Source organism: Arachis ipaensis, chromosome B1 (assembly GCF_059453495.1).
Source record: "Arachis ipaensis isolate K30076 ecotype BB chromosome B1, ASM5945349v1, whole genome shotgun sequence".
Lineage (NCBI taxonomy): Eukaryota > Viridiplantae > Streptophyta > Magnoliopsida > Fabales > Fabaceae > Arachis > Arachis ipaensis.
The window spans coordinates 103,616,785-103,688,873 of NC_142436.1; the positions used below are offsets into that span (position 1 = coordinate 103,616,785).

At 38.1% G+C, this 72,089-nt stretch overlaps 3 non-coding genes across 3 annotated transcripts; all 3 read right to left on the bottom strand.

Annotated features, from left to right (window-relative positions):
- Positions 1–7,214: 7,214 nt before the first annotated feature.
- On the bottom strand, positions 7,215–7,322 carry LOC148577724 (small nucleolar RNA R71). The gene has a single exon (XR_015903395.1). It is a non-coding gene; the product is annotated as a small nucleolar RNA R71 (small nucleolar RNA).
- A 9,227-nt stretch (positions 7,323–16,549) lies between these two features.
- LOC148577725 (small nucleolar RNA R71) lies at positions 16,550–16,657 on the bottom strand. Its single transcript, XR_015903396.1, has one exon. It is a non-coding gene; the product is annotated as a small nucleolar RNA R71 (small nucleolar RNA).
- A 17,592-nt stretch (positions 16,658–34,249) lies between these two features.
- Positions 34,250–34,353, bottom strand: LOC148577726 (small nucleolar RNA R71). Its single transcript, XR_015904354.1, has one exon. It is a non-coding gene; the product is annotated as a small nucleolar RNA R71 (small nucleolar RNA).
- Between the last annotated feature and the right edge of the window lie 37,736 nt (positions 34,354–72,089).

Consider the following 72,089-nt stretch of genomic DNA (forward strand, 5'->3'; position numbering starts at 1 on the left):
GTTAAGTGCTTATCCATGTTTGTGTCTTCATTACATGATCATTAGGAGTTAGTAACTTTGTCTTAAAGTTATGAATGTCCTATGAATCCATCACCTCTCTTAAATGAAAAATGTTTTAATTCAAAAGAACAAGAAGTACATGAGTTTCGAATTTATCCTTGAACTTAGTTTAATTATATTGATATGGTGACAATGCTTCTTGTTTTCTGAATGAATGCTTGAACAGTGCATATGTCTTTTGAAGTTGTTGTTTATGAATGTTAAATATGTTGGCTCTTGAAAGAATGATGATAAGGAGACATGTTATTTGATAATCTAAAAAATCATAAAAATGATTCTTGAAGCAAGAAAAAGCAGCAAAGAACAAAGCTTGCAAAAAAAAAAAAAAAATAGGCAAAAAAAAATAATAGAAAAAAAAAAGAAAAAGCAAGCAGAAAAAGCCAAAAGCTCTTAAAACCAAAAGGCAAGAGCAAAAAGCCAATAACCCTTAAAACCAAAAGGCAATGGTAAATAAAAAGGATCCCAAGGCTTTGAGCATCAGTGGATAGGAGGGCCAAAAGGAATAAAATCCTGACCTAAGCGGCTAAACCAAGCTGTCCCTAACCATGTGCTTGTGGCGTGAAGGTGTCAAGTGAAAACTTGAGACTGAGCAGTTAAAGTAAAGGTCCAAAGCAAAAGAAGAGTGTGCTTAAGAACCCTGGACACCTCTAATTAGGGACTTTAGCAAAGCTGAGTCACAATCTGAAAAGGTTTACCCAATTATGTGTCTGTGGCATTTATGTATCCGGTGGTAATACTGGAAAACAAAGTGCTTAGGGCCACGGCCAAGACTCATAAAATAGCTGTGTTCAATTGTTTGGGGACAAGCAACAATTTAAGTTTGGTGTTGTGATGAGCAGATAATTTATACGCTTTTTGGCATTGTTTTTAGTATGTTTTTAGTAGAATCTAGTTACTTTTAGGGATGTTTTTATTAGTTTTTATGTTAAATTCACATTTCTGGACTTTACTATGAGTTTGTGTGTTTTTCTATGATTTCAGGTATTTTCTGACTGAAATTGAGGGACTTGAGCAAAAATCAGATTCAGAGGTTAAAGAAGGACTGCTGATGCTGTTGGATTCTGACCTTCTTGCACTCAAAGTGGCTTTTCTGGAGCTACAGAACTCAAAATGGCGCGCTTCCAATTGCATTGGAAAGTAGACATTCAGAGCTTTCCAGCAATGTATAAGAGTCCATACTTTGGCCGAGTTTAGATGATGTAAAAGGGCGTTGAACGCCAGTTCTACGCTGCTGTCTGGAGTTAAACGCCAGAAACAAGTCACAAGCCAGAGTTGAACGCCAGAAATACGTTACAAACTGGCGTTCAACTCCAAGATTGACCTCTACATGTGTAACATTCAAGCTCAGCCCAAGCACACACCAAGTGGGCCCCGGAAGTGGATTTATGCATCAATTACTTACTTCTGTAAACCCTAGTAACTAGTTTAGTATAAATAGGACTTTTTACTATTATGTTGGACATCCTGGATTATATTTTTGATCATGTGATCACGTTTTGGGGGCTGGCCATTCGGCCATGCCTGGACCTTTCACTTATGTATTTTCAACGGTAGAGTTTCTACACTCCATAGATTAAGGTGTGGAGCTCTGCTGTTCCTCAAAGATTAATGCAAAGTACTACTGTTTTTCTATTCAATTCAACTTATTCCGCTTCTACGATATTCATTCGCACTTCAACCTGAATGTGATGAACGTGATAATCATCATCATTCCTTATGAACGCGTGCCTGACAACCCCTTCCGTTCTACCTTAGATTGAATGAGTATCTCTTAGATCTCTTAATCAGGATCTTCGTGGTGTAAGCTAGATTGATGGCGGCATTCATGAGAATCCGGAAAGTCTAAACCTTGTCTGTGGTATTCCGAGTAGGATTCAGAGATTGAATGACTGTGATGAGCTTCAAACTCGCGAGTGCTGGGCGTAGTGACAGACGCAAAAGGAGGGTGAATCCTATTCCAGCATGATCGAGAACCTCAGATGATTAGCCGTGCTGTGACAGAGCATTTGGACCATTTTCACAAGAGGTTGGGATGTAGCCATTGACAACGGTGATGCCCTTGCATAAAGCCAGCCATTAAAAGGAGTAAGACTGATTGGATGAAGACAGCAGGAAAGCAGAAGTTTAGAGGAATGAACACATCTCCATACACTTATCTGAAATTCTCACCAATGATATACATAAGTATTTCTATCCTTAGATTATTATTTATTTTTGAAAACTCCATAACTATTTTATATCCGCCTGACTGAGATTTACAAGGTGACCATAGCTTGCTTCATACCAACAATCTCCGTGGGATCGACCCTTACTCACGTAAGGTTTATTACTTGCACGACCCAGTGCACTTGCTGGTTAGTTGTATCGAAGTTGTGATAAAAAGTTGAGATTACAATTGAGCGTACCATGTTGATGGCGCCATTGACGATCACAATTTTGTGCACCAGACGTCAATGAGAGTTTGTCCAGTTGCTAGGAAAGGTCTTCCTAGGATGAGAGTAGCACTCTTGTGCTCCTCCATTTCCAGCACTACAAAGTCAGTGGGGAAGGCGAATGGTCCAACCCTGACAATCATGTCTTCAATCACGCCTGATGGGTATTTAATGGAGCCATCAACAAGTTGGAGACATATCCGGGTTGGTTTGACTTCTTCAGTTAAACCAAGCTTTCTGATAGTGGATGCAGGTATTAGGTTGATGCTTACCCCAAGATCACATAAAGCTGTCTTGGTGCAATCACCCTCTAATATGCATGGTATCATAAAGTCCCCGGGATCTTTAAGCTTTTCTGGGAAGCGTTTTAGAATGACTGCTGATGAGCGGATAATTTATACGCTTTTTGACATTGCTTTTAGTATGTTTTTAGTAGGATCTAGTTACTTTTAGGGATATTTTCATTAGTTTTTATGTTAAATTCACATTTCTGGACTTTACTATGAGTTTGTATATTTTTCTGTGATTTTAGGTATTTTCTGGCTGAAATTGAGGGACTTGAGCAGAAATCAGATTCAGAGGTTGAAAAAGGACTGCTGATGCTGTTGGATTCTGACCTCCCTGCACTCAAAGTAGATTTTCTGGAGCTACAAAACTTGAAATGGCGCGCTTCCAATTGCGTTGGAAAGTAGACATCCAGGGCTTTCCAGCAATATATAATAGTCCATACTTTGGCGAAGAATAGACGACGTAAACTGGCGTTCAACGCCAGCCTTCTACCCAAATCTGGCGTCCAGCGCCAGAAAAGGATCCAAAACCAGAGTTGAACGCCAGAAATGGATCAAAACCTGGCGTTCAACTCCACAAATGGCCTCTGCACGTGCAACACTCAGGCTCAGCCCAAACACACACCAAGTGGGCCCAGGAAGTGGATTTATGCATCAATTACTTACTCATGTAAACCCTAGTAGCTAGTTTATTATAAATAGGACCTTTTACTATTGTATTAGGCATCTTTTGATCATCTTAGGATCTTAGGATCATCTTTGAACGCATTGTTCTTAGACCATGGGGTCCGGCCATCTCGGCCATGCCTGGACCTTCACTTATTTACTTTTAACGGTAGAGTTTCTACACTCCATAGATTAAGGTGTGGAGCTCTGCTGTTCCTCAAAGATTAATGCAAAGTACTACTGTTTTCTATTCAATTCTTCTTATTTCGCTTCTAAGATATCCATTCGCACCCAAGAACGTGATGAAGGTGATGATTATGTGTGACGCTCATTATCCTTCTCCCTTAGGAACACGTGCCTGACAAACACTTCTGTTCTACATGAAATAAGCTAGAATGAATATCTCTTAGATCTCCTAACCAGAATCTTCGTGGCGTACGCTAGAATGATGACAGCATTCAAGAGAATCCGGAAAGTCTAAACCTTGTCTGTGGTATTCCGAGTAGGATTCAATGATTGAATGACTGTGACGAGCTCCTAACTCGCGATTGCAGGGCGTTAGTGACAGACGCAAAAGGATAGTAAATCCTATTCCAGCATGATCGAGAACCGACAGATGAATAGCCGTGCCGTGACAGGGTGCGTGAGCATATTATTCACTGAGAGGATAAGATGAAGCCATTGACAAGGGTGATGCCTCCAAACGATTAGCCGTTCCGTGACAGGGCATTGGATCATTTTCCCGAGAGATGACCGAAAGTAGCCATTGACAGTGGTGATGTATCACATAAAGCCAGCCATGGAAAGGAGTGAGACTGATTGGATGAAGATAGCAGGAAAGCAGAGGTTCAGAGGAACGAAAAGCATCTCCATTCGCTTATCTGAAATTCCTACCAATGATTTACATAAGTATTTCTATCCCTTCTTTTATTTATTATTCGAAAACACCATTATTATTTTATATCCGCCTGACTGAGATTTACAAGGTGACCATAGCTTGCTTCATACCAACAATCTCCGTGGGATTCGACCCTTACTCACGTAAGGTATTACTTGGACGACCCAGTGCACTTGCTGGTTAGTTGTATCGAAGTTGTGAACCATGGTATTGGCACCATGTTCTTGGCGCCATTGCCAGGGAGAGAAAGAGCCATGAATTTTACATAATTAAAGTGTAATCACGATTACGCGTACCAAGTTGCTCACGTTGCCAGGGATTGTTCGAGCCTGGACATCACAATTTCGTGCACCAAGTTTTTGGCGCCGTTGCCGGGGATTGTCTGAGTTTTCGGCAAGCTTTTGGTCCGGTAACATCAGTGCCAAGTTTGGATCCGGCAACAACACCAAGTTTTTGGCGCCGTTGCCGGGGATTGTTCGAGTTTGGACAACTGACGGTTCATCTTGTTGCTCAGATTAGGTAATTTTCTTTTTATTTTATTTTCAAAAATATTTCTAAAATTTTCTCATCTGTTTTCGAAAAAAATATAAAAATGTTTTCAAAAAAATTTTTATTCAAAATTTTTAAGAATGAATTCTAGTGTTTCATGAAGCATGTAAAGCCTGGCTGGCTGTAAAGCCATGTCTAAATTTATTTGGACTGAGGCTTGCAATTTGTTATCAAGAGCAATATACTCTCGTGTTAAATGCTGAAGCTTGGCTGGCCTTTGGCCATGTCTAGTGTTTTGGACCGGAGCTTTCATTAAAAGCTTGGCTGGCTAGTGAGCCATGTCTAATTCCTGGACTGAAGCTTTAGACTAAGAATGCAAGATTCCTGGAATTCATATTAAAAATTTTGGAATCCTTATTTTTCTTTTACATATAAATTTTCGAGAAAAATCCAAAAAAAATTAGAAAATCATAAAAATCAAAAATATTTTCTGTTTCTTGTTTGAGTCTTGAGTCATGTTATAAGTTTGGTGTCAATTGCATATGCATCGTGCATTTTTCGAAAATTCATGCATTCATAGTGTTCTTCATGATCTTCAAGTTGTTCTTGGTAAGTCTTCTTGTTTGATCTTGATGAATTTTTGTTTTGTGTTGTATAGTGTTTTTCATATGCATTCTTGAATTCTTGGTGTCTAGGCATTAAAGAATTCTAAGTTTGGTGTCTTGCATGTTTTCTTTGCATTAAAAAAATTTTTTCAAAAATATGTTCTTGATGTTCATCATGACATTCATAGTATTCTTGGTGTTCATCTTGACATTCATAGCATTCTTGCATGCATTCATTGTTTTGATCTAAAAATTTCATGCATTGCATCTTTTTAGTGTTTTTGTCTCTCATCATAAAAATTCAAAAATAAAAAAAATATATCTTTCCCTTTTTCTCTCATCAAATTCGAAAATTGAGTTGACTTTTTAAAAATTTTTAAAAATCAAATTGTTTCTCATGAGTCAAATCAAATTTTCAATTTGAAAATCTTATCTTTTTCAAAATCTTTTTCAAAAATCAAATCTTTTTCAAAATTCTTAGTTATTTTCGAAAATTCCAAAAATATTTTTCAAAAATCTTTTTCTTATTTTTATACCAAATTTTTGAAAATAACATAATCAATTAATGTTTTGATTCAAAAATTTGAAGTTTGTTACTTGCTTGTTAAGAAAGATTCAAACTTTGAGTTCTAGAATCATATCTTGTGATTTCTTATGAATCAAGTCATTAATTGAGATTTTAAAAATCAAATCTTTTTCAAAATTAGTTTCTAAAATATTTTCTTATCTTATCTTTTTCAAAAATATCTTTTCAAAATATCTTTTCTAACTTCCTAACTTCTTATCTTTTCAAAATTTGTTTCAACTAACTAACTAACTTTTTGTTTATTTCTTAACTTTTTCAAAACTACCTAAATAACTCTCTCTCTCTCTCTAATTTTTGAAAATATCTTCCCTCTTTTTCAAAAATTTCTTTTTAATTAACTAATTATTCTTATTTTTTATTTTTGATTTTAAAAAAATTTTCGAAAAAAAAAACTAACATTTTTCAAAAACCATTTTCGAAAATTACTAACTCTTTTTCAAAAATATTTTCGAAAATTCTCCCCCTCCCATCTCATTCTATTTATTCATCTACTAACATCCCATCTCACATCTCAAGCCTCCTCACAGTTGTGTTTCTTCCATTACATTACATTCTTTGTCTCCCCCTCTTTTCCTCCACTCACAAAGGGATCCCTATACTGTGATATAAAGGATCTCTATTATTATTATTATTATTCTGTGCCTTCTTCTTTGTCATATGAGCAGGAGCAAGGATAAGAACATTCTTGTGGAAGCAGATCCAGAACCTGAAAGGACTCTGAAGAGAAAATTAAGAGAAGCTAAATTACAACAATCCAGAGATAATCTTTCAGAAATTTTCGAACAGGAGAAGGAGATGGCAGCCGAAAATAATAATAATGTAAGGAAGATGCTTGGTGACTTCACTGCACCTAATTCCAATTTACATGGAAGAAGCATCTACATTCCTGCCATTGGAGCAAACAACTTTGAGCTGAAACCTCAGTTAGTTTCTCTGATGCAGCAGAACTGCAAGTTTCATGGACTTCCATCTGAAGATCCTTTTCAGTTCTTAACTGAATTCTTGCAAATATGTGATACTGTTAAGACTAATGGAGTAGATCCTGAAGTCTACAGGCTCATGCTTTTCCCTTTTGCTGTAAGAGACAGAGCTAGATTATGGTTGGATTCTCAACCCAAAGACAGCCTGAACTCTTGGGATAAGCTGGTCACGGCTTTCTTAGCCAAGTACTTTCCTCCTCAAAAGCTGAGCAAGCTTAGAGCTGATGTCCAAACCTTCAGACAGAAAGAAGGTGAATCCCTCTATGAAGCTTGGGAAAGATACAAACAGTTGACCAAAAAGTGTCCTTCTGACATGCTTTCAGAATGGACCATCCTGGATATATTCTATGATGGTTTATCTGAGCTATCAAAGATGTCACTGGACACTTCTGCAGGTGGATCCATTCACCTAAAGAAAACGCCTGCAGAAGCTCAAGAACTCATTGATATGGTTGCTAATAACCAGTTCATGTACACTTCTGAGAGGAATCCTGTGAATAATGGGACGCCTATGAAGAAGGGAGTTCTTGAAGTTGATACTCTGAATGCCATATTGGCTCAGAATAAAATATTGACTCAGCAAGTCAATATGATCTCTCAGAGTCTGCATGGAATGCAAGCTGCATCCAACAGTACTCAAGAGGAATCTTCTGAAGAAGAAGCTTATGATCCTGAGAACCCTGCAATAGCAGAGGTGAATTACTTAGGTGAACCTTATGGAAACACCTATAATCCATCATGGAGAAATCATCCGAATTTCTCATGGAAGGATCAAAAGCCTCAACAAGGCTTTAATAATGGTGGAAGAAACAGGTTTAGCAATAGCAAGCCTTTTCCATCATCCACTCAGCAACAGACAGAGAACTCTGAACAGAATGCTTCTAATTTAGCAAATTTAGTCTCTGATCTATCTAAAGCCACTATGAGTTTCATGAATGAAACAGGGTCTTCCATTAAAAATTTGGAAGCACAAGTGGGCCAGCTGAGTAAAAGGATCACTGAAATCCCTCCTAGTACTCTCCCAAGCAATACAGAAGAGAATCCAAAGGGAGAGTGCAAGGCCATTGACATAAGCGCCATTGCCGAACCTGTGAGGAGAGGAGAGGACGTGAATCCCAAGGAGGAAGACCTCCTGGGACGTCCAGTGGTCAATAAGGAGCTTCCCTCTGAGGAACCAAAGGACTCTGAGGCTCATCTAGAGACCATAGAGATTCCATTGAACCTCCTTATGCCCTTCATGAGCTCTGATGAGTATTCCTCTTCTGAAGAGAATGAGGATGTTACTGAAGAGCAAACTGCCAAGTTTCTTGGTGCAATCATGAAGCTGAATGCCAAACTATTTGGCATTGATACTTGGGAAGTTGAACCTCCCTTGTTCATCAATGAACTAAGTGATCTGGATCAACTGACATTGCCTCAGAAGAGACAGGATCCTGGAAAGTTCATATTACCCTGTACCATAGGCACCATGATCTTTAAGGCTCTGTGTGACCTTGGTTCAGGAATAAACCTCATGCCCCTCTCTGTAATAGAGAAACTGGGAATCTATGGGGTGCAAGCTGCTAGAATCTCATTAGAGATGGCAGATAATTCAAGAAAACAGGCTTATGGACAAGTAGAGGACGTGTTAGTAAAGGTTGAAGGCCTTTACATCCCTGCTGATTTCATAGTCCTGGATACTGAAAAGGAAGAGGATGAATCCATCATCCTAGGAAGACCTTTTCTGGCCACAGCAAGAGCTGTGATTGATGTTGACAGAGGTGAAATAGTCCTTCAATGGAATGAGGACTCCCTTGTGTTTAAAACCCAAGGATCTCCCTCTGCAACCATGGAGAGCAAGCAGAAAAAGCTTCTCTCCAAGTAGAGTCAACCAGAGCCCCCACAGTCAAACTCTAAGTTTGGTGTTGGGAGGCCACAACCAAACTCTAAGTTTGGTGTTGAACTCCCATATCCAAACTCTAAGTTTGGTGTTGGAGAGTCTCAACAAAGCTCTGCACATCTGTGAGGCTCCATGAGAGCCCACTGTCAAGCTATTGACATTAAAGAAGCGCTTGTTAGGAGGCAACCCAATGTCTATCTAATTCTTATTGTTTTTCATGTTTTCTTAGGTTCATGATCATGTGGAGTCACAAAATAAATATAAAAATTGAAAACGGAATCAAAAATAGCAGAGGAAAAATCACACCGTGGAGGAGCATCTGTCTGGCGTTCAGCGCCAGAACAGAGCATGGTTCTGGCGCTGAACGCCCAAAATGGGCAGCTTCTGGGCGCTGAACGCCAGAAATGGCACACAGATGGGCGCTGAACGCCCAAAATGGCCACCAACCTGGCGCTGAACGCCCAGAGTTGGGTACAAAGGCATTTTTACATGCCTAATGGGCGCAGGGATGTAAATCCTTGAACACTTCAGGATCTGTGGACCCCACAGGATCCACTCAGGATTTGTAGACCCCACAGGATCCACTCAGGATCTGTGAACCCCACAGGATCCCCACCTACCTCTACTCACTTCTTCTCACCCCTCTTTCACACAACCCCATAAACACTCTTCCCCAAAAACCCTTCACCAATCACCTCAATCTCTCTTCTCCATCACCTCTTCACCATTCACATCCATCCACTCTTCCCCATAAACCTACCTCATAAACTCCACCTACCTTCAAAATTCAAAACCAATTTCCCACCCAAACCCACCCATATGGCCGAACCTTAACCCCCCCTCCCTTCCTATATAAAGACTTCCATTCTTCATCAAATTCACACAACACATCCCTCTACACTCCTCTTGGCCGAAACCACATCTCCCTCTCCCTCTCCATATTTCTTCTTCTTCTACTTCTATTCTGTTGTTTATTGCTCGAGGGCGAGCAATATTCTAAGTTTGGTGTGGTAAAAGCATAGCTTTTTTGTTTTTCCATTACCATTGATGGCACCCAAGACCGGAGAATCCTCTAGAAGAGGGAAAGGGAAGACAAAAGCTTCCACATCTGAGTCATGGGAGATGGAAAGATTCATCTCCAAAGCCCATCAAGACCACTTCTATGATGTTGTGGCCAAGAAGAAGGTGATCCCTGAGGTCCCTTTCAAACTCAAAAGAAATGAGTATCCGGAGATCCGACATGAAATTCAAAGAAGAGGTTGGGATGTTCTAACAAATCCCATCCAACAAGTCGGCATCCTAATGGTTCAAGAGTTCTATGCCAATGCATGGATCACCAAGAACCATGATCAAAGTAAGAACCCGGATCCAAAGAACTATGTTATAATGGTTCGGGGGAAATACTTAGATTTTAGTCCGGAAAATGTGAGGGTGGCGTTCAACTTGCCAAACATGGAAGAGAACGCACGCCCCTACACAAGGAGAGTCAACTTTGATCAAAGGTTGGACCAAGTCCTTATGGACATATGTGTAGAAGGAGCTCAATGGAAGATTGACTCCAAAGGCAAGCCGGTTCAACTAAGAAGATTGGACCTCAAGCCTGTAGCTAGAGGATGGTTGGAGTTCATTCAATGCTCAATCATTCCCACTAGCAACCGGTCTGAAGTTACTATAGACCGGGCCATCATGATCCATAGCATCATGGTTGGAGAAGAGGTGGAAGTTCATGAGATTATACCTCAAGAACTCTACAAGGTGGCTGACAAGTCTTCCACTATGGCAAGGTTAGCCTTTCCTCACCTCATTTGCCACCTATGCAATTCAGCTGGGATTGACATAGAGGGAGATATCCTCATCAAAGAGGACAAGCCCATCACTAAGAAAAAGATGGAGCAAGCAAGAGAGCCCACTCATGGAGCTCAAGAGGCGTATGAAGCTCATCACCATGAGATTCCGGAAATGCCTCAAATGCACTTTCCTCCACAAAACTATTGGGAGTACATAAACACCTCCCTAGGAGAATTAAGTTCCAATATGGGACAACTAAGGGTGGAACATCAAGAGCACTCCATCATGCTTCATGAAATAAGAGAAGATCAAAAAGCAATGAGGGAGGAGCAACAAAGACAAGGAAGAGACATAGAAGAGCTCAAGGACATCATTGGTTCCTCAAGAAGGAAACGCCACCATCACTAAGGTGGATTCATTCCTTGTTCTTAATTCTTCTGTTTTTCGTTTTCTATGTCATGTGCTTATCTATGTTTGTGTCTTCATTACATGATCATTAGTAGTTAGTAACTTTGTTTTAAAGTTATGAATGTCCTATGAATCCATCACCTCTCTTAAATGAAAAAAAATGTTTTAATTCAAAAGAACAAGAAGTACATGAGTTTCAAATTCATCCTTGAACTTAGCTTAATTATATTGATGTGGTGACAATGCTTCTTGTTTTTTGAATGTATGCTTGAACAGTGCATATGTCTTTTGAAGTTGTTGTTTAAGAATGTTAAATATGTTGGCTCTTGAAAGAATGATGACTAGGAAACATGTTATTTGATAATCTGAAAAATCATAAAAATGATTCTTAAAGCAAGAAAAAGCAGCAAAGAACAAAGCTTGCAAAAAAAAATATAGGCGAAAAAAAATAGAAAGAAAAAAAGAAAAAGCAAGCAGAAAAAGCCAAAAGCTCTTAAAACCAAGAGGCAAGAGCAAAAAGCCAATAACCCTTAAAACCAAAAGGCAAGGGCAAATAAAAAGGATCCCAAGGCTTTGAGCATCAGTGGATAGGAGGGCCTAAAGGAATAAAATTCTGGTCTAAGCGGCTAAACCAAGCTGTCCCTAACCATGTGCTTGTGGCGTGTAGGTGTCAAGTTAAAACTTGAGACTGAGCGGTTAAAGTCAAGGTCCAAAGCAAAAAAAGAAGAAGAGTGTGCTTAAGAACCCTGGACACCTCTAATTGGGGACTCTAGCAAAGCTGAGTCACAATCTGAAAAGGTTCACCCAATTATGTGTAATACTGGAAAACAAAGTGCTTAGGGCCACGGCCAAGACTCATAAAGAAGCTGTGTTCAAGAATCATCATACTGAACTAGGAGAATCAATAACACTATCTGAAATCTGAGTTCCTATAGATGCCAATCATTCTGAACCTCAATGGATGAAGTGAGATGCCAAAACTATTCAAGAGGCAAAAAGCTATAAGTCCCGCTCATTTGATTGAAGCTATGTTTCACTGATAGTTTGGAATTTATAGTATATTCTCTTCTTTTTATCCTATTTGATTTTCAGTTTCTTGGGGACAAGCAACAATTTAAGTTTGGTGTTGTGATGAGCGGATAATTTATACGCTTTTTGACATTGTTTTTAGTATGTTTTTAGTAGGATCTAGTTACTTTTAGGGATATTTTCATTAGTTTTTATGTTAAATTCACATTTCTGGACTTTACTATGAGTTTGTGTATTTTTCTGTGATTTCAGGTATTTTCTGGCTGAAATTGAGGGACTTGAGCAGAAATCAGATTCAGAGGTTGAAAAAGGACTGCTGATGCTGTTGGATTCTGACCTCCCTGCACACAAAGTGGATTTTCGGGAGCTACAGAACTCAAAATGGCGCGCTTCCAATTGCGTTGGAAAGTAGACATCCAGGGCTTTCCAGCAATATATAATAGTCCATACTTTGGCGAAGAATAGACGACGTAAACTGGCGTTCAACGCCAGCCTTCTACCCAAATCTGGCGTCCAGCGCCAGAAAAGGATCCAAAACCAGAGTTGAACGCCAGAAATGGATCAAAACCTGGCGTTCAACTCCACAAATGGCCTCTGCACGTGCAACACTCAGGCTCAGCCCAAACACACACCAAGTGGGCCCAGGAAGTGGATTTATGCATCAATTACTTACTCATGTAAACCCTAGTAGCTAGTTTATTATAAATAGGACCTTTTACTATTGTATTAGGCATCTTTTGATCATCTTAGGATCTTAGGATCATCTTTGAACGCATTGTTCTTAGACCATGGGGTCCGGCCATCTCGGCCATGCCTGGACCTTCACTTATTTACTTTTAACGGTAGAGTTTCTACACTCCATAGATTAAGGTGTGGAGCTCTGCTGTTCCTCAAAGATTAATGCAAAGTACTACTGTTTTCTATTCAATTCTTCTTATTTCGCTTCTAAGATATCCATTCGCACCCAAGAACGTGATGAAGGTGATGATTATGTGTGACGCTCATTATCCTTCTCCCTTAGGAACACGTGCCTGACAAACACTTCTGTTCTACATGAAATAAGCTAGAATGAATATCTCTTAGATCTCCTAACCAGAATCTTCGTGGCGTACGCTAGAATGATGACAGCATTCAAGAGAATCCGGAAAGTCTAAACCTTGTCTGTGGTATTCCGAGTAGGATTCAATGATTGAATGACTGTGACGAGCTCCTAACTCGCGATTGCAGGGCGTTAGTGACAGACGCAAAAGGATAGTAAATCCTATTCCAGCATGATCGAGAACCGACAGATGAATAGCCGTGCCGTGACAGGGTGCGTGAGCATATTATTCACTGAGAGGATAAGATGAAGCCATTGACAAGGGTGATGCCTCCAAACGATTAGCCGTTCCGTGACAGGGCATTGGATCATTTTCCCGAGAGATGACCGAAAGTAGCCATTGACAGTGGTGATGTATCACATAAAGCCAGCCATGGAAAGGAGTGAGACTGATTGGATGAAGATAGCAGGAAAGCAGAGGTTCAGAGGAACGAAAAGCATCTCCATTCGCTTATCTGAAATTCCTACCAATGATTTACATAAGTATTTCTATCCCTTCTTTTATTTATTATTCGAAAACACCATTATTATTTTATATCCGCCTGACTGAGATTTACAAGGTGACCATAGCTTGCTTCATACCAACAATCTCCGTGGGATTCGACCCTTACTCACGTAAGGTATTACTTGGACGACCCAGTGCACTTGCTGGTTAGTTGTATCGAAGTTGTGAACCATGGTATTGGCACCATGTTCTTGGCGCCATTGCCAGGGAGAGAAAGAGCCATGAATTTTACATAATTAAAGTGTAATCACGATTACGCGTACCAAGTTGCTCACGTTGCCAGGGATTGTTCGAGCCTGGACATCACAATTTCGTGCACCAAGTTTTTGGCGCCGTTGCCGGGGATTGTCTGAGTTTTCGGCAAGCTTTTGGTCCGGTAACATCAGTGCCAAGTTTGGATCCGGCAACAACACCAAGTTTTTGGCGCCGTTGCCGGGGATTGTTCGAGTTTGGACAACTGACGGTTCATCTTGTTGCTCAGATTAGGTAATTTTCTTTTTATTTTATTTTCAAAAATATTTCTAAAATTTTCTCATCTGTTTTCGAAAAAAATATAAAAATGTTTTCAAAAAAATTTTTATTCAAAATTTTTAAGAATGAATTCTAGTGTTTCATGAAGCATGTAAAGCCTGGCTGGCTGTAAAGCCATGTCTAAATTTATTTGGACTGAGGCTTGCAATTTGTTATCAAGAGCAATATACTCTCGTGTTAAATGCTGAAGCTTGGCTGGCCTTTGGCCATGTCTAGTGTTTTGGACCGGAGCTTTCATTAAAAGCTTGGCTGGCTAGTGAGCCATGTCTAATTCCTGGACTGAAGCTTTAGACTAAGAATGCAAGATTCCTGGAATTCATATTAAAAATTTTGGAATCCTTATTTTTCTTTTACATATAAATTTTCGAGAAAAATCCAAAAAAAATTAGAAAATCATAAAAATCAAAAATATTTTCTGTTTCTTGTTTGAGTCTTGAGTCATGTTATAAGTTTGGTGTCAATTGCATATGCATCGTGCATTTTTCGAAAATTCATGCATTCATAGTGTTCTTCATGATCTTCAAGTTGTTCTTGGTAAGTCTTCTTGTTTGATCTTGATGAATTTTTGTTTTGTGTTGTATAGTGTTTTTCATATGCATTCTTGAATTCTTGGTGTCTAGGCATTAAAGAATTCTAAGTTTGGTGTCTTGCATGTTTTCTTTGCATTAAAAAAATTTTTTCAAAAATATGTTCTTGATGTTCATCATGACATTCATAGTATTCTTGGTGTTCATCTTGACATTCATAGCATTCTTGCATGCATTCATTGTTTTGATCTAAAAATTTCATGCATTGCATCTTTTTAGTGTTTTTGTCTCTCATCATAAAAATTCAAAAATAAAAAAAATATATCTTTCCCTTTTTCTCTCATCAAATTCGAAAATTGAGTTGACTTTTTAAAAATTTTTAAAAATCAAATTGTTTCTCATGAGTCAAATCAAATTTTCAATTTGAAAATCTTATCTTTTTCAAAATCTTTTTCAAAAATCAAATCTTTTTCAAAATTCTTAGTTATTTTCGAAAATTCCAAAAATATTTTTCAAAAATCTTTTTCTTATTTTTATACCAAATTTTTGAAAATAACATAATCAATTAATGTTTTGATTCAAAAATTTGAAGTTTGTTACTTGCTTGTTAAGAAAGATTCAAACTTTGAGTTCTAGAATCATATCTTGTGATTTCTTATGAATCAAGTCATTAATTGAGATTTTAAAAATCAAATCTTTTTCAAAATTAGTTTCTAAAATATTTTCTTATCTTATCTTTTTCAAAAATATCTTTTCAAAATATCTTTTCTAACTTCCTAACTTCTTATCTTTTCAAAATTTGTTTCAACTAACTAACTAACTTTTTGTTTATTTCTTAACTTTTTCAAAACTACCTAAATAACTCTCTCTCTCTCTCTAATTTTTGAAAATATCTTCCCTCTTTTTCAAAAATTTCTTTTTAATTAACTAATTATTCTTATTTTTTATTTTTGATTTTAAAAAAATTTTCGAAAAAAAAAACTAACATTTTTCAAAAACCATTTTCGAAAATTACTAACTCTTTTTCAAAAATATTTTCGAAAATTCTCCCCCTCCCATCTCATTCTATTTATTCATCTACTAACATCCCATCTCACATCTCAAGCCTCCTCACAGTTGTGTTTCTTCCATTACATTACATTCTTTGTCTCCCCCTCTTTTCCTCCACTCACAAAGGGATCCCTATACTGTGATATAAAGGATCTCTATTATTATTATTATTATTCTGTGCCTTCTTCTTTGTCATATGAGCAGGAGCAAGGATAAGAACATTCTTGTGGAAGCAGATCCAGAACCTGAAAGGACTCTGAAGAGAAAATTAAGAGAAGCTAAATTACAACAATCCAGAGATAATCTTTCAGAAATTTTCGAACAGGAGAAGGAGATGGCAGCCGAAAATAATAATAATGTAAGGAAGATGCTTGGTGACTTCACTGCACCTAATTCCAATTTACATGGAAGAAGCATCTACATTCCTGCCATTGGAGCAAACAACTTTGAGCTGAAACCTCAGTTAGTTTCTCTGATGCAGCAGAACTGCAAGTTTCATGGACTTCCATCTGAAGATCCTTTTCAGTTCTTAACTGAATTCTTGCAAATATGTGATACTGTTAAGACTAATGGAGTAGATCCTGAAGTCTACAGGCTCATGCTTTTCCCTTTTGCTGTAAGAGACAGAGCTAGATTATGGTTGGATTCTCAACCCAAAGACAGCCTGAACTCTTGGGATAAGCTGGTCACGGCTTTCTTAGCCAAGTACTTTCCTCCTCAAAAGCTGAGCAAGCTTAGAGCTGATGTCCAAACCTTCAGACAGAAAGAAGGTGAATCCCTCTATGAAGCTTGGGAAAGATACAAACAGTTGACCAAAAAGTGTCCTTCTGACATGCTTTCAGAATGGACCATCCTGGATATATTCTATGATGGTTTATCTGAGCTATCAAAGATGTCACTGGACACTTCTGCAGGTGGATCCATTCACCTAAAGAAAACGCCTGCAGAAGCTCAAGAACTCATTGATATGGTTGCTAATAACCAGTTCATGTACACTTCTGAGAGGAATCCTGTGAATAATGGGACGCCTATGAAGAAGGGAGTTCTTGAAGTTGATACTCTGAATGCCATATTGGCTCAGAATAAAATATTGACTCAGCAAGTCAATATGATCTCTCAGAGTCTGCATGGAATGCAAGCTGCATCCAACAGTACTCAAGAGGAATCTTCTGAAGAAGAAGCTTATGATCCTGAGAACCCTGCAATAGCAGAGGTGAATTACTTAGGTGAACCTTATGGAAACACCTATAATCCATCATGGAGAAATCATCCGAATTTCTCATGGAAGGATCAAAAGCCTCAACAAGGCTTTAATAATGGTGGAAGAAACAGGTTTAGCAATAGCAAGCCTTTTCCATCATCCACTCAGCAACAGACAGAGAACTCTGAACAGAATGCTTCTAATTTAGCAAATTTAGTCTCTGATCTATCTAAAGCCACTGTGAGTTTCATGAATGAAACAGGGTCTTCCATTAAAAATTTGGAAGCACAAGTGGGCCAGCTGAGTAAAAGGATCACTGAAATCCCTCCTAGTACTCTCCCAAGCAATACAGAAGAGAATCCAAAGGGAGAGTGCAAGGCCATTGACATAAGCGCCATTGCCGAACCTGTGAGGAGAGGAGAGGACGTGAATCCCAAGGAGGAAGACCTCCTGGGACGTCCAGTGGTCAATAAGGAGCTTCCCTCTGAGGAACCAAAGGACTCTGAGGCTCATCTAGAGACCATAGAGATTCCATTGAACCTCCTTATGCCCTTCATGAGCTCTGATGAGTATTCCTCTTCTGAAGAGAATGAGGATGTTACTGAAGAGCAAACTGCCAAGTTTCTTGGTGCAATCATGAAGCTGAATGCCAAACTATTTGGCATTGATACTTGGGAAGTTGAACCTCCCTTGTTCATCAATGAACTAAGTGATCTGGATCAACTGACATTGCCTCAGAAGAGACAGGATCCTGGAAAGTTCATATTACCCTGTACCATAGGCACCATGATCTTTAAGGCTCTGTGTGACCTTGGTTCAGGAATAAACCTCATGCCCCTCTCTGTAATAGAGAAACTGGGAATCTATGGGGTGCAAGCTGCTAGAATCTCATTAGAGATGGCAGATAATTCAAGAAAACAGGCTTATGGACAAGTAGAGGACGTGTTAGTAAAGGTTGAAGGCCTTTACATCCCTGCTGATTTCATAGTCCTGGATACTGAAAAGGAAGAGGATGAATCCATCATCCTAGGAAGACCTTTTCTGGCCACAGCAAGAGCTGTGATTGATGTTGACAGAGGTGAAATAGTCCTTCAATGGAATGAGGACTCCCTTGTGTTTAAAACCCAAGGATCTCCCTCTGCAACCATGGAGAGCAAGCAGAAAAAGCTTCTCTCCAAGTAGAGTCAACCAGAGCCCCCACAGTCAAACTCTAAGTTTGGTGTTGGGAGGCCACAACCAAACTCTAAGTTTGGTGTTGAACTCCCATATCCAAACTCTAAGTTTGGTGTTGGAGAGTCTCAACAAAGCTCTGCACATCTGTGAGGCTCCATGAGAGCCCACTGTCAAGCTATTGACATTAAAGAAGCGCTTGTTAGGAGGCAACCCAATGTCTATCTAATTCTTATTGTTTTTCATGTTTTCTTAGGTTCATGATCATGTGGAGTCACAAAATAAATATAAAAATTGAAAACGGAATCAAAAATAGCAGAGGAAAAATCACACCGTGGAGGAGCATCTGTCTGGCGTTCAGCGCCAGAACAGAGCATGGTTCTGGCGCTGAACGCCAGAAATGGCACACAGATGGGCGCTGAACGCCCAAAATGGCCACCAACCTGGCGCTGAACGCCCAGAGTTGGGTACAAAGGCATTTTTACATGCCTAATGGGCGCAGGGATGTAAATCCTTGAACACTTCAGGATCTGTGGACCCCACAGGATCCACTCAGGATTTGTAGACCCCACAGGATCCACTCAGGATCTGTGAACCCCACAGGATCCCCACCTACCTCTACTCACTTCTTCTCACCCCTCTTTCACACAACCCCATAAACACTCTTCCCCAAAAACCCTTCACCAATCACCTCAATCTCTCTTCTCCATCACCTCTTCACCATTCACATCCATCCACTCTTCCCCATAAACCTACCTCATAAACTCCACCTACCTTCAAAATTCAAAACCAATTTCCCACCCAAACCCACCCATATGGCCGAACCTTAACCCCCCCTCCCTTCCTATATAAAGACTTCCATTCTTCATCAAATTCACACAACACATCCCTCTACACTCCTCTTGGCCGAAACCACATCTCCCTCTCCCTCTCCATATTTCTTCTTCTTCTACTTCTATTCTGTTGTTTATTGCTCGAGGGCGAGCAATATTCTAAGTTTGGTGTGGTAAAAGCATAGCTTTTTTGTTTTTCCATTACCATTGATGGCACCCAAGACCGGAGAATCCTCTAGAAGAGGGAAAGGGAAGACAAAAGCTTCCACATCTGAGTCATGGGAGATGGAAAGATTCATCTCCAAAGCCCATCAAGACCACTTCTATGATGTTGTGGCCAAGAAGAAGGTGATCCCTGAGGTCCCTTTCAAACTCAAAAGAAATGAGTATCCGGAGATCCGACATGAAATTCAAAGAAGAGGTTGGGATGTTCTAACAAATCCCATCCAACAAGTCGGCATCCTAATGGTTCAAGAGTTCTATGCCAATGCATGGATCACCAAGAACCATGATCAAAGTAAGAACCCAGATCCAAAGAACTATGTTATAATGGTTCGGGGGAAATACTTAGATTTTAGTCCGGAAAATGTGAGGGTGGCGTTCAACTTGCCAAACATGGAAGAGAACGCACGCCCCTACACAAGGAGAGTCAACTTTGATCAAAGGTTGGACCAAGTCCTTATGGACATATGTGTAGAAGGAGCTCAATGGAAGATTGACTCCAAAGGCAAGCCGGTTCAACTAAGAAGATTGGACCTCAAGCCTGTAGCTAGAGGATGGTTGGAGTTCATTCAATGCTCAATCATTCCCACTAGCAACCGGTCTGAAGTTACTATAGACCGGGCCATCATGATCCATAGCATCATGGTTGGAGAAGAGGTGGAAGTTCATGAGATTATACCTCAAGAACTCTACAAGGTGGCTGACAAGTCTTCCACTATGGCAAGGTTAGCCTTTCCTCACCTCATTTGCCACCTATGCAATTCAGCTGGGATTGACATAGAGGGAGATATCCTCATCAAAGAGGACAAGCCCATCACTAAGAAAAAGATGGAGCAAGCAAGAGAGCCCACTCATGGAGCTCAAGAGGCGTATGAAGCTCATCACCATGAGATTCCGGAAATGCCTCAAATGCACTTTCCTCCACAAAACTATTGGGAGTACATAAACACCTCCCTAGGAGAATTAAGTTCCAATATGGGACAACTAAGGGTGGAACATCAAGAGCACTCCATCATGCTTCATGAAATAAGAGAAGATCAAAAAGCAATGAGGGAGGAGCAACAAAGACAAGGAAGAGACATAGAAGAGCTCAAGGACATCATTGGTTCCTCAAGAAGGAAACGCCACCATCACTAAGGTGGATTCATTCCTTGTTCTTAATTCTTCTGTTTTTCGTTTTCTATGTCATGTGCTTATCTATGTTTGTGTCTTCATTACATGATCATTAGTAGTTAGTAACTTTGTTTTAAAGTTATGAATGTCCTATGAATCCATCACCTCTCTTAAATGAAAAAAAATGTTTTAATTCAAAAGAACAAGAAGTACATGAGTTTCAAATTCATCCTTGAACTTAGCTTAATTATATTGATGTGGTGACAATGCTTCTTGTTTTTTGAATGTATGCTTGAACAGTGCATATGTCTTTTGAAGTTGTTGTTTAAGAATGTTAAATATGTTGGCTCTTGAAAGAATGATGACTAGGAAACATGTTATTTGATAATCTGAAAAATCATAAAAATGATTCTTAAAGCAAGAAAAAGCAGCAAAGAACAAAGCTTGCAAAAAAAAATATAGGCGAAAAAAAATAGAAAGAAAAAAAGAAAAAGCAAGCAGAAAAAGCCAAAAGCTCTTAAAACCAAGAGGCAAGAGCAAAAAGCCAATAACCCTTAAAACCAAAAGGCAAGGGCAAATAAAAAGGATCCCAAGGCTTTGAGCATCAGTGGATAGGAGGGCCTAAAGGAATAAAATTCTGGTCTAAGCGGCTAAACCAAGCTGTCCCTAACCATGTGCTTGTGGCGTGTAGGTGTCAAGTTAAAACTTGAGACTGAGCGGTTAAAGTCAAGGTCCAAAGCAAAAAAAGAAGAAGAGTGTGCTTAAGAACCCTGGACACCTCTAATTGGGGACTCTAGCAAAGCTGAGTCACAATCTGAAAAGGTTCACCCAATTATGTGTAATACTGGAAAACAAAGTGCTTAGGGCCACGGCCAAGACTCATAAAGAAGCTGTGTTCAAGAATCATCATACTGAACTAGGAGAATCAATAACACTATCTGAAATCTGAGTTCCTATAGATGCCAATCATTCTGAACCTCAATGGATGAAGTGAGATGCCAAAACTATTCAAGAGGCAAAAAGCTATAAGTCCCGCTCATTTGATTGAAGCTATGTTTCACTGATAGTTTGGAATTTATAGTATATTCTCTTCTTTTTATCCTATTTGATTTTCAGTTTCTTGGGGACAAGCAACAATTTAAGTTTGGTGTTGTGATGAGCGGATAATTTATACGCTTTTTGACATTGTTTTTAGTATGTTTTTAGTAGGATCTAGTTACTTTTAGGGATATTTTCATTAGTTTTTATGTTAAATTCACATTTCTGGACTTTACTATGAGTTTGTGTATTTTTCTGTGATTTCAGGTATTTTCTGGCTGAAATTGAGGGACTTGAGCAGAAATCAGATTCAGAGGTTGAAAAAGGACTGCTGATGCTGTTGGATTCTGACCTCCCTGCACACAAAGTGGATTTTCGGGAGCTACAGAACTCAAAATGGCGCGCTTCCAATTGCGTTGGAAAGTAGACATCCAGGGCTTTCCAGCAATATATAATAATCCATACTTTGGCCAAGAATAGACGACGTAAACTGGCGTTCAACGCCAGCCTTCTACCCAAATCTGGCGTCCAGCGCCAGAAAAGGATCCAAAACCAGAGTTGAACGCCAGAAATGGATCAAAACCTGGCGTTCAACTCCACAAATGGCCTCTGCACGTACAACACTCAGGCTCAGCCCAAACACACACCAAGTGGGCCCAGGAAGTGGATTTATGCATCAATTACTTACTCATGTAAACCCTAGTAGCTAGTTTATTATAAATAGGACCTTTTACTATTGTATTAGGCATCTTTTGATCATCTTAGGATCTTAGGATCATCTTTGAATGCATTGTTCTTAGACCATGGGGGCTGGCCATCTCGGCCATGCCTGGACCTTCACTTATGTACTTTTAACGGTAGAGTTTCTACACTCCATATATTAAGGTGTGGAGCTCTGCTGTTCCTCAAAGATTAATGCAAAGTACTACTGTTTTCTATTCAATTCTTCTTATTTCACTTCTAAGATATCCATTCGCACCCAAGAACGTGATGAAGGTGATGATTATGTGTGACGCTCATCATCCTTCTCCCTTAGGAACACGAGCCTGACAAACACTTCTGTTCTACATGAAATAAGCTAGAATGAATATCTCTTAGATCTCCTAACCAGAATCTTCGTGGCGTACGCTAGAATGATGGCGGCATTCAAGAGAATCCGGAAAGTCTAAACCTTGTCTGTGGTATTCCGAGTAGGATTCAATGATTGAATGACTGTGACGAGCTCCTAACTCGCGATTACAGGGCGTTAGTGACAGACGCAAAAGGATAGTAAATCCTATTCCAGCATGATCGAGAACCGACAGATGAATAGCCGTGCCGTGACAGGGTGCCTGAGCATATTATTCACTGAGAGGATAAGATGAAGCCATTGACAAGGGTGATGCCTCCAAACGATTAGCCGTGCCGTGACAGGGCATTGGATCATTTTCCCGAGAGATGACCGAAAGTAGCCATTGACAGTGGTGATGTATCACATAAAGCCAGCCATGGAAAGGAGTGAGACTGATTGGAAGAAGATAGCAGGAAAGCAGAGGTTCAGAGGAACTAAAAGCATCTCCATTCGCTTATCTGAAATTCCTACCAATGATTTACATAAGTATTTCTATCCCTTCTTTTATTTATTATTCGAAAACACCATTATTATTTTATATCCGCCTGACTGAGATTTACAAGGTGACCATAGCTTGCTTCATACCAACAATCTCCGTGGGATTCGACCCTTACTCACGTAAGGTATTACTTGGACGACCCAGTGCACTTGCTGGTTAGTTGTATTGAAGTTGTGAACCATGGTATTGGCACCATGTTCTTGGCGCCATTGCCAGGGAGAGAAAGAGCCATGAATTTTACATAATTAAAGTGTAATCACGATTACGCGTACCAAGTTGCTCACATTGCCAGGGATTGTTCGAGCCTAGACATCACAATTTCGTGCACCAACTGCACTGCATTCTTCAGTGAGGAGAACTCTTTCAGTTTCTCTCCAATCCTTCTTATGACTCAAGATCTCTTTCATGAACTTGGCATAAGAAAGTATTTGCTCAAGTGCCTCTGCAAACAGAATCTTTATTTCAAGAGTCCTGAGATAGTCTGCAAAGCGAGCAAATTGCTTATCCTGCTCCTCTTGGCGGAGTTTTTGAGGATAAGGTATCTTGGCTTTGTATTCCTCAACCTTAGTTGCTGCAGGTTTATTACCTACAGAGGTAGTTGGAGGAGCCTTTTTAGAAGGGTTGCTATCAGCACTTGTGTGTGTCTGATCCTTCACTGGCATTTGGATGCCAGGGTTAGAAGCTTGATTGGCGTTGGACGCCAGCTTCTTACCTGTTCCTGGCATTTGAACGCCAGAAATGAGCTTCCATTGGGCGTTTAACGCCAGCTCCTTGCTTGTTTCTGGCGTTTAAACGCCAGAATTGTTCCTCTCTGGGCTCTTACTGTCCTCAGAGGGATTCTGGAGGACCAAGTTCAGTAGACACGGCTTTGGCTTCTTCTTTTATGGAGGACCCGTTGCTTATGTACAGATGCTGGTTTCTAGCAACTATATCAATAACCTCTTGAGACTCTTCAATAGTTTTCCTCATGTGTATAGATCCACCAGCTGAGTGGTCTAGGGACATCTGAGCTCCTTCTGTAAACCAATAGTAGAAGATGTCTAACTGCACCCACTCTAAAAACATTTAAGAGGGACATTTCCTTAGCATCCCTCTGTACCTCTCCCAGGCATTATAAAGGGATTCATCATCCTCTTGTTTAAAGCCTTGGATATCCAACCTTAGCTGTGTCATCCTTTTTGGAGGGAAATATTGATTCAGAAATTTGTCTGATAACTGTTTCTATGTCCTTATGCTTGCTGTGGGTTGGTTATTTAACCACCTTTTGGCATGATCTTTTACAGCAAATGGAAACAGTAACAGCCTGTATACATCCTGATCTACCTCCTTGTCACGTACTGTGTCAGCAATTTGCAAGAATTGTGCCAGAAACTCAGTAGGTTCTTCCTGTGGAAGACTGGAATACTGGTAGTTTTGCTGCACCATGACAATGAGCTGAGGATTTAGCTCAAAACTACCTGCTTTGATGGGGGGTATACAGATACTACTCCCATATGCAGCAGTAGTGGGATTAGCATATGATCCCAGAGTCCTTCTGGACAGTTCATTTCCACTTAGATCCATGATGGATAAAATGGAATTGATATGAATTGCAAAGAAAATATATTTTTGTTTTTATTTTATTGAAGTAGAACAAACCAAATTATTAAGAGAAATAAAAATAATAAGATAAAATAAAATATAATAATTTGAAATTAAGATGTAAATTTCAAAAATCAGAAATAAATTTGAAAATGAAAAGGATTGCTTGATTAAGAAGAATTGAAAAACTTTGGATATGATTTTTGAAAAAGATTTTGAATTTTGAAATTTTAAAACTATAATAGAAAAAAACTTAAAAATTTTAAAATAGAAATTTGAATTTTTGAATGATATTTTCGAAAAAAATGAAGGAAGAGAAAGTGGTTAGGAAGTTTTGAAAAAAAAAATTGATTGAGAAGATATGATTGAAAAACAATTTAAAAAGATTTGTCTTTTTTTTTAAATTGATGACTAAAATAATGCAAAATTTTCGAAAATTATGAGTGTAATGAGGAAAAGATATCGTTTTTTATTTTTGAATCTTAATGAGGAAAGAGAAAAACAACAAAAAGACACAAAATTTAAAATTTTTAGATCTAATGCTCCTTATTTTCGAAAATTTTGGAGGGAAAACACCAAGCAACACCAAACTTAAAAATTTTAAGATCAAGACACAAGGAAGTCTCAAGAATACTTTGAAGACTTACAATAACAACAAGAACATGAAGATAGAACACCAAACTTAAAATTTTTAGAAAACTAAAATAAAATTTTCAAAAACTAAAGAAAAATTAACAAGAAAATACCAAACTTAAAGTTTGGCACAAGATTTAATCAAAGAAAAATTATTTTAAAAATTTTTTTTTAAAAAAAGATAGCCAATTACCAAGAACATAAGCACAACGCTCTAGCCAATTGAGCTATAAATTTAACGTGTTTTAATAAGGTATCTAATAAATAAAAATTTTTTGAAAACTGATATTTTGAAAAAGCACATGAAAAATAAGAAAAGACACAGAACAAGAACTTGAAGATTAAGAAAGAACAATGAACACAAATTCGAAAATTTAAAAGAAAATAAAAACATGCAATTGACACCAAACTTAAAATATGAAACTAAACTCAAACAGAAAAACTCAATTATTAGTTTATAAAAATTTTCGAAATAAATTAAAAAGAGAGAATAAGGATTTAAAAAAAATTCAACCAAAAACAATAATAGAAGACTCTAAACCAAAAAGAAAAAATTTTCCTAATCTAAGCAACAAAATAAACCGTCAGTTGTCCAAACTCGATCAATCCCCGACAACGGCGCCAAAAACTTGGTGCACGAATTGTAAACCACACTTTTCACAACTCGTACCACTAACCAGCAAGTGCACTGGGTCGTCCAAATAATACCTTACGTGAGTAAGGGTCGAATCCCACGGAGATTGTTGGCTTGAAGCAATCTATGGTTACCTCGTAAATCTTAGTCAGGAGATTAATTATGATTATCAGTTTGAATTGCGAAAAATAAAAGAGCATGAAATAAATACTTGTTATGCAGTAATGGAGAATATGTTCGAGTTTTGGAGATGCTTTGTCTTCTGAATCTCTGCTTTCCCCCTGTCTTCTTCTTCACGCACGCAAGGTTCCTCCTATGGTAAGCTGTGTGTTGGTGGATCACCGTTGTCAATGGCTACCATCCGTCCTCTCAGTGAAAATGGTCCAGGTGCGCTGTCACCGCACGGCTAATCATCTGTCAGTTCTCACTCATGCTGGAATAGGATCCATTGATCCTTTTCATCTATCACTACACCTAACCCTTGTGAGTTTGAAGCTCGTCACAATCATTCAATCCCTGAATCCTTCTCGGAATACCACAAACAAGGTTTAGACTTTCCGGACTCTCAAGAATGCTGCCAATGCATTCTAGCTTATACCACGAAGATTCTGATTAAGGAATCTAAGAGATACTCATTCAATCGAATGTAGAATGGGAGTGGTTGTCAGGCACGCGTTCATAGATTGAGAATGGTGATGAGTGTCACGGATCATCACATTCATCATATTGAAGTGCGAATGAACATCTTAGATAGAAACAAGCGTGTTTAATTAAAAAACAGAAATAATTGCATTAATTCATCGAGACACAGCAGAGCTCCTCACCCCCGACAATGGAGTTTAGAGACTCATGCCATCAAAGAGTACAAAGTTCAGGTCTAAAAATGTCATGAGGTACCAAATAAATCTCTAAAAGTTGTTTAAATACTAAACTAGTAACCTAGGTTTACAGAAAATGAGTAAACTAAGATAGATAGTGGAGAAATCCACTTATGGGGCCCACTTGGTGTGTGCTGGGGCTGAGACTTGAGCTTTTCATGTGCCTAGGCTATTTCTGGAGTTAAACGCCAGGTTGTAACCTATTTTGGGCGTTTAACTCCAACTTGTAACCCGTTTCTGGCGTTTAACGCCAGAATGCAGCATGGAACTGGCGTTGAACGCCAGTTTAAGTCATTTATCCTTGAGCAAAGTATGAACTATTATATATTGCTGGAAAGCCCTGGATGTCTATTTTCCAACGCAATTGAGAGCGCGCCATTTGGACTCTTGTAGCTCCAGAAAATCTATTTTGAGTGCAGGGAGGTCAGAATCCAACAGCATCAGCAGTCCTTTTTCAGCCTGAATCAGATTTTTGCTCAGCTCCCTCAATTTAGTCAGAAATTACCTGAAATCATAGAAAAACACACAAACTCATAGTAAAGTCCAGAAATGTGATTTTTATTTAAAAACTAATAAAAAATATAATAAAAAGTGACTAAAACATATTAAAAACTACCTAAAAATAATGCCAAAAAGCGTATAAATTATCCGCTCATCAGCTACATAGGGAGGCATGCATCTTCTCCAGAACCTCAGCAAAAGGAATATTAATTTGTATCTTTTTAAATATTTCCAAGAACTGAGAGATTTGCTCATCCTTGGTCTCCTCTCGTGGCTTCTGAGGTTGTGGTACTCCAGGCTCTTGAATGGGCTCCCTAGGTGGGGCGTGTGACAATGCAGATCTAGCCTTTTTTAGAGTCTCTTTCTCCTCTAACTCCTTAACAGTTGGAGTCTTCTTCCTCAACATGGGGTCATTGGCCATTATGAGAGCTTTATACTCTTCTCTTGGATTTACCTATGTGTCACCAGGAAGAGTGTTAGGTGGTCTCTCAGGTATTCTCTTACTCAACTGTTCTACTTGTACTTTCAAATTCTAAATGGAGGCTCTAGTCTCCTGCATAAAGCTATGAGTGCTCTTTGAAAGTTCTGCAGCTAGAGTGGCTAAGTCAGGAGTATTCTGAGGTTAAGTGGATGCCTGCTGTTATTGAGGAGCTTGAAATTGGCGGTTGTTGGAATTATTGAACTTGTTTTGATTGAAACCGCCTTGAGAGCTGTTGTTGAAGTTCTGCTGAGGACTCTAGGGTTGCTCTTTCCACCCAAAGTTAGGGTGATTCCTCTATCTCTGATTGAATGTATTCAAATAGGGATTATTATTGGGATTTCCAGAGGAATTTCCCATGTAGTTTACTTGCTCAGGAGTGGTTTGAGCACAATTAAGTTCTCCCCTTGGTTGAAGCCTCCGCTCATGTCATAGGATGTATCTTAGGTACTAACAGGTGAGACTTGCATCCCACTCAAATTCTGAGAAATCATACTGAACTACTGTGACATGATCTTGTTCTGGGCTAGAATGGCATCCAGGGTGTCCACCTCTACAACTCCTTTATTCACAGGGTTACCTGAACTCAATGAGCCCATTAGCCTCTTCAGGCATCTTCTTCATGTGCAAGGAATCTCCTGCGGAGTTGTTCAGAGACATCTTAGCCATCTCAGAGAGGCAATCATAGAAAATTTGTAGCCTGGTCCATTCTGAGAACACGTCTGGAGGACACTTCCTGATCATCTGCTTGTATTTTTTTCCAGGCTTCATAAAGGGATTATCCATCTTTCTGCCTGAAGTTCTGAACATTCACCCTCACCTTAGTTAGCTTCTATGGTTGGAAAAACTTGGTCAAGAATCTATTGACCATCTTATCCTATTTCTCCAGGCTCTCCCTTGGCTGAGTTTCTAGCCAATGCTTTGCTCTGTCCCTCATATCAAATGGGAAGAGCATGAGCTTGTAGGCATCACGATTCACTCTGTTAGTCTTCACAATGTCACCGATCTACAGGAAGTTAGAGATAAACAATTTCGGGTCTTCCTGTGGGAGTCCATGAAACTAACAATTTTGTTGCACCAGAATGATCAACTGTGGCTTCATCTCAAAATTATTAGCACCAATAGCAGGTACTGAAATACTGCGCCCATAAAAGTCAGGAGTGCGGATAGTATAGGAGCTCAGAGTCCTCCTAGCTTTCTCATTACCATTCGGATTCCCTCCATTAGGATCCATGGTGAGCTCTTTAGCTTCCTTCTCAAAAGTATCTCTGAGATTCTCTCCGGATTTGTAAGCTCTCGCATGTTGCAAACACTGCCTCAAGGTCCTCCCAAGTTAACGAACAAATTCAAGAAGGGGTTTCTTGTCCCTGTTCCTGCTCACAAACAAACAGAAAATAAAGAAAAATGGGAATCTCTATGTCAGAGTATAGAGAACTCCCAGTGAGATATCTTATGTAAAAAGAAATAAGATAAAATGAAGCAATTAAATAACTAAAAATTTTCAAAAAATAAGAAAGAACAATAACCTAAAATTTTTGAAAACTAAACAAAGAAGGATACTAAAAGAAAAAAATTACAAAAACTAGGAAAGGAAAAATAACTAACAGGACACCAAACTTAAAATAAAAAATTAAGGGGAAATAAATAAGACCTAATTCGAAAGTTAAAAGAAAAATAAATAAATAAACTAATAAAATACCTAATCTAAGCAACCAGACAACTGGTAGGTGTCAATTATCATCAGTCCCCGGCAACAGAGACAAAAATTTGGTGCGGATTTTCGGATTATCCACAGCTGAACTGGCAAGTACACCGGGTCATCCAAGTAATACCTCAGGTGAGTGAGGGTCGATCCCATGAGGACTAAGGAACAGAGCAACAATGGTTAAATGATTTACTTAGTTAGGCAACAGAAAAGTTGATTTGGTGGTTGAAATTGCATAAAATAATAAATCAAAGAGTAAACAAAGAATTAAGATGTTTGGTGTAAAAACAGTGAGAGAAAACAGTAAAAGTATCTGAGATGTTTACTTTTCCGGATTAAAACTTCTTACCAACTATTTTAACATTGCATTATTCATTTAGGAGGAATTTACTTTCAAGCTGTATTCAAGTGTAAGACCTCTTCCAAGGGTCACAAGAACGCATATAGAATAAGGGTCATACTTTCGTTCCACCCAGATTCATAAAATTAAGTACGAAAGTAATCCTTGAAATTGAATTAGTGCATCAATTAAAATAGAAAAGCAATAATCTCAATTCATAGAAATAAATAGAGCTCCTAACCTTAACTAAAAGGTTTAGTGACTCATGACTTATAGAGAAAAACTAGGGTTCTGAAAAGAGCGCCAAAACCAAAAGGGTTTGAATCATTATAAAGGGAGAATCTTTTTCCTTTTATATCTAACCTAATTTGGTTTGAAAAAAAAATAATTAATTCTAAAACTAAAAGATATTTCTTGTATTCAAAAATTAAAAAAATAAAATAAAAGATGACAACTGAAAGTTAAATCCACTAAAGATGCTCCAAGAGAGTGGATTCAGGCTGGGCTGCCTAGCACTAAATGCCAGTTGGGCATTTAGCTCCCGTAAAGAGCAGAGATCCTTCTGTTTTGTGCGTGTTGCTGGAGCTAAACGTCATCTTGGGATTTAGCGCCCAAGAGGGTGCTGCCAACTTCTCTGTTTCTACTCAAAACTCTGCTAAATTGCTCTGAATTTCACCTAAAATCATAAAAATATAAAATAACTCAAAGTAGCATCCAAAGAGGATTTTTGTACCAAAATAATATAAAACTTAATGAATTCTAACTGAAAACAACTATAAAATATATGGAAAAAGGGTACAAGATTCTCACACATTTGTAATCTTTTCTTTTCTTAGCTTCTTGGGTGCTTTCACTATTAGTTAAAAGCTTCGACTCTAAATGATTTGTTTTCAAGTATTACCACTTGATACATAAGCAGCATAAGCATGAAACTAGAGGATTCTTTAAGCTCATTTGTTTCTTTTCTTTACTCTCTAATCATTGATGCTTAGAGCCTTGAGCTTTGAGGGAGTGCGTTGCACTTGAGCCTAGCCTTGACTCTAAGTGTTTTGTTTTCAATATTTTTACTTGATACATAAACACCACAAGTACTTGACTAATAAATTATCGTTAGTACTCAAAGCCTTCAACTTTCTCATACTTCCCTTTTTCTTTACTTGATTTAATTGATTTGCTTCTTCAAGGTTTTCAGAATTTCAAAGATTTCATAAATGTTCCAGATGAAAGCTTGATGCCAAGGCATCATAGGCTAGTTTCACTAGCATTTTTCTGTTAGTTTTAGTTGTTTTATGCATTTTCTTGAGCTTAAAGTAACCAAAAATGGTTAAATGAAGAACAAAGCAATGAACCATCCAAACAATATGATTTTGATGCAAATTCCATAAGTTTTAGTTATATTACTTAAATGCTATGAATGGAAGATTTCTCATGAAATTTTGCAAGACTTTGATGCAATTGTTTGGATGATTTCAGGGAAGAAGAGGCTAAGCAAGGAAGCAACAAAATCAATAAAGGAAGCTTGAATATCACATGTGGAGTTTAAGTTCCAGTTTAAGCCTAAACTGGAGCTTAAACGCCAAAATCATGAAGGATAAGAAATGCTGGGATTGAAGTTTAACCTCCAGTTTGACCTCAAACTGGAGGTTAAACGCCAGAATGAAAAGCCTCACTTAAGGAGCATTCCACGTTTAACCTCCAGTTTGACCTCAAACTGGAGGTTAAACGCCAGAATGAGTATGCCACCCAGGGAGGAGTTCCACGTTTAACCTCCAGTTTGACCTCAAACTGGAGGTTAAACGCCAGAACCAGGAAGAGTACCAGGGAGCCATTCCACGTTTAAGCTCCAGTTTGACCTCAAACTGGAGCTTAAACGTGTTCGACAGCTTTTCTACTCCAGGGTTGCTCTCTCCATTTCCACGTTTAACCTCCAGTTTGACCTCAAACTGGAGGTTAAACGTGTTCGACACCTCCAGGGCTACCATTCTAAGCTTCCACGTTTAACCTCCAGTTTGACCTCAAACTGGAGGTTAAACGTGTTCGACCTCCAGTATGCCTCCACCCTTTTCCACGTTTAACCTCCAGTTTGACCTCAAACTGGAGGTTAAACGTGTTCGACCTCCAGGGCTGCCCTTCCTACTCCACGTTTAAGCTTCAGTTTAACCTTAAACTGAAGCTTAAACGTGTTCGACTACATGACTCTCCAGGGCTACCTTCTTCCATTTCCACGTTTAAGCTTCAGTTTAACCTTAAACTGAAGCTTAAACGTGCTTCTACAAAAGGCCTCACTGGAAGTGTCTGGCGTTTAAGCTGCAGTTTAAGCTTAAACTACAACTTAAACGCCACTCTTGGAAAAGGTTTCTGGGCCAAAAATATTGTGATTTAAGTTAGTCTTTGAGCACAAAGATTAACTTAAACTTACTTTGGTATGAAACCCAATTGAATATCATGGTTTATGGGATTGGGCCTGAAGGATTGATGAGTTTGAAATCTCAATTTATTGAGTCATGTGTCATTATTTGATTATCACTAAGTTGGCTCAATAAATGTTACAGGATTTGGATCAACAACCTCATCAAGATTATGGATCATAAACCCAAGGCAAAAGGAAAGCAAGGAGAGGCCTCAAAGCCCAAGAAGCACAACTGAAGCTCAATATAGAAAGTGTATAAATAGGATAGAAGTTAAGTTAGAGGGGACTTTTACTTTCACTTTTAGCTAGTTTCCCTTTTCTTTGTAATTGAATTCAGAGCTATGATTCACTAAACCCCCTTTCATTGGGTTAGGGAGCTCTATTGTAATTCAATGAATCAATAATAGTTTATCTTCTTCTTCAATCTTTTCTCTTGAATTTTGTTAGAAAGCTTCTCGATCTAATTCCATTGAGTAGTTGTCTTGGGAAAGAAACTACCCATACTTGGAATCCTTCGGAGCCTTGGGAAAGGAATGGAGGATTCATGCTAGAGAAGCTTTCTCACAGTGAATTGGATTGGGGTTTGGATGGATATTGTGACATGTAATCCTACCAAATTGTGGTTCATGAAATTGTGTGGTATAATCAGTGATCAAGCATCATCTCTTCTTATGAACATTTAAACCAAGGGATTGGGAATTTGTTTGTTTTTAGAGAGAATTGGTGAGCCAAGGGATTGGGATCCAATCATATAAGATTGCCAAGCAAAATTCAATGAATGCATTGGTTGAGGAAGAGATATACATGTTTTGATTCGGAGATTTCAATATCTCCTAAACCCAATGAATTCCCCATTTCTGATTTCCACTTTCTCTTTACATTCTGCAACTCAATTCATGCAACACCCCCATTCCCTTTTAATTTCAGCAATTTAGTTTCTGCTCTTTAATTCATTGCAATTTAAGATTCCGCCATTTCAATTCCTTGTCATTTACTTTTCCCGCCAATTTTACATTCAGCAATACTCATCTCAATCTTGATTCCGCTCAACTAGAACACACTTCTAATCCGAATTGCTCACTCAACCAATCCTTGTGGGATTCGACCTCACTCTATTGTGAGTTTTTACTTGACGATAACCGGTGCACTTGCCGGAAGGAATTTTGCCGATCGTGCAATTTCCTAAATCGTAGCATAACTAGATTATGCGCATCAAGTTTATGGCGCCGTTGCCGGGGATTGGTTTTCGATTGACAATTCTCAAATTGGAAGCTAACTAGATTGAGCAATTTTCTCTTGCTTTGTTAATTCTGTCCAAGATACTTGTTGAATTTTAATTTCTGCACTTGGTTACATGCTTTCCTTCTTTATGCCTTTAAATTCATGCAACTAACTCACTGACTCACTAACTGTTTGAATTAATTCCTCAATTGAGTTAACCATACTCTTCCATTAACCAAGAGTATTTCACTTGTTTGTGTTTGATCTGTGTTCTTGTATGACAGGTAGGAGAGGAGAGACATCAACTCCTCCATATACCGAACCAGAGAGGACCCTTCATAGACTTAGAAGGGAAGCAAGAGGGAAGAGAGTAGTGGGAGAAGAGGAATCTGAAGGAGAATCTGAGGACAATTTTGAGGAAGCTTTAGATCTCAACATGGATAGAGAAGTTCACAACCATGAGAGAGCTGATGGAAACGATGCCATCCCTGAGAGGAGGGTTCTTAGTTCATACATAAACCCAACCTCTGGGAATTGTGGTAGTAGCATCCAGAAACCACCCATTCAGGCCAACAATTTTGAGCTCAAGCCACAGCTAATATCACTTGTGGAAAATCATTGTTCCTTTGGAGGAAGTGCTAATGAAGACCCAAACCAACATCTCACAAAATTCCTGAGAATTTGTGACACTGTGAAGTCCAATGGAGTCCAGGAAGATGCCTATAAACTGCTTTTGTTCCCATTTTCACTTAGGGACAAAGCAGCTAAGTGGCTGGAATCATTCCCAAGGGGGAGTCTAACAACATGGGATGAGGTGGAAAGCAAGTTTCTGGCACGTTTCTACCCTCCACAAAAGGTCAATAGGCTTCGATCTGAGGTTCAGACTTTTAGACAACAAGATGGTGAAACTCTCTACGAGGCATGGGAGAGATTCAAGGACTTGACAAGGAAATGCCCACCAAACATGTTCCATGATTGGGTGCAACTGCACATCTTCTATGATGGGCTCTCTTATGAATCAAGGAAGGCTGTAGACCATTCATCAGGAGGTTCATTGAACAGGAAAAAGACTGTGGAAGAAGCCATTGAAGTGATCGAGACAGTGGCTGAGAATGAGTACTACTATGCATCAGAAAGGCACAACACTAAGGGAGTCATGGAGCTGAACCATGTTGATACAATTCTAGCCCAAAACAAGGTGTTTGCCAAGCAACTAGCAGAGCTTACCAGGCAAATAGAAACAAAGCAAGTGGCTGCAATACACACACAAGATCAAGAGGAAGTAGGCATTGAAGGAGGTGATTGGGATGAGGCTAACTATGTGGGAAACCAACAAAGGCAATCATATGATCCACATTCCAACACTTACAACCCAGGCTGGAGAAACCACCCAAACTTTGGGTGGGGAAACCAACAAACCCAACCACAAAACCACAAACCTTACAACCACAATCAACATAACAATTCCACATACCAAAACTCCAACCAAAGATCATACCAAGCCACACAAAACACTTACCCCCAACCATCATATCATGGCCAAAATAATCAACATACCCAACCTAATCCGAACCAACAATTTCAAGATCAATTAAACCGGATAGAAGGAATGCTTGCAATCATGAGCCAAGACATAATTGAATTGAAAGCTTTTAAGGAAGAAGTAAATTCTAACTTGCAAAACCAAGGAGCTGCCATCCAGAAGCTAGAAAATCAAATTTTGTATTTGACTAAGCAAGCCCCTGGGACAAGCGGTTCTCATGCTGCCAAGGCTATAGCAAGGGAAGAATGTAAGGCCATAACCCTCAGAAGTGGAAAGAATCTAAAGGAGATCTCAAGGGAAACCACAGAGGATGAAGCAAAGGAAAATGTGAAAGACAAAGAACAAGGACAATCTTTTACACCGTTTGCAACAAAAGAAAAAGAAAAAGAGGTCCTGAAGCCTTACACACCAAAAGCACCTTATCCTCAACGTTTGATGAAAAGTGAAAAGGATGGCCAATTCTCCAGGTTCTTGGAGATTTTCAAGAAGCTTCAAATCAACATTCCCTTTGCTGAGGCAATAGAGCAAATGCCACTCTATGCAAAATTCTTAAAAGAATTAATGACCAAGAAGAGAAGCTGGAGAAATGAGGAAACTGTGTTGTTAACTGAAGAATGCAGTGCCATCATTCAGCACAAATTGCCTCAGAAATTGAAGGACCCAGGCAGTTTCCAAATCCCCTGCATCATAGGAGAAGTCATGGTGGAGAAGGCCTTGTGTGACTTAGGGGCCAGCATCAATTTGATGTCGCTAACAATGATGAGAAGAATGAAGATTGAGGAAGCCAAACCAACAAGAATGGCCCTCCAATTGGCAGATCGAACTTTTAAATTCCCTCATGGGATAGTTGAGGATTTGTTGGTGAAAGTGGGAGAATTTATATTTCCTGCTGATTTTGTGGTGTTAGATATGGAGGAAGAAGCCAAAGCTTCAATAATTCTGGGAAGACCCTTCCTAGCTACTGCTGGAGCCATCATAGATGTACAAAAGGGTGAACTCACTCTTAGACTACATGATGAGAAATTGGTGTTTAATGTATTCAAGGCAATGAGCTATCCATCAGAATCACTAAGGGAATGCATGAGGGTTGATGTAGTGGACATTGCAGTACAAGAAACTTTCGAGGAAACAATAAAGGAAGTGGCAGAGGAGGAGTTCACCAAGGATATTGAAGTTAGTGATATCAAGGGTGCTGACACAACCATGCTAAGCATGCCAGAGAAAGTGAAAGAAGAAAAGGAAGCACCAAAACCTGAGCTCAAAGCATTGCCCCCTAATCTCAAGTATGCATACTTGGGTAGTGATGAGAGTCACCCTGTTATCATTAGCTCGGCCTTGAGCCAAGAACAGGAAGAAGAATTGATCAAGGTGCTGCAAACTCATCAAGATGCCATTGGATGGACCCTAGCTGATTTGAAGGGGATAAGTTCATCCATATGCATGCATAAAATCTTGTTAGAAGAGGATGCTAGACCCTCCATTCAAGCTCAGAGAAGATTGAATCCCGTCATGAAAGAAGTGGTACAAAAGGAAGTCAGGAAGTTATGGCAGGCAGGGGTAATCTACCCCATTTCTGATAGCCCATGGGTTAGTCCCATCCATGTAGTTCCCAAGAAAGGTGGCATAACTGTGGTGCCAAATGAGAAGAACGAACTCATACCCACAAGAACCGTTACTGGGTGGAGGATGTGCATAGACTACAGGAAGCTCAATGAAGCCACCAGAAAAGATCATTTCCCACTCCCATTCATGGATCAGATGCTTGAAAGGCTTGCCGGACATGCTTACTATTGCTTCTTGGATGGATATTCAGGCTACAACCAAATAGTAGTTGATCCTAGTGATCAAGAGAAAACATCATTTGTTTGTCCATATGGAGTTTTTGCTTATAGACGCATGCCCTTTGGATTGTGCAATGCACCTGCCACTTTCCAAAGATGCATGCTGTCCATCTTTTCGGACATGATTGAAAAATTTATTGAGGTCTTCATGGACGATTTTTCTGTGTTTGGGGATTCTTTTCCCAGCTGCCTACACCACCTTGCCTTGGTGCTTAAGAGGTGCCAAGAGACTAACCTAGTATTAAACTGGGAAAAGTGTCATTTCATGGTCACAGAAGGAATAGTCCTTGGCCACAAAATCTCTAATAGAGGCATGGAGGTGGACAGAGCTAAGGTGGAAATCATTGAAAAACTACCTCCACCAAGTAATGTCAAGGCAGTTAGGAGCTTTTTGGGACACGCTGGTTTTTACAGAAGGTTTATTAGAGACTTTTCTAAAATAGCCAAACCTTTGAGTAACTTGCTTGTCTCTGATACACCCTTTGTATTTGATAAAAATTGCATGCTAGCCTATGAACTTTTGAAGCAAAAACTTTCCTCTGCACCTATCATTGCCCCACCTGATTGGAACTTACCTTTTGAACTGATGTGTGATGCATCAGACCTTGCTATTGGGGCAGTGTTAGGACAAAGGAAAGACAATTTGGTACATGTGATTTATTATGCCAGTAAAGTCTTGAATGCTAACCAAAGGAATTACACAACCACTGAAAAAGAACTCTTGGCAATAGTCTTTGCATTTGAAAAATTTAGATCTTATCTCATTGGATCTAAAGTCATTGTCTTCACTGATCATTCAGCTTTAAAATATTTACTTGCTAAACAAGAATCTAAACCGAGACTTATTAGATGGGTTCTTTTGTTGCAGGAATTTGACATTGAAATCAAAGACAAGAAGGGTGTAGAGAACAAGGTGGCAGATCATTTATCAAGGATACCATGTGAAGAAGGAAGCACACAAAGCACACATGTAAATGAGTGCTTTCCTGATGAACAACTCATGGTAATTCACAAAGCACCCTGGTTTGCAGACATAGCAAACTTCAAGGCCACTGGGAGTTTACCTTTGGAATTTAACAAACATCAAAGGAAGAAATTGGTAAATGATGCCAAATACTTCATCTGGGACGAACCATACTTGTTCAAAAAATGTTCCGATGGCATACTCAGAAGATGCATATCCGAGGAAGAAGGAAGGGAAGTTTTATGGGACTGCCATGGCTCCACTTATGGAGGGCACTTTGCAGGAGAAAGAACAGCAGCTAAGGTGTTGCAGTGTGGTTTTTATTGGCCCACTATCTTCAAAGATGCAAAAGAATTAGTGAAGCACTGCCATGAATGCCAGAAAGCTGGGAACCTGCCAAGAAGAAATGAAATGCCACAACAATTCATTCTGGAACTTGAATTGTTTGATGTATGGGGGATAGATTTCATGGGACCATTTCCCTCCTCATACTCAAATAATTACATTCTTGTGGCAGTAGACTATGTCTCTAAATGGGTTGAAGCAATAGCAACTCCAACCAATGATAATAAGGTAGTCATGAACTTCCTCAGAAAACACATTTTTTGCCGTTTTGGGGTTCCAAGAGCAATCATCAGTGATGGAGGAAGCCACTTCTGCAACAAACCATTAGAGGCATTGCTCCTAAAATATGGAGTCAAACACAGGGTAGCCACACCATACCATCCACAGACAAGTGGGCAAGCCGAAATATCTAACAGAGAACTCAAAAGAATCCTGAAAAAAACTGTGGGAACTTCAAGGAAGGACTGGTCGCTTAAGCTAGATGATGCTCTTTGGGCATACAGGACAGCTTTCAAAACACCAATTGGAATGTCTCCTTACCAACTAGTATATGGAAAAGCTTGCCATCTGCCACTGGAGTTGGAGCACAAGGCATACTGGGCCTTGAAACTTCTGAACTTGGACAACAAAGCCGCTGGAGAAAGAAGGATGTTGCAAATTCAAGAGTTGGAAGAATTCAGAGCGGAAGCTTATGAGAATGCCAAAATTTACAAAGAAAGAGCAAAGAAGAAGCATGACAGCAACATAGCCCCAAGGAAATTTGAAGAAGGGCAAAAAGTATTGCTCTACAATTCTAGGCTGAAGCTATTTCCAGGGAAGCTAAAATCAAGGTGGTCTGGACCATTCCTTGTCACCAAGGTCTCCAATTATGGACAAGTAGAAATCATGGAAGAAAAGTCACAACGAACCTTCATTGTTAACGGTCAAAGACTCAAACATTACTTGGGAGATGTGGAGGAGAAGGACAAAGTTAAATATCACCTCAACTGAGGAAGCTGACCGTCAAGCTAATGACGTTAAAGAAGCGCTTGTTGGGAGGCAACCCAACCTGAGGTAATACCTTGTTGCTATTTCTTTTATTTGTTTTAATAAAAAGGGTGAAGTAGTTTCTGTGCATTGCAAGGAATTAAGTTTGGTGTTTCACACCAAACAATGAATTCATGGATCAATAATTCAAAGGGGAATGTGTGACTCTAAGTTTGGTGTTCCACCATAAAGATCAACTGAACACAACAACCTTCGAATTATATGAAAGGAACAACTATTCTAAGCAGTCACAGAAATGCTTAAAACCCTTAGTAGCAACATCATTCCAAGATAACTCAAGGATTCAAAAGAACAGAGAAGTAAGTGGGAGATTAAGTTTGGTGTTCACACACCAACCTAAGAATCCGATACTTACCCACACATAGTTGAGCTAACCACTCAAGTGCTTGAGAAGCAAGCAACTTCATTACTCTTTGCAGGAAAGGAAACAAGAACCTTAAAGCATGAAGCAACATTTAGGAAGAAGAAGGATAAATCAAATTGTTTCCTGACAACAAAGAGAAAACAAGGAATTTCATAAGGTGGTATTGTTCCTTGATAATTCTTTAAAAAGGGCAAACAAAAGCATGCGTGTTCTGGTTTAAACTGTAAATGTTGAATCTTTCTGGAATGTGTAGTTTTTTTTTAGTATGTGTGTTTGTTAATTGCTTTGAATAAAGTGAATGCCTGGATGTTTGGATATGACTTCACCTTCTTAAACATGTGCGTGCCATGCTTGTTCTGTTTCCAAAAATAAAAGAAAAAGTTTGAACAAAAGTAACTTGGCTAAATTAGTAACAAATCAAGTAGAATTAAGTGGTGGTATGCATGCTTGATTGTTTAGTCAGATCACTGGAATTAGAGTGTAGAATTATCATTTTTTTTTTATGTAGAAAGTGAAAATTGTCTATGGATCTTGATGAATAAATGTCTTTGGCCATGAAAAAGAAAGAAAAAGAAAAAGAAAAAGCCACGGAAAAAGGCAACCAAAAAGCAAAAAAATTGAGAAAATAAGCTAGGTACCAATGGTTTGAACTTCTGAGACAAATGCCTGTGGTGTTTATGTATTAAGGATATGCTTGGATGAATAGGTTCTGAGGAGTGTTTCAACACTTGGTAACTTGGGTTAACTAACCCGGGATTATCAACCAAAAGTCCATTATCAAGAGCAACCTAAATACAAAACATTTAGTCACACAAAGAGGTGCTGGGCACCAATGTCTCAAGAAGAAATGTGAACTAAAATGCCTAAAGTGGATATGTGTAGTGCACTAATAAGAAAAGGAAAATGCCAAAGGCTTGTGCAACACATGACACTAAGCAAACAAGGAGCAAAGGAGCTCTAAGAAAAAGAAAAGAAAACAAAGAAGAGAAAAGTGCCAAAGACATAAGATAACAAGAGGCCATAGCAATGTTTGATGGATGCAATGAAAAAGTGATAATCCTACCTGATAAGTATGAAAAAGTGATGCTGCAACTTTCTGCATAAAACCCTTCTGATGAACTTCAAATGCTTGCTAATATAGCCAATGTAATTGCTTTCTGTTTCATACTTTCTTCTCAAATAACTCAGGACTTGCTTAGGGACAAGCAAGTATTAAGTTTGGTGTTGTGATGCCAAGGCATCATAGGCTAGTTTCACTAGCATTTTTCTGTTAGTTTTAGTTGTTTTATGCATTTTCTTGAGCTTAAAGTAACCAAAAATGGTTAAATGAAGAACAAAGCAATGAACCATCCAAACAATATGATTTTGATGCAAATTCCATGAGTTTTAGTTATATTACTTAAATGCTATGAATGGAAGATTTCTCATGAAATTTTGCAAGACTTTGATGCAATTGTTTGGATGATTTCAGGGAAGAAGAGGCTAAGCAAGGAAGCAACAAAATCAATAAAGGAAGCTTGAATATCACATGTGGAGTTTAAGTTCCAGTTTAAGCCTAAACTGGAGCTTAAACGCCAAAATCATGAAGGATAAGAAATGCTGGGATTGAAGTTTAACCTCCAGTTTGACCTCAAACTGGAGGTTAAACGCCAGAATGAAAAGCCTCACTTAAGGAGCATTCCACGTTTAACCTCCAGTTTGACCTCAAACTGGAGGTTAAACGCCAGAATGAGTATGCCACCCAGGGAGGAGTTCCACGTTTAACCTCCAGTTTGACCTCAAACTGGAGGTTAAACGCCAGAACCAGGAAGAGTACCAGGGAGCCATTCCACGTTTAAGCTCCAGTTTGACCTCAAACTGGAGCTTAAACGTGTTCGACAGCTTTTCTACTCCAGGGTTGCTCTCTCCATTTCCACGTTTAACCTCCAGTTTGACCTCAAACTGGAGGTTAAACGTGTTCGACACCTCCAGGGCTACCATTCTAAGCTTCCACGTTTAACCTCCAGTTTGACCTCAAACTGGAGGTTAAACGTGTTCGACCTCCAGTATGCCTCCACCCTTTTCCACGTTTAACCTCCAGTTTGACCTCAAACTGGAGGTTAAACGTGTTCGACCTCCAGGGCTGCCCTTCCTATCTCCACGTTTAAGCTTCAGTTTAACCTTAAACTGAAGCTTAAACGTGTTCGACTACATGACTCTCCAGGGCTACCTTCTTCCATTTCCACGTTTAAGCTTCAGTTTAACCTTAAACTGAAGCTTAAACGTGCTTCTACAAAAGGCCTCACTGGAAGTATCTGGCGTTTAAGCTGCAGTTTAAGCTTAAACTACAACTTAAACGCCACTCTTGGAAAAGGTTTCTGGGCCAAAAATATTGTGATTTAAGTTAGTCTTTGAGCACAAAGATTAACTTAAACTTACTTTGGTATGAAACCCAATTGAATATCATGGTTTATGGGATTGGGCCTGAAGGATTGATGAGTTTGAAATCTCAATTTATTGAGTCATGTGTCATTATTTGATTATCACTAAGTTGGCTCAATAAATGTTACAGGATTTGGATCAACAACCTCATCAAGATTATGGATCATAAACCCAAGGCAAAAGGAAAGCAAGGAGAGGCCTCAAAGCCCAAGAAGCACAACTGAAGCTCAATATAGAAAGTGTATAAATAGGATAGAAGTTAAGTTAGAGGGGACTTTTACTTTCACTTTTAGCTAGTTTCCCTTTTCTTTGTAATTGAATTCAGAGCTATGATTCACTAAACCCCCTTTCATTGGGTTAGGGAGCTCTATTGTAATTCAATGAATCAATAATAGTTTATCTTCTTCTTCAATCTTTTCTCTTGAATTTTGTTAGAAAGCTTCTCGATCTAATTCCATTGAGTAGTTGTCTTGGGAAAGAAACTACCCATACTTGGAATCCTTCGGAGCCTTGGGAAAGGAATGGAGGATTCATGCTAGAGAAGCTTTCTCACAGTGAATTGGATTGGGGTTTGGATGGATATTGTGACATGTAATCCTACCAAATTGTGGTTCATGAAATTGTGTGGTATAATCAGTGATCAAGCATCATCTCTTCTTATGAACATTTAAACCAAGGGATTGGGAATTTGTTTGTTTTTAGAGAGAATTGGTGAGCCAAGGGATTGGGATCCAATCATATAAGATTGCCAAGCAAAATTCAATGAATGCATTGGTTGAGGAAGAGATATACATGTTTTGATTCGGAGATTTCAATATCTCCTAAACCCAATGAATTCCCCATTTCTGATTTCCACTTTCTCTTTACATTCTGCAACTCAATTCATGCAACACCCCCATTCCCTTTTAATTTCAGCAATTTAGTTTCTGCTCTTTAATTCATTGCAATTTAAGATTCCGCCATTTCAATTCCTTGTCATTTACTTTTCCCGCCAATTTTACATTCCGCAATACTCATCTCAATCTTGATTCCGCTCAACTAGAACACACTTCTAATCCGAATTGCTCACTCAACCAATCCTTGTGGGATTCGACCTCACTCTATTGTGAGTTTTTACTTGACGATAACCGGTGCACTTGCCGGAAGGAATTTTGCCGATCGTGCAATTTCCTAAATCGTAGCATAACTAGATTATGCGCATCAAAGCTTCAATCAAATAAATTCAAATGTGTTTGAGCAAACAATAGTCATGCTAGCTTACCAATACTTATATGATCATGCTAGCTTCTTCTTTGGTTACCTTGTTTGTTTATGATCATGAAACTTAATTGCTTTGACTTACAAATTTCAATATGGTAATTATAATATCAAAGAAACATGTTACAATTCAAATCAAACTATGCTTATCTAGAAGGAAGAATACACATTCATATAGACAATTATGCAATAGAAAGTACTGGAAACAAATAAGAGGAAAAGAAACTTAATCACCTTGTAGTTCATCTTTTGTTGTTGTCATTTTCCTCATATTCTCTCCCTCCAACACCAAACTTAGAATGATTGCTTGTCCTCAAGCAACAAATAAAATAGTGGTGATGAATTTATGATTAATCATGAATATCTTCAAGAAGAAATATGAGTAATGCATGTGTTTAAACAAGCAAAATCAAAAATAACAATAAAGGCCATAAAAGAAAATAGAGACAATGTGATTGCATTAATAAGTGGGTTGTGCATGGTACATTTCATGAAAAGTAAGTGGCAACATCAAACTTAGTGTGATACTTTCATTTTAGAATGATGCAAGTACCCGGTGAATATTGAAAATCAAATTGTTGCATGGCAACACCAAATTTATCCACATAATCATATGCCATATTATTTCAAAGTAAACTAAGAAAAGAAAGAAAATAGTTACCAATGGTTGGATTACCTCCCAATAAGCGCTTATTTATCGTCACTAGCTTGACGATTGATTCTTGTCATGGTGGACGATGATCATAATGCTTCAGCTTCTCCCCTCTCACAGTAGACTTCCTTCCAGTATCTTCTTTGATGATCTCTACATGTTCAAGTGAAAGGATTTTGTTCACTGTGTAGTATCTAGAGAAGTGTGGAGATGGTTTCATTAGTTGGTAAATTAGCATCACGTTGTCCTCTGGTGAGAAATCTTCAGTGGGGATTTTCTTGTCACTACAAGAATTTGACAAATTAGCGACGAATTTTTGCGAGAATATTTTTTGCCACTAATTTGTCACTAACTTGTGAGGAATTAGTGACGCACTATCGACAAAATTAATGAGCGATCACAAATTATCCAAACTTGAGAAAAGTGACTGATTAGTGAGAGATTCGCGAGTAAGTTTGTTTCTTGCAAATTGACTTTTGTAGCTAAAAAAAGAGCGAGAAAAATTTTCTCACTAATATGTCACAAATTAATTGGCGAGTGACAATGTTCTAGCAAATCAGTCACTTAGGGGATCAATCAAATAAAAGTAAAGTAGCGAGGGATATTATTGTAACTATTCCATCGCAATTGTTTGATATACAATTAGTGAGAAATAATTCACACACTAGTTCGTCGCTAAATAAAGTTTGTGCAAAAAGTTTAATTAGTGAGTAACAATGTTACTAGCTAATCTGTCGCAAAGACTTGAAATGCATTTTGTGATGGACAATTTCCTAGCTAATTTGTCACTAAAATTTTTATTTTTAGCGAGCAACTAGTTTCTTACTAATTTGTCGCATAATATTATCAAATTCAAAATTAGGATAGCGATAGAAAATAGTCGTCGCTAACTCGTCACAATGTATAAATCATTCAGCTAAGGAAGTGTTCCTTGCTACTTAGTCGCTAAAGTGGAAATACAGATATTGAGTACCTAGGACCTAGGTAGCGAGAAATTTGTAACCGTTTAACAACTAACACACTTCGTTTGCTGATTTTAAGTCGCTGATTAGCGGGCGAAATTTATTTGTCGCTAAGTTGTTGCAAGTTTAGTTTAGCGAGTGACTTGGCAGTTGCAATTTTGTCACAAAGCAAAAGCTATATCCTACCTATTTTGTAGCAAATTACTCACAAATCTCACTGGAAATCAGTTGCAGAGTTATAACAAATCCAAAACAAACCGAGAAAATGTTAGAAATAAGTGGTCACAATTAAGTCACTAATCAAAAGCTTATTTAGTGAGGAATTAGCAACTGCTTAACAACTGATAGACTTTTCTCACTTATTTCATGTTGCTACTAATTTGTGAGAAAAAACGTTAGTCCTTATTCAGTCCTTATTTCATGTTGCTGTAACAATTCGAGTTTTTGGAAAATTAAATTTAATATATTTGTTAAAAAAAAATTTCTAAGAAAATTATCTTTCTAAAAGTAATTAAATAAAGCTTTATGATACATTGAATTTTAAAAGTAATTAGGAGTCATAAATAATTTTGATAATAATTGAAATTTAAATTAACTAAGATTTTTTTAAATTATATTTAGTATAATTGGATATTTGGAATAATTGAAATTGATTATTTTATATAATTCGAAATCAAGTTTTGGTAATGGAAAAATAATAAAGTTAATAAATGATTTAAATTAGATAATTGATATTTTAGATTTAAAGTGTACTTTATAAAGTATAATTAATCTATTCATTTTATAATTTAAAATTAAAATAATTATTTCAACTCAGCAATATATTGATAAATAGTATTCCTAAAATATTTTTGATTGAGTATATTTAATTTTAAAATTATTATTCTACCTTTTTATTTTACCTAAATATCTATTATATCCAAATTCTTTTTATAAAATCTCTAATTTCTAATTCTAATTGAAAATTAGAAACCCTAATTTTGTTCAAACCCTAACCCTCACGTCTCTTCTCCTCACCGTCGCACATACACATGAAAAATAAGAAAGAAAAGGGGGAAAATGGAATTAGGGAAGAAGGGGAAAAAAGAAAGAAAGGGAAAAGAAGGAAGGGGGATCTGGGAAAAAGGAAGAAGATAGGGAAAAGAGAGAAGAGAGAGAAACGGAGACAGTGCGGTGGGCATCACTACCACCTCGTTACCGCTATGCAGTCATGGAGGGAGTCAGAGAGCGACGCATAAGCCTGTGAGAGAGGAAGATGTCGTCGCCACCGCGCCTTGCCGTTGTCAGTTTTGCCGTCGCCATTCTGCCTTCATCAAGCCCGTTTCACTGCTGCCATTGCGCCATGCCGCCGTACTCCACGCTGTTGCCGTCGTTGTTTGTAGAGGGAGAGAAAGCAAGCGCGCCAGAGGAAGCAAGAGACCGAAGCTGCAAGAGAGGAGAAGTGACAAACGAAGCTGTCATGGGATCTGCCAACAGAGGGAATCCCATCGCTGTCGTGCTGTGCAAAGTCACCGCCACTGTCGCGTATTCTGTCGCCACTGTTGGAGGTTGCGCCGCCGTGCCTCTGGTCGTGGGGGAAGTCCGCTTCGAGCTATACCTTCTCGGAGATGCTGCCGTTCCATTACCCTATTTTCTTTAATTTTTTGTGGAGCCACTACCGCCATCGGAGCTGCCTGGAAGCCCTGTTGTTACTGCTTTGTTATTTCATTGTAAGCTATCTCTATTTCCAATTCCATTGAATTTTTTTTCTATTTTCGATTCCATTGAATTTGAACTCTCTATTTTGTTGTAACCATGGTCACTATTGTTGGGACTACTGATGCCGCTGTTATTCGAGTATTGTCAGAATTGATGCCGCTGTTGTCTCGGTTAATTTAGGGGTTTTAGCTTTTGAATGTATTTTATTTCTGAATGTGTACTAGCTTTTGAAATAACCTGATCTAATTTAAGGTAGCCATTGTCTGTTTTTAATTTAGTTTAATTATTTTCCTTGATCATTGCAGGGATGAAGAACTAATTTAAAAATTGGTGGCTTAGTGCGGCTGATTGTGCTAATTTCTGGCAGGATCCAAATAACTCAAGGTACTCATCATTCATCTTTCTCGTTGTTGTTGCTCTCTATGTGTTTGTGAAAATGCATGTGTTATTGCACCAGTGTTGCTGTAAAAGGAAACACTATAAAAGGAGTAAGTGCTGCTCATTTTTTAAGTCAAGTTGATGTAAATGGAGAAGCATCTTTTGGGTATAATTCTGCTTCCGGTGATTTTTTTTCTCCAGTTCTAATGAGTATCACACTGGGTATAACTCAAGCATGATTTCTTCATTGTTTTATAACTGTCAAGACATTATTGTTCATTATGTGTTGATGCTATTGTAGTTAAGTTTGTAATGTTTTGAAATTGTAAAAGAAATTGTTAAAACTAATCAACTAGCTCAGACCAAAAGTAAAAAAAAAAGAAGGTATTATGTTCTTCATTGTTCTCTGTCAGTCTAAATTTTTATTTTAATTAACATTTTGGTAAGAAAGAAATCATGCTACTACTACGGAATAAATATTTTATTTTTGTCTTTTAATTTCAAAAAAGAATAATTGGCTTTTGCACTCTATATTCATACTTAAATAAATACTGCCTTGTTGCCAATTTCTTTTACTATTTTTATTCATCAAGATTGGGACTTTGAGTTGCCTTCACTAGATTTGGATAAATTTCTTTTACCAAATAGTTGCTTACATCTACTTTTTGGTTTCAATATCTTTTTAAGTCTTCTTCTAATTCATCTTATTTTATAAGATTAGCATATATGCTAAGAGATATTGAACTCATTTTAGGGTTCATCGAACTAGGCCACGGATAAAGATATATTATAAACCAAAAGAGGTAAAGGCTACAATTGTTACCTGTGGACAGGCCTCTGTCCTAGTCTTAATGATTTCATTTGACAGGTTAGCTTGTGATTAATTTAGTCACTCTACTACTGTAGCTTAATTCCCGGGTTTATGCATTTTCTATATTCTTGTGCCACAAACATTCTCTGAATATGTTTGATGCTTTAATACTACTGTTTTGCAATTAACGGCTCGATTTTTTTACCAAAATAGCAAATATGCCAGTCACTTCATACTTTATGGTCAACTCCGTTCTGCATCACCATTGCCATGTTTCTTCTTTATCAACAACTAGGTGTTTCTTCCCTTTTGGGTGCTTTGATGCTAGTCCTTATATTTCCATTACAGGTACATGAGTTCACCTGCTTTCTCTAGTTTGTTTTACCCGTGCACTACTTTGAATTTATTAGTTAAAATGCACACTTATTACAGTATACTGCTTCTGTTCCTCTCTGCATATCTTTTATTCTCTAGTCTTTTTGCATTAATGTACTGAGGTGATAATGGATATAACTTTATTTTTTAAGAAATTCATTCATAAGCTAATAGTTTGTGTTGTTAACCATACTAAAAAACTTGAATTAATTTTATAAGATTCCCTTAAATTAATGTTGTATTTTGTGGGAGCAGACATTTATCATCAATAGAATGCAGAAGTTGTCTAAGGAATGATTACAAGACAAGAGAATTGGCCTTATGAATGAAGTTTTGGCAGCTATGGACATTGTAAAGTATGTTCTTTTGAACTTTATAATAATTTTTTAAAAAATTTAGTTAAATATCAAGTTCTAGCCATTCTATTCTTGACTTTTCTGACATGGCTTAGATGTTATGCATGGGAGAGTAGTTTCCAGTCTATCTTGATTAATTTCTTTTGCATGCAAACAAGAATCACATGATGATGTGTAATGTAGTGCAGTACCTTTGATTTTGACTGTTGTTGAGTTTTTTATGATTATGAATTTCTTTTCTTTTCTTTTTTGATGAATTTCTTGCTACGTCTTTGGTGATCTTCTTCTATGAATTCGTTTGTAGAATTTTGTATCATGGGTTAGTTTGGCTTATAGTTCTATGACCTTATGTATTCACTTATAGTTCCATGACCTCATGTATGGACAAAAAATTTCCCATTTTTTTATTGATTTGTGTTGCTTTTTCGTAATCTGCAGAACTAATGAGGTAATCAACACTCAATTAATGGTTTCTCGGTAAATTTGCCAAAAATGGCTCAAGCATTTTTCTCCATAGTTTAGCTTGAAACAAAGAGGTTGTTATGGCTTATTGGTATTACATTCGCAGTGTGTAAATTAAATTATTAGTTTTGTTATAGAATTGTAATTTTTTTTTAATTATAATTATAGCATGTAAATAATTATGTAAATCAATAAAAAATCAATTTTTTTATACTTTCTTATTTTCTCCATTCAAAAGCGTGGATGTATGTCTCCTATTGGCACGCTTTTGAAGTGTAGCCAAAACCAACTCAATTGCACGTTTCTAAAAGCGTGGCTATATTTTCACTTTTTGGAATGCTTTAAATGCGTGGTGAAAAGATATTGCTAAATTTTTTACATTTTTGGCACGCTTTAAAAGCGTGACAAAATCCAATTTTCTTGTAGTGTGAGATACTTATTGATTTGTTACTAGGTTAAAAAGAATTTGCGATAACATTTTCGATAGTAGTTCAACTAATTAAATACATATTATTTTCAAGCAATTTAGCGACTACTTCATAACTCTACTTTCTCATTTAGAATAGCTTTGGCTTAGCGACAAAATTTCTACAAATTTGATTAAGGATTTTCAAAGATTAGCTATAGATTTCTACAAAATATGAAAAATTTGCTATCATATTAGCAAACAACTTGTGACAAATTAGGTTCGGAAAATTCCTTGCTAATTAGCGTCAATTAAGCATTCCATTTTGCCTACGGAGTTAGCTTGGAATTAGTGATGATTCTGCTGCAGTAGAGTTTGTGGCTAATTAGCGACTACCTTTTAGTCTATTTCTTCTATGGAATTAGCTTTTACTTTAGTGACGGATTTGCGACTTTCTATTTCGTAGCTAAAAAACTTTCCGATGAATTAGCGACTATTATGTTTGCCTCACTAATTTGCGACTTGTAATTAGCGAGGAAAGCATTAGTTGCTAGGCGGTAGCTAATCTATCACAATTTAGTGACGGGCGGAAAATTGCCGATTAAGAATTTATAGTGAAAATAGCGTTGCAAGTACAGTTCTTAACCGACGAAAATTCCTCTTATCAATTTGAAAAGGGTTGTCACAAATTAAGAATGAAATACTGGGAGTAGAGTTCCCAGGTCGTCTCCCAACGACTTGACAAAAGAGTGCTATTTTATTAATCAGGATTTTTTCCGAGAAATTTTAGTTTTGGAGAACAGGAAATTAAAATAATTGTGAATTAAAGCAATAAAAATTAACGAGAGAATTAATATAACTAAAATAAAAGCCTTGACCGGGAGAAGATTAATTGGAAGTTCTATCCTTGTTGGATTTTCTCAAGTATGGTAGTAAGAGGTTGTTGTTTTTACTTAGTTAACCCTTACCAAATAAAGGAAAGTCAAGTAATTGAGCCAACTCCAATTCACAAGTCCTAATCCTCTCCTATGGAAGGATTAGCGTTAGTGACTAGAGAGTTGGCCAACAACTTCCAATTAAAATTAACACTTGAGTATTCCAACTCAAGGGTCTCCTTTTAATCAACTCCCAAGTCAAGTTGGGAATCTACTCCATTAACATGAATGCCATTTTCATAAACAATAAAAGGGGAAGAAAAGAAGACGTGGAAATTCAAATAAAATAATAATAGAAAATTAATTAAATATAAAAATAGCTCTTTGCATTAATAAATTCCAAAACCATAAACATCCATATCTGAACAGGGTTAATGGGTGATTAAAAGAGTAAGAGAATAAGGAAACAAACTAGAATAATGGAAACTTCAATGGAGGTAGTAACTCTTCTCAATATCCAAATCAATAGCAATAAACTCTAAAACTATGAATATGAAGAAACCTAGAGGAAGTACTGTTTTCTCTCTAAGATTCAAAACTAAAAACTAAAAACTATGCGAATGAGAATATGTGTTGAGTCTTTGCTTGTCCCCTAGCTCTAGTCTGCGTTTCTGGGCCGAAAACTGGGTCCAAAATCGTCCAAAATTGCCCCCAGTGTCTTCTGCATTTTCTGCACGTGGCGCACGTCACGTGTACGCGTCGATGGTCATCTTCGCGTGTCACGCGAACACGTCGCTATACAATCTCGCTTATCACGCGTACGCGTCAGGTACGCGCACGCGTCGTTGTGAAAATCTCCAAATCACGCGCACGGGTGAGCTATGCGTGCGTGTCGATCCTTGCTGGTCATCTCCTTTATTTCTTGTGTTCCTTCCATTTTTGCAAGATTCCTCTCCATCCTTTAAGCCATTCCTGCCCTATACAGTCTAAAAACACTTAACGCACGGATCATGGCATCGAATGGTATAAAGGGTAATTAAAATTGACAATTTAAAGGCTTAGGAGGCAAGTTTTCAACCATAGAACAAAATTGGGAAGGAATTGTAAAATCATGCAAATTGTTTGAATAAGTGTGCAAGGACTCGATAAAAACCACTCAAATTAGCACAAGATAAACCATAAAATAGCGGTTTATCAATCTCCCCACACTTAAACATTAGCATTTCCTCATGCTAAGCTCAAGGAGATAGAAAGAATGAATGGGGGAAAGTAAGACTCATGTAATGCAACCTATGTATGTGAATGCAACTATATGCTAAGATGTCTCTATCTACTTGGTTAAAAGTAAACAAGTTCTCCAAGACAAACATAAATCAAATTCCACTAATTCAAATCACACAATAAAAGACAAGTAAACTTGTAAAAAGATAGCTCATGAAAGTAGGGAACATGGAATCAAGCATTGAACCCTTACTGGTAGTGTATATGCACTCTAATTGCTCAAGTATCTAGAGTTATTCACTCTACTCTTCTCTAGTCATGCTTTCTAAAACTTTGTTCTTTATCTAACCAATCAACAAATATTTAGTGTACACATGCAAATATCATGAGGTCTTGTCAAGGTTGTAATGGGGCTAAGGTAAGGGTGAGGATATATGTATGGCCAAGTGAGCTATAATATGAATCTTTGACTAACCTAAGTTCTCATCTAACATACACACACTCTATATATATGAAATTATTCCTAGCTACTCATAATTCCAACTTTTGCATCACATACTCATGTATCAAGTTAACTTTAATTTCACCACATATGCATTGATCTTTTATTAAACTTAACATTGGAGTGATTTTGTCTCCTATTTATTTATTTATTTATTTGTATTATTATTTATTTATACTTTTTTCTTTTTTTTTTTAGAATATAAAAGCAAACATAACATATCAATGCACATGGTTTTTCTAATCTCACATGAGTATGCACCCAAATTTCCAATACTTTTATCAATAAAACACAACATAATTTTATCAACCCAAGTTACCACAATTCCCCACACTTAATTGATACATAATCTCTATCTTAAGCTAACCAAAGATTCAATTTGGGTAATTAATTATTTTTCCGCTTAAGGCTAGTGATGTGGTAGAATACAGAACAAATGGGGATTAAAAGACTCAAAGTGGCAAACAAAGGTAATTGAAATGGTAGGCTATTTGGGATAAGTGAGCTAATAACAAATGATGGCCTCAATCATATGTATGCATACAAATACACTAAACAATGGACATATAGAATAGAACAAAGTAAAGATTACAATCATAGATAAGAAAACACACAAGAATAAAAATTCATGGTTAAATAATGTAACCATATAATTAAGCTCAAATCTCACAGGTGGTGTGTTCTTAGCCATAATTCATGTTCCAAATTACAATCTTCAAACAAATTTAACACAAATTTTTAATTTAAATTAGTGAAATATTATAAAATAGGGTCTTGAAAAGAAACTCATTACTTTAACTAAGCAGAATATTCATGCAAGCAATTATTATCATGCAATTTATCCTATCTAACAAAAGAAGAAGTCAAATGTTGGTGTTAAGAGAGAGAAATTACCTCCGGAAGTCAAGGACTAACCTCCCCATACAGAAAATGAGTAAACTATGATAGATAGTGCAGAAATCCACTTCTGGGGCCCACTTGGTGTGTGCTGGGGCTGAGACTAAAGCTTCTCACGTGCCTAGGCTGTTTTGGGCATTCAACGCCAGGCTGTAACCTATTTCTGGCGTTGAACTCCAACTTGTAACGTGTTTCTGGCGCTGGACGCCAGACTGCAACATGGAACTGGCGTTGAACGCCAGTTTACGTCGTCTATCCTTGAGCAAAGTATAGACTATTATATATTGCGGGAAAGCCCTGGATGTCTACTTTCCAACGCAATTAGAAGCGCATCAATTGGACTCCTGTAGCTTCTGAAATTCTATTCCGAGTGCAGAGAGGTCAGGATCCAACAGCATCAGCAGTCCATTTTCAGCCTGAATCAGATTTTTGCTCAGCTCCCTCAATTTCAGCCAGAAAATACCTGAAATTACAGAAAAACACACAAACTCATAGTAAAGTCCAGAAATATGAATTTTGCCTAGAAACTAATGAAAATAAACTAAAAACTAACTAAAACATACTAAAAACTATATGAAATTAACCCCAAAAAGCGTATAAAATATCCGCTCATCACTTAGGCTCCTACATCAACCTAAATCCAGGAATCTGTGGCAGCAGCATTCTCAAACCAACAATCCATGTTAAAAACTTTGAGTTGAAACCTCAACTCATCACACTTGTCCAGAATAATTGTTCATATGGAGGGGGAGCTCAGGTGGACCCAAACCAACATCTCACTACATTCTTGAGGATTTGTGACACGGTAAAGTCCAATGGTGTACACCCTGACACCTACAAGTTACTTTTGTTCCCTTTTTCACTCAGAGATAAGGCAGCAAAGTGGTTGGAAGCATTTCCCAAGGAGAGCCTAACAACTTGGGATGAGGTTGTAAACAAATTTCTAGCAAGATTCTACCCTCCACAGAGAGTCAATAGACTGAGAGCTGAGGTGCAGACTTTCAGATAGCAAGATGGTAAAACACTTTATGAGGCCTGGAGAGGTTCAAAGACTTGACAAGGAAGTGCCCTCTAGACATGTTCAACGAATGGGTTCAACTTCACATCTTCTATGAAGGGCTATCATATGAATCAAAGAAGGCTGTGGACCATTCTTCAGGGGGTTCACTCAACAAGAAGAAAACCATTGAAGAAGCCATAGATGTTATAGAGACTGTAGCTGAGAATGAATACTTCTATGCTTCAGAAAGAACTCATAAGAAAGGAGTGCTGGAGCTAAATTCTATGGGTGCCTTGTTAGCACAAAACAAGAATTGCAGCACAACTAGCAGCCCTAACAAAGAGGATGGAGACTGGCCAAGTTTTAGCTATCCAAACTCAAGCACCCTCACAAGAAGAAGATACCCCAGACATTGAAACTGAATAGGAGCAGGCAAATTACTTGAACAACTCTTCTAGACCACCATATGATCCAAACTCCAAGACATATAACCCAGGTTGGAAGAACCACCCAAACTTTGGGTGGGGAAACCAACAAGGCCACAACCAAGACCATAACAAGCCATATCAATCCAATCAATACCACAACCATCACCCCAACCATCAAGCAAGCAACAACAGACCCTACCACAATTCACAAATACATCATATCACTCCACCCAACAACCACACAACAGCCACCACCAAGAAACATCAACCTTGACCATGCAGCCATGTTAAATCAAAAACAATTTTGAGAGAATGGAGGCTACAATAGCACAGATGTCATCACAGCTGACAGGAGCTATCTCCAATGTTTTGGAAAGACAAATACAGGCTGAAAGGAAGATGCATGCCAACCAAGAAGAGTGCAGATCAAACATTAAGAATTAAGGCGCAGCAATTTCAAAGTTGGAAGCACAAGTGGCAAGCCTATCTAAGCAAATTCTAATGCCCACACATACATTTCCTAGTGATACCATGGTCAACCCAAGAGGGGAATAGAATGCCATCACACTTAGAAGTAGAAAAGTTATAGAAGAGGCATCCCCAAATCAAAGCAATCAAGAAAAAGAAGCTGCAAAAGAGCCTGAAAATAAGAAAGAAGAAGAGACCCCTGCACCATCCTCATCAAAGCCAGTCCTAAAGCCTTATGTGCCACAAGTACCCTATCCATAATGGCTAAGAAAAGATGGAAGAGACAGCCAGTTCTCAAGGTTCCTAGAAATATTCAAGAAGCTCCAGATCAACATACCCTTTGCTGAGGCATTAGAGCAAATGCCCCTCTATGCCAAATTTTTAAAGGAGCTGATGACAAGAAAAAGGAGCTGGGGAGAGAAGGAAACCATAGTGCTAACTGAGGAATACAGTGCTATCATACAAAAGAAGCTCCCCCAGAAAATGAAAGACCCTAGGAGTTTCCAAATTCCATGCATCATAGGTGATATCACCATTAAAAAAGCATTGTGTGACCTGGGAGCTAGTATCAATCTCATGTCCCTGGCCATGATGAGAAGGATGAAGATTGAGGAAGCCAAACCAACAAGGATGGCACTCCAATTGGCTGACAAAACATTCAAATTCCCTCATGGGGTGGTGGAGGACTTGTTGGTGAAAGTGGGAGAATTTATTTTCCCAGCTGACTTCGTTGTGCTAGATATGGAAGAAGAAGCCAACACATCAATCATCCTAGGAAGGCTATTTCTAGCTACTGCTGGAGCCATTATTGATGTCCAAAAAGGGGAACTAGTCTTGAGGTTACATGAAGAGAAGATGGTCTTCAATGTCTTCAAGGAAATGAGTTACCCCAAAGAATCCATAGGAGAGTACATGATGGTAGATACCATAGAGAAGATAGTTAAAGTAGTGTTGGAGGAAGAACAATGTGAAGTGATTATGGAGCTGGAACAACAAGCATCAGGTGAAGAAATGCCACAAGAAACCACAGAGAAATCGATCATGCTGAACCACAAAGACAACAAAGAAGTGGAGGCACCAAAACTAGAGCTGAAGACCCTGCCTCCAAGCTTAAAATATGCATACATGGGTGACAACAACACTTACCCAGTGATCATCAACGCAAGCTTGAGTGAGGAGCAGGAAGAGGAGCTTCTCCAAGTGCTGAGACAACATAAAGATGCTATAGGATGGACACTTGCAGATTTGAAGGGAATTAGTCCTTCAATGTGCATGCACAAAATCCTACTTGAAGAAGGAGCCAAGCCCTCAAGACAGCAGCAAAGAAGGCTAAACCCAACCATGAATGAAGTAGTCCAAAAAGAGGTGTTGAAATTGTGGCAAGCTGGGGTGATTTACCCTATCTCAGACAACCCTTGGGTAAGCCCAGTGCAAGTAGTCCCAAAGAAAGGATGGATCACTGTTGTACCAAATGAGAAGAAAGAGTTTATACCTACAAGAACAGTGACCGGTTAGCGCATGTGCATCGATTATAGGAAGCTTAATGAGGCCACCAGGAAGGATCACTTCCCCCTACCTTTCATGGATCAGATGCTTGAAAGATTGGCAGGACATGAGTATTATTGCTTCTTGGACGGTTATTCTGGCTACAACCAAATTATTGTAGATCCCAAGGACCAAGAAAAACCTCATTTACTTGTCCATATGGTGTTTTTGCTTATAGGAGAATGCCCTTTGGATTGTGCAATGCACCTGCAAGATTCCAAAGGTGAATGCTCTCCATATTTTCAGACATGATTGAAAGATTCATTGAGGTGTTTATGGATGACTTTTCTGTGTTTGGTGATTCATATTCTAACTACCTACACCACTTATCCTTGGTGCTAAAGAGATGCAAGAAACAAACCTCGTTGATGACAAGTCATCTTATGCTAGTTTTACAAGCATTTTTCATTAGTTTCATTAGGTTTTATACACTTTCTTGCACAATAAGTAAGTAATTAGAGTGGATTTTCATGATTATGTTGAATCAATCAAACATCATGTATTTTACATAAAATCATAGGTTTTATGCTAGAAATAATTGGTTTTATAAATGATGCAAGATCTTGTGATTTTGGTGAGACTTTGATGTATTTGTTTGGTTGATAATAGGTAAAAAGATAAAGGAAAAGAAGGAGAAAGCACAAATTGAGATCAAACAGAGGAAAGAAGGGCTTTTGGACACACTTTGAAGTTTGAGCACGCTTTGGACCTTAGGCCATGCTTTAAAAAGCGTGGTCCATGATAGTAAAGTGTTGCGTTCGAAGGCACAGCATCAAAGCAACATGGTAGTGCTAAAAAATTCCAACGCAGCGTTCGCTTTAGTGAACGTTTTTGAGCGCTCCATCAAGATGCACCAAATTGTGCAGCAAAGGCCAAGGAGTAACGTTCAAAGATGTGAACGCCACGTTCACTATCCCTACCTTTTTCGAGCTTGGAACCAAGGAAAGCTGGGCACGCACAAAGCAAAACAAGAGGCAGTGTTTGGAAAAGGCAACGTAGTATTCACTTTTGTGAACATTTCTGTGACACTCAACCAAGGGAAGCTGGGCTCAAAGCAAACAAGGGGTAGCGTTCACAATCTGAATGTAGCGTTCAAAGAGTGAACTCTAGGCAACAAGGGACACCAAATTGGCTCACCAACAAAAAGTGAACGCAACGTTCACTACTCAAAACGGAGCGCTCCACTGGAGCTAGCACCCTGACCCATGCCACTTGAACCAAAGCCACCCGGATCCATTTTTCATTCAAGGCCAACTTTGAAAAGCCCACTCCAAGCTTTGAAGACCAAATGAGAAAGTGTATAAATAGGATCAAATTCAATTTGTAAAGGACCTTTTAGCTCATTTTTAGTTTTCATATTTAATTTTCATTTGTTTTGAATTTGGGAATTGAGATTAGATTTAATTTGTTTTCTATTTTCATTTTCTTTCTTTCGCAACTTCTGCTTTCTATTTTGGAATTTTGAGTTGAGATTGAAGAGCTCCATTGATTCTTGATATGAGAATCATCTTTTTTTTCTTTCATATAGTTTTGAGAATTGGAGAATTGGATCTAAGTTTCTTCTGCTGATTTCATTTTCATTTCTTCTGCATTTTCTTTTCTGCTTGATCAAGGGAGTAATTGAGATCTAGATCTACTTTCTGATCTCATTGCTCTTCTTCGATCTTCAATTTCTCTTTTAGAATTTCATAATTGAGCTAAATTTTCTTGCTTTTTATTTCTTCAAGTAATTTTCCATTTCTGTTTTGCTATTGAGCTGAATCTCTTCATCTCACAGCTTTCTGATTCTCTTCAATTTACATTTTCTAGTTAAATTCTAAATCCCAGTACCCAAATCCCTTTTATTCTTCAAGCAATTTACATTTCCCAACAATTTAGATTCAGCAATTTAAGTTTCTTGAACATTAAGTTTTAGTCATTTACTTTTCTTCCAATTTAAGTTTCAACTCTTTTACTTTCTTGCTTTTTAAGTTTCTGCAATTTACTTCTTCAGCACCTTTAGATTCAGTCAATTTACCTTCTGCACTTTTATTTACTTGCAATTTAGCTTCTGTTAATCAAGTTTCACTCAAATTATCAAATATTCCCTTAACTAAATTCATCACCTAATTAAAATTGCTCAATCCATAAATCCCTGTGGGATCGAGCTTACTCTTGTGAGTTATTACTACTTGAGCGACCCGATACACTTGCCGTTGAGTTTTGTGTGGAATCGTTTTTCTCTCATCAAGTTTTTGGCGCCGTTGCTGGGGATTGATTTAGATTGACAATGATTAAGTAGGGTGATAATCTAGATTAAGCATTTTCTTTTTATTTTTACTAAGCACACTAACTATTTGAGTTTTTGTTTAAGCTAACATTCACCTCACTCTAGCAGTAGAGTGAATTGCTTTTGGTTTCTGGTTTTATGCTTTATGTCAGGAGGAGGAAGAGGTGAATCCACATCTTTTAACCTTGACAAGAGAACCCTCCGAAGATTGAGAAGAGAAGCAAGAGGAAAGGGAATCATTGGTGAGAGGAATCAGAAGGAGAGGATCAAGTGATGGATGATGACATCCTAAATCACACTGATGGTGTGGCCAACAACAATGGCCAGCCTCAGAGAATAGTCTTAGCTTCCTACACTATCCCCAACCCAAAGAATTGTGGGAGTATCATCCTAACTCCCAATGTCAATGCCAATAACTTCGAACTCAAGCCTCAATTGATTACCCTGTTTCAAAATAATTGTCAATATAGAGGAAGTGCTGCTGAAGATCCAAACCAACACCTCTCTGTGTTTTTAAGAATCTATGACACTGTCAAAACCAATGGAGTCAATCCTGATATCTATAAGCTTCTTTTATTCCCATTTTCACTGAGAGACAAAGCCACACATTGGTTAGAAACCTTCCCTAAAGAGAGTATTACCAGCTAGGATGATTTGGTTAGCAAATTCTTAGCCAAATTCTATCCACCTCAAAGAGTCATCAAGCTAAAAACTAATGTGCAAACCTTCAGATAGCAAGAAAGAGAGTCATTGTATGAAGCTTGGGAGAGGTATAAAGCTCTAATTAGAAGATGTCAAGAAGGAATGTTCAGTAAATGGGTGGAGTTGCAAAATTTCTATGAAGGCTTATCCTTACCTTCAAGGAAAGCTTTAGATTATTCCTCAGGAGGATCTTTGCAAATGATGAAAATTGCTTAAGAGGCATATGATCTTATAGATATGGTGGCCAACAATGAGTATTTCTATTCCTCTGAAAGGCAAGCAGCTCCAAAGAAGGGTGTGTTTGAGCTTGAAGGAGTTGATACCATATTAGCTCAGAACAAACTCATGCACCAGCAGCTCCAACAGCAAATTGAAATAATGTCAAAGAGGATAGATGGATTGCAACTTGCAGCAGTAAGCACAACTAACCAACCATTAGTGGTGTGGGGACAGCAAGAGGAAAGTTATGAAGAGCAGTAGCAAGAGCAAGTGCAGTACATGCAAAATCAAGGTTCTGGATCAAATGACTTCCATGGAGACACTTACAACTCATCCTGGAGAAACCACCCCAATCTGAAATGGGGAGAGAACCAAAACCAATACCCTTGGCAAAGAAATTCAAACCAGAACAATTCCAGAAACACAAACCATCAAAACCATAGAAATACTAACCAAAATCCATACAGAAAACCACAAAATAATCAATTCTAATCCAACTACTATCCACCCAACAACTCATCCATTAACTAAAATAACTACCATTCACCATCAACATCCCATAATCAACTACAACCACCCCAGGAATCTCAAAGGATCTCCCACTTGGAGATATTGATGGAAAATATGATGAAACATCAAGAGCTAGCCAACAAAAATCATGAAGCTTCACTGAGGAACTTTGAAAGGCAAATTGGACAATTATCCAAGCAAACAGTAGCTGAGAGACCAACCAATGCACTGCCAAGTGACACCATTCCCAACCCCAAAGAGGAATGCAAAACAGTCCACTTAAGGAGTGGAAGAACCTTGGTAAATGACAAAGAAACCAACAAGAAGCCTGTGGAGAATCACGAGGCCAGCAGTAAAAAGCAAGTGACACTTAAAGACAAGCAAGACCAAGAGAAGCTCAAAGAGAAAGATGAACAACCACAAGCTTCAAAGGAGGGAAAGCAAGCTATTGAGGAACAATCACAAGGACAGAGGAAGGAGGAGAAGCCATACACTCCCTCCATTCCATATCCTCAAAGGTTTAACAGAGAGCTTAAAGATCAACAGTTCCCCAAGTTCCTAGAAGTGTTTAAGAAGCTAGAGATCAATATTCCACTTGCTGAAGCTCTGGAACAAATGCCTCTATATGTAAAATTCCTCAAGGAGCTCATCAACAAGAAAAGGAGCTGGAATGAGAAAGAGACGGTGATCCTAACCCAAGAGTGCAGTGCAGTGATCCAAGAAAGCATCCCACCAAAACTCAAAGACCCTCGGAGCTTCTACTTGCCTTTTACCATTGGTTACACAGTCATTAACAAGGCACTGTGTGATTTGGGCTCCAGTATCAACCTCATACCTCTGTCTATGATGAGAAGGCTATCTATAGAAGAAGTGAAGCCTACACAGATGTCATTGGAGCTAGTGGATAGATCCCTGGTAATTCCTACGGGGGTTATTAAAAATATCTTGGTCGGAGTAGGAAAATTCATATTCCCAACAAATTTTGTAATCATGTACTTAGGTAAAGAGGGAAATGACTCTATCATATTGGGAAGACCTTTCCTGGCCACAACAAGGGCCATCATTGATGTGGAACAAGGAGAAATGACCTTGAGGGTAAATAATGAGAAAATCACCTTAAATGTCTTCCAGGAAGTACAACATACTGTTGAAGAGAAAAGCTGCATGAGGGTTGAAGAAGAAGGTTTACAGTGGAACGAAAAACCCAATGAAACGCTCATCAGCTCATCTGCAAAGCAAAATATGGAGAGTGGAGAAGAAAAAGAGGGTAAGGAACATGTGAAGGCTGCGAAGAGAAGGCAGGAAGGGGTTGGAGACTTGATTATTGAGAAAGAGGTCCCTGACATAAAACATGCTGCAAAGAAAGAAAGACAAGTCCAGAAAGGAAAGAAGAGTAAGAAAAGGGTTCCAAAAAGGTGGAAGAACAAGAAGATACCAACTGAAGGATTCTCAAAAGGGGACAAAGTGAGATTGATATACCAACAGTTGGAGACAGATCCACAAACTGATGATTACTACACCATTAACAAGATACTCTCACTGGAGCATGTAGAGATTGACCATCAGCACACAGGAAGAAGGCTTACAGTAAGAGGAGACAAACTGAGGCACCACAATCATCAACCACCCTAACAAGGGACCAATGTCAAGCTAGTGACAATAAAAGAGCGCTCCATGGGAGGCAGCCCATGATTTAATATTCTTCTTTTTGCTTTCAATAACTAATGGTTTTTCTAGCATAAGTTTGAGCTCTCATGAGTGGATTTGACAACTGCACACATCATTTTGAAGCATATGTTTGACTCCTAAGTTTAGTGTGCCTAAAGGCACTTTAAAATAGCTTTTCATGCATAATTGACTATAGAACCAATTTAGGATATATACTCATTCATTTTGTTTAAGTATATAGCCAAATCTTAAGTTTGGTGTCTGTATACGCTATGAATTTCAAGAAAGTCATCTTTACTCAAAGGCTCAAATTCATGAATAGATAAACCATACATTGCCTCATTTTATGAGTTTATAGTAGCATGGTAGCAAATAAAATGTTCCTTATAATGAATATACTAATTGTGATGGATATTCATTGGATTTTATATAGATCACTTAGAAGAAAACAAGTTTGGTGTTCACCAAAATTTTGTTCAATTTCTAAGGGGCATGGTTGGTTATTCACACATAAGGAACACATAGCAACATTTTCGTTTTATATATATAGTACACCACCACCGTATGACATTTAAAAGTTTAATCTCACTAATTGTTTGGTTCACGTGGATTGGAGTAAAGAAGATTGAGAAGGAGACAAAATAAGGCATGCATGGACAGTCTTCCCAAGGAGAAAAGGCAAGTCACATGTGTATATTTGGGAAGCACAATGTTGCATGGAATCAACACCTAGGAGGCCGAACCACATGCAGCCAATGGAGGAGCAATCCTTGCCTTCACTCATGAGAAGAATAGAGGCAGAGAGGAGATGGGAACTTTTGTGTGAACCTCTAACAGACATCATTGTAGTCATGATAAGGAAATTTTATGCAAATGCTGTGAGGTCAAGCAAGGACAGCCCTCACTATAAGAGTTATGTTAGGCGGGTTGAGGTAGATTTTAGCCCATCATCCATCATGAAAGTATTTCAAATAAGAGTGATAATCTATGGAGAACCTAACTTTGAGGACAGAATGCAGGGTGAAAGTGATCCTGACGAGATACTAAATGGCTTATGTTTTGAAGGCAAAGACTGGAAAAGGGACTCAGAAGGAAATCCAAGCCACTTGAAGAGAATAGATCTCATACCTGAAGCCAGAGGTTAGTACGAAATAGTGAGAAGATCCATAATCCCCACTGCAAACACATCTGAGGTCATAATAAAGAGAGCAATTCTGACATATTGCATACTTAGGGGAGGAAAAGTCAATGTCCCGTAGCTCATCACAGATAGCATTCAAGAAATAGCTGAGGATACTGGTAAATCAAGTAGACTTGGTCACCCAAGCACTATTCTGAGGCTGTACAAAAGAGCAGGAGTACTCTTTAAGGATGAAAATACTGAGAATGTAAAAGGAAGCAAAGGGATCACCAAGCAAAGCATGAAAAGTGTCACTGATGACACTGACAATCTGCAAGAGAGAAGAGCTCAAGGAAGAAGGAGGAGACCACAAGTAGAGGGGGAACAAGCTCCTGGTGCAATGGATCTAAGCCAAATGCAAAGAGCCATTGAAGAAATATCTCAACAATACATGAGAGCATAGGAGCAACAACAGGAGCAATACTTGAGGCAACAAGAGCAATATTTGAAGGATCGTGAGCAACAACAGCATTGGCAGCATCAAATGATGGAGAAGCAAGAAAATTTCCAGCTCCAAATGTTGGATCAACACAGAGAGTTTCAATCAAGAATTCTTGGGGGGCAAGGGGAACAATCAGCAAACTTTCAAGAATCATTTAATAGAATGTCCCTACGATAGTCCAAGTATGGGGAGTACACCCAAAATCTCTACCAATGGAAGAATATCTATCATACAATTGGAGAGCATAGGAACTTGGATAGAATGGAGTATTGATGAGAGGAACTTTTGCCTGGTCTAGAAATTTGCGGATAAATCCTCGTTGCAAGTATAGTTTCTAAACCTTCAAAAGTCCTTTCATACAAACGTTTTGGTTGTCACAAGTAACAAACCCCTTAAAATTGATAACCGAGTATTTAAACCTCGGGTCGTCTTCTCAAGGAATTGCAGGGAAGTATGTTCTTATTATTGGTTATGAAGATTGTAAATTGGGGGTTTTGGAAGTAAGGAGGGAATATATTATATGACAAGTAAAATAAAATAATAATGATAAAGTCTCTTGGCAAGGTATAAGAAATTGGAAGTCCACTTAGTTATCCTTATCAATAATAATGAAAGTTGAATCTTAATTCCACTTAGTTGACCTTTACTAAAGCAAAGGAAAGTCAAGGGACAAATTGGTTTGATCTTCGAATCCTATTTATTCCCTAAGAAAAGATTGGGATTATTGAAGTTCAACTCAATTGGCAAGATAACAATTATCAATTATGCTGTTGAATTGGATAACTCCTGAGTTACTGATTTCTTAACCAAAACCAAAAGGAAAAATATCTAAATTAAATTAAAAGCATTTATAAATGGAGCAAAGCTAAATTAAATCTGAAAATACCTCGAATTGCATTCACAAAAGAACTTAAATCTGACATAGACATTCATAAATTAAATTGGAGAAATAAATAAAAGAAACATTGAACCTGGGATTGAGAGTCACTCCTAAAACTAAGAGAAGTCCTAAATCCTAATCCTAAGAGAGAGGAGAGAACCTCTCTCTCTAAAAACTACATCTACTCCTAAAATTGTGAATTGTGAAATCTTTTTTTTGAATGGATGTATTCCCCCAATTTATAGCCTCTAATCTGTGTTTTCTGGGTTGCAAACTGGGTCAGAAACAGCCCAGAATTTGCTGGTTGCGAATTCAAACACGCTGATTATATCAAATCGAAGCCCCAGATATTATATATCAAATCGAAGCCCCGGATGTTAGCTTTCCAACGCAAATGAAACCGCGTCATTTGGACCTTTGTAGCTAAAGTTATAGCTGTTTGAGTGCAAAGAGGTCAGGCTGGATAGCTTAGCAATTTCTTCAACTTCTTGTATTCCTTCCACTTTTGCATGCTTCCTTTCCATCCTCTGAGCCATTCCTGCCCTGTAATCTCTGAAAGCACTTAACACACATATCAAGGCATCTAATGGTAACAAAAGAGGATTAATATTAGCAATATAAAGGCCAAAGAAGCATGTTTTCAATCATAGCACATAATTAGGAAGGCAAATGTAAAATCATGCAAATAGTATGAATAAGTGGGCAAAGACTTGATAAAATCCACTCAATTAAGCACAAAATAAACCATGAAATAGTGGTTTATCAACCTCCCCACACTTAAACAATAGCATGTCCTCATGCTAAGCTCAAGAGAAACTATAAAGAATGAAGAATGTATGAAATGCAACCTATGAATGTAACTACATGCAGAATGTTTCCACCTACTTAGTTAAAAGTAAACAAATCTTTCAAGAGGATATATGAACTGGATTTCACTAATTCAAATCATGAAAATGAAGTACAAATAGACTTGCAAGAAGAAAATAGCTCATGAAAGCAGGGAACAAGGGATTGAGCATCGAACCCTCACTGGTAGTGTATACACTCTAATCACTCAAGTGTTTTAGGTTCGATTCTCTCAATTCTCTACTAACCTTGCTTTCTAAGGCTTGCTCTTCGTCTAACAATCAACATAAATTTAATGCATAAATACACAAATCAAGAGGTCTTTTAAGGGTTGTAATGGGGTTAGGGTCAAGGTAGGATTGTATTTGGCCAAGTTGACTAAAATTTGAATCCTTAATTAACTTAAACTTTCCACCTAACTTTAGACAATCCATGTAATCCTAATACAACATCTAACTATCCATTAGCCATGTTTTCCACATATTCATGCATTCTAATTTCAAGTACAGTACATATGCATTGCTTTCACCATTTACTTTGGGGTATTTTGTCCTTTTTTATTTATTTGCTCTTTTTTTTTCTTTTCTTTTTCTCTCTTCTTCTTCTTCTTCTTTTTTTTAATATTATATTTTTATTTTCTTTGTTTTTCTCAATGCATATGATTAAATTATTGAATGCATGAATCATGTCCTAAACATTTCTTTCACATTTTCATAAAGATATATAACACCCAATTCTCAAACCAAATGTTTCGAAACCCACTTTTCCCACACTTAAATCATAAGCACCCTCACTAGTCTAAGCAAACCAAGGATTCAAATTAAGGACATTATTGTTTTCCGCTTAGAGTTAGTGATGAGCTAAAATAAAGAATAAAAGGGGTAAAATAGGCTCAAATTGGGTTGCAAAGGATAATGAAAGGAAAGGCCATATGGGTATGTAAGCTCAGTGAAACAAAGGCCTCAATCATATAAGTGCAAGTATACATCAAACCATGGAAATATAGAATTAAGCAAGACAAAGATCACAATTTTAGAGAGAAAAACACACATTAAAAATAAAATATTGGTTGCAAATAGGCTCAAAATCTCACAGGTTTTGTGTGTTCGAGCTCTAAACCATGTTCCAGTATAATATCTCTTCAAACAAGTGTAACAAAAAAATTTTTTTTTTCAAATTAGTGAAAAGCTCTTAAAAGGTTTCTTGAAAAAGAAAATATTACTTCAACCAAGTGGTAAAATATGCACAAAATCAAATAATCATGCAATCAAACATGCAAATGCAACAACTAACAAGGAAAATAAAATATTCGTGTTTGAGAAGAAAATACTAACCCATGGAGATGGGTATCGACCTCCCCACACTTAAAGATTGCACCGTCCTCGGTGCATGCTAAGATGTGCAGGTGGACGGGTTGTTCCAACTGATGCTTTTCTCATCAAGGAATGTGCTGATGGACTTGTTTGTCTCCCCATGTAAACGTCTTCCGGTTCTCTTTCTGGTGGCCATCCTGAAAGAAAAAGGGAAGAAAGGTAACCCAATAATAGAGATAAGAAAATAAATGAAGTATGGTTGGGTTAATGCCAAATGAAAAGGGTCCCAATTACATGGTAGCTACAACATACAAGTGAGAAAATAGTAGAAGTACATGGCAAATCAAGAATGCAAAAAGTTGCAACAATAGGGAAGAGAGTGTGGGTAAGGAGAGATAATATAAATTCATGTCAATGTAAAAGTAATACAGGTATGAAAGATTGGCATTGATATAAATAATATTACTCAATCAGAATTAAACAAGTCATTAAGCACCAAGAAAATACCAGAAATGATGTAACAGTTGAATAAGAACATTTGAACACCAATGGTAAAATAATAAATTTAGAAAAATAAAAATATGGAATGAATGAAAGTATGCAAATAAATAAAATAAAATAAAATAAAAAATAAGAATAATGAGAAGGGAAAGAAGGGAAGAAGAAGTAAGTAAGAAAGGAGGGAAGAAAAATTAGGATTAGGGGAGAAAAGATAAGATATTTGGCAAATTAGGATAAGTTGTGCGGCACAAGTGACGCGGTCGCATAGGGCACGCGGTCGCGCAGCTTCTGCTTAAACTGATTGATGTGGTCGCGTCGGTCACACGGTCGCATGACCCGTTTTATGCTACTGGCGCGAGGGCAGCCTCGCTCTCGCACAACTCTCTGTTCAAAAATCATTAATTTCCAAATATTGGGTGACGCGATCGCATGGGGCATGCGATCGCGTGAGTGGGCTTTAAAGGAATATGACGCGGTCACGTGGGTCACGCGACCGCGTGGGAAGGATTATGCGTTCAGCACCAATCCAACACCACTCTCGCGCAACTTTCGGGTGTGCACCACTTTGACGTCGAAATCTTGGTCACGCGGCCGCGTGGGGCACGCGGTCACGTGGGAGGCCATTATTCCCATACGACGCAGTCGCATCAGCGATGCGGTCGCGTGGGACGATTTGTGCCATTGGCACGCCTCCAGCCACGCTCTCGCGTGACTTTCTGTTCGTTTTCTTTTCTTCCCATTGCACTGGTGACGTGGACGCGTCAGCGACGCTGCCGCGTCGCGTGCGTGCTTTTTTTTTTTTTTTTTGTAAAATGCATAATGCAATGCTTAATGTGAATGCTATAAAAACTTCCAGGTTCAATGAAAATTTAAAATAAAATAAAAACAAACAACATGAAATAAAATTGAAAAAGAAACGATCATACCATGGTGGGTTGTCTCCCACCTAGCACTTTTAGTTAAAGTCCTTAAGTTGGACATTTGATGAGCTCCCTGTTATGGTGGCTTGTGCTTGAACTCATCCAGGAATCTCCACCAATGTTAGTAATTCCAATGGCCACCGGGATCTCAAACTAGGCACGTAAAGCCTTTGAGCAGCTTCAAACAGATTCTTAGGCTCCCGGGGTGTTGGATGTCAGAACAGATTCCAGGATCTCAAACCTTGCTTTTGCACCCATCTTCTTGTTGATCATCATGATTCCATCCGGGTGGTTCAGCCTTAGAATTCTCACTGAGGTGTCCAAACAACTTCCTAGACCCATTCAGTTGAGCTTTACACAAACCCTTGCGTTTAAACTTAAAGCTTCCAACCATAATGAACCTTGCAGGACAATTCTTACCACTGACCATTTTCCTCTTACTCTTAATGCCACAAAGAGCTCTAAGTTGACCATCCGTCTCCAGTAGCCCATATTCAAGTGGGATTAGAAAGCTAAGGGATATGAATTTTACCCACTTGAATGTTGTGAAGGATGATGGCAACTTAGGGGAAGGGGTCTCCAATAACTTTGGTAGGGTGATTTCAAGCTCCATTCCCTTGTGCTCTTTGACAACTTCCACCTCTTTGCAAGCTTCTTCAATTTCAACCTCTTCCTCTTGGTAGCTTTTTTTCAATTCAATCTCTTCTTCATTACTTACCAAGGGCATGGGAGGTTGTGCTTTTTCTTCTTGAATCTCCATCTCTTGATCAACCTCTTCCAAGTCCTTAACCATGATATGCCTTGGAGGTTGTACACCCTCCTCAACATCAAATGCAACCGTCTTGGAAGGAGGCTCTATGTCTTGACTTTCCCATGGAGGTTCAGCATCTCCTAAGTCTTCAACCACTTCTTCCTTTGCAACTATTATGGCTTCCTACATTTGTTCCAATACAAAGCCATGTTCCTCATTATCCACCGAAGTTTCTAGTGTCTCCTTCATGCTTTGCTCTTCTTTTGATTCTCCACATGTAGCCATGGGAGTTCTTTGAGTGCTCAGATATTGGGAAGCTATTATATTTATTAACTCACCGAAGGTGGCTGCAAAATTTTGCACACTCTTATTCATCCTTTATTGCCCTTGAAGAATAACACGAAGTCTGTCATCCATTGGAGGTTGGGGTGGATATGAGGATTCATTGGTTGGGAGAGAGGGTTCATAATAGGAAGGTGGTTCATCTTGATAATGATATGGAGATGGTGAATATTGAGGTGGTGGTTCATGAGAGTAGTTGTGTTGGAAAGGTGGTGGTTCTGTGTATGGTTCATTTGGCTCATAAGGTGGTTGGTATGGTAGATGTGGGTTAGGGTCATATGGAGGTGAATGGTGGAAAGGGGCTTGTGAGTTTGGTGGTCCAAAGTTATGTTGAGGAGGGGGTTCATAGGCGTATGGTGGTGGTTGTTGATAATCAAAAGAGCGCTCACCATAGCCATTGCCTTGATATGCATCACGGAATGGTTGTTGATAGTCCATTGGAGGTGGTTGTTGCCATGAGGGTTGATTAAATCCTTGTGGTTCCTCCCATCTTTGATTCTTCCAACCTTGATGCCTGTTCTCATAATAGTTTCCATTCCTAACAACAACATTGGAATCAAACTTGAAGCCAGAGGGGTGAGAATTCAGAGTAGTAGGAGAAAATAAAAATAAAAACTAACAAAAAGAAAATATTTTGAAAAAGAGATGATTTTAAAAAAAATTGAATTTTTGAAATATAAGATAAGATAAGATAAAAAAAATTTTAAAATAAAAATCTGAATTTTTTTTTTATATTTACAATAACCAATAATAAGGCACACGTTTGCAATTCCCCGGCAACGGCGCCATTTTGATGAGAGGAACTTTTGCGTGGTCTAGAAATTTGCAGATAAATCCTCGTTGCAAGTATAGTTTCTAAACTTTCAAAAGTCCTTTCATACAAACATTTTGGTTGTCACAAGTAACAAACCCCTTAAAATTGATAACCGAGTATTTAAACCCCGGGTCGTCTTCCCAAGGAATTGCAGGGAAGTATGTTCTTATTATTGGTTATGAAGATTGTAAATTGGGGGTTTTGGAAGTAAGGAGGGAATATGTTATATGACAAGTAAAATAAAATAATAATATTAAAGTCTCTTGGCAAGGTATAAGAAATTGGAAGTCCAGACTTAGTTATCCTTATCAATAATAATGAAAGTTGAATCTTAATTCCACTTAGTTGACCTTTACTAAAGCAAATGAAAGTCAAGGGACAAATTGGTTTGATCTTCGAATCCTATTTATTCCCTAAGAAAAGATTGGGATTATTGAAGTTCAACTCAATTGGCAAGATAACAATTATCAATTATGCTGTTGAATTGGATAACTCCTGAGTTACTGATTTCTTAACCAAAACCAAAAGGAAAAATATCTAAATTAAATTAAAAGCATTTATAAATGGAGCAAAGCTAAATTAAATCTGAAAATACCTCGAATTGCATTCACAAAAGAACTTAAATCTGACATAGACATTCATAAATTAAATTGGAGAAATAAATAAAAGAAACATTGAACCTGGGATTGAGAGTCACTCCTAAAACTAAGAGAAGTCCTAAATCTTAATCCTAACAGAGAGGAGAGAACCTCTCTCTCTAAAAACTACATCTACTCCTAAAATTGTGAATTGTGAAAACTTTTTTTTGAATGGATATATTCTCCCACTTTATAGCCTCTAATCTGTATTTTCTGGACCGCAAACTGGGTCAGAAGCAGCCCAGAATTCGCTGGTTGCGAATTCAAACACGCTGATTTTCGTCACTGCGACGCGACCGCATGGGTCACGCGGTCGCGTCACCTAGCGTCAGGGAAACTATGGCATATTATATGACAGATCGAAGCCCCGGACGTTAGCTTTCCAATGCAACTGAAACCGCATCATTTGGACCTTTGTAGCTAAAGTTATAGCTGTTTGAGTGCAAAGAGGTCAGGCTGGACAGCTTAGCATTTTCTTCAACTTCTTGTATTCCTTCCACTTTTGCATGTTTCCTTTCCATTCTCTGAGCCATTCCTGCCCTGTAATCTCTGAAAGCACTTAACACACATATCAAGGCATCTAATGGTAACAAAAGAGGATTAATATTAGCAATATAAAGGCCAAAGAAGCATGTTTTCAATCATAGCACATAATTAGGAAGGCAAATGTAAAATTATGCAAATAGTATGAAAAAGTGGGCAAAGAGTTGATAAAATCCACTCAATTAAGCACAAAATAAACCATGAAATAGTGGTTTATCAACCTCCCCACACTTAAACAATAGCATGTCCTCATGCTAAGTTCAAGAGAAACTATAAAGAATGAAGAATGTATGAAATGCAACCTATGAATGTAACTACATGCAGAATGTTTCCACCTACTTAGTTAAAAGTAAACAAATCTTTCAAGAGGAAATATGAACTGGATTTCACTAATTCAAATCATGAAAATGAAGTACAAATAGACTTGCAAGAAGAAAATATCTCATGAAAGCAGGGAACAAGGGATTGAGCATCGAACCCTCACTGGTAGTGTATACACTCTAATCACTCAAGTGTTTTAGGTTCGATTCTCTCAATTCTCTACTAACCTTGCTTTCTAAGGCTTGCTCTTCATCTAACAATCAACATAAATTTAATGCATAAATACACAAATCAAGAGGTCTTTTAAGGGTTGTAATGGGGTTAGGGTCAAGGTAGGATTGTATTTGGCCAAGTTGACTAAAATTTGAATCCTTAATTAACTTAAACTTTCCACCTAACTTTAGACAATCCATGTAATCCTAATACAACATCTAACTATCCATTAGCCATGTTTTCCACATATTCATGCATTCTAATTTCAAGTACAGTACATATGCATTGCTTTCACCATTTACTTTGGGGCATTTTGTCCTTTTTTATTTATTTGCTCTTTTTTTTTTCTTTTCTTTTTCTCTCTTCTTCTTCTTCTTCTTTTTTTAATAATATATTTTTATTTTCTTTGTTTTTCTCAATGCATATGATTAAATTATTGAATACATGAATCATGTCCTAAACATTTCTTTCACATTTTCATAAAGATATATAACACCCAATTCTCAAACCAAATGTTTCGAAACCCACTTTTCCCACACTTAAATCATAAGCACCCTCACTAGTCTAAGCAAACCAAGGATTCAAATTAAGGACATTATTGTTTTCCGCTTAGAGTTAGTGATGAGCTAAAATAAAGAATAAAAGGGGTAAAATAGGCTCAAATTGGGTTGCAAAGGATAATGAAAGGTAAGGCCATATGGGTATGTAAGTTCAGTGAAACAAAGGCCTCAATCATATAAGTGCAAGTATACATCAAACCATGGAAATATAGAATTAAGCAAGACAAAGATCACAATTTTAGAGAGAAAAAC